This window comes from Carcharhinus amblyrhynchos, chromosome 10 (assembly GCF_965287045.1).
Source record: "Carcharhinus amblyrhynchos chromosome 10, sCarAmb.v2.hapA, whole genome shotgun sequence".
Taxonomy (NCBI): Eukaryota; Metazoa; Chordata; class Chondrichthyes; order Carcharhiniformes; family Carcharhinidae; genus Carcharhinus; species Carcharhinus amblyrhynchos.
This window is the reverse complement of record NC_137333.1, coordinates 82,302,787-82,374,875: the sequence shown is the minus strand read 5'-3', so window position 1 is coordinate 82,374,875 and position 72,089 is coordinate 82,302,787. Positions and strand designations below refer to the sequence as shown.

Here is a 72,089-nt window from a genome sequence, read left to right as displayed (position 1 = left end):
ATGAGTACAAGTGAGACACAATGTTTCATGCAGTTGAAATAAATGCTGTGGCCAGCATATCAATGAAATATTTGGGCCCTTTAATTTTTAGGGAATTGTTATTATCATAATTGATTCCTACGATTATTTAGCAAGAAATCGACATTTTTTATTTTGGGTGATTTAATTTGCTGGTGCGTCACATTTGCTGGGAGATTTCTGATGCTGATTATGAAGCTGTTTTGACACTGATGACACCATTACTTGCTTGACTTTAATCCTGTTCTGGGAAACTAGCTAAATAAATTTACTTTGACCTTTTCTTTCAGGATAACATGGCTATCTCATGTGGATCCAGAGCTCATTTGGAAAAGGAAACAATAGCCAAAGTAAGTGCAGCCAAATAGCTGTAAGTAGATGGATTTGTACTGTAGGTAGATGTGAAATAATGGATTACAACAATCTGATAAGTGAATTTTAAGAATAAGTTTGAGTTCCAAGGTTTCAATGTGTGGTAGAGTTTGTTTATGGAACTGAAACTGTGTTAACAAAGCCTATTGTATTTGGTAAACTCTTGAAGGTAGCTTCAAAAATTGTACGGTCTGGAACTTTAATTCAAAATTTCATAATTTGAGGTATTTGTAGGTTCAAATTGACGTGCAAAAAAAACTGGTGAAAACCATTTTTCTTAGTTGCTTGATTCAAACCTTTCGATAATTGAAGAAGTTCCAGTAGAAGAGTTATGGGCCTCAAGTCAATCCTGACACCATTGAAAGAGCCTGACGGTTGTGTGCCATTCTTAACAGCCAGTGGAAATGTGCCAATACCAAAATGGATTAGTGCTTCTAATGTTGGATTAGTGGCGCTTCCAATAGTTAGGGGAGCCTGTAGAAATTTCAACATTAACTTTTCTAAGGAAATTCAGAGCTTTTGGTAGTTTAGATTCAGCAACAGTTGTAATTACAATTTTCTTTTCTATTAAAGCGTTCCTATTTTCGGACCCTGCTCATGTATGGTTTCCACTTTTTGGTGTGGTTTCTGTGTGTAAGAGGAATAAAGGATACGCAGTGTGGCTTCAAGCTTTTGACTCGAGAGGCAGCTCATCGGACCTTCTCAACTTTGCACGTAGACCGCTGGTACGTTTTGTTTTAGATTGTGTAGTTATATTAAGTTATATTAGTAATTATACTAAGATACAAAGTTAAAATTACTTTTTGCATGTAAACTATTAATTCATTGAAATTGCTTAATTTGAATTATGGGATTACATCAAATTCAAATTAATATTTTAGTTTGAAACCGCAGTACTGTTTTATTCCAGTTAATTATATTACTGGATTTTTTATTGCAAAAATGATTTTAATCATCATGAGTCAACTACATAGAAAAATGAAATGTCATCCTTTTACATATAAAGTGAAGGAATATACAGAACATAATGTGATCTAACTATTGCTGCACACTCTCAAACAGTTTAACTTCATCTACTGCATTGAAAAGAATTTGGTGCTTTCCACAACTCTTCATAAATTTAACTGAATAAAAATGCCAACAATGTTGGTATCTCAAGCCACTTCCAAATACATTCCTCAATGTAGAAAATATATGTTTTGAAAGATACAGGTGAGTGCAATCAAATAAAGCTGAGAAAAGATTTCTTATCAAGGCAACTTTTGAATGTACAAGGAAGCAGTGTCTAAAATTTTTTGTTTAAATTTTTTTTTAAGTTTATTTATTAGTCACAAGTCAGGCTTACATTTACACTGCAATGTAGTTACTGTGAAATTTCCTTAGTCGCTACACTCCGGCACGTGTTTGGGTCAATGCACCTAACCAGTACATCTTTCAGACTGTGGGAGGAAGCCAGAGCACCTAGAGGAAACCCACGCAGACATAGGAAGAACATGCAAACTCCATACAGACAGTGACTCAAACCAGGAATTGAACCTGTGTCCTTGGCGTTGTGAGGCAGCAGTGCTAACACTGCCACTGTGCCACCCCGAAGGGAAGAAGGCAATTGTGAAATGCAGCCCTTGAGTTGAAATAACAGTTCCAGTGTCCAAACTTTTTAATTGAGCCACCAGAAAATATCAAAGTCTAATGGGCCCACCTCCAACCTCTTGAATCTTTGGAATATTTTTTCACTGTTGACATCTAGAGGCGAAAAGGGTCTCTAGTGTTGAGACAATCCACTATGCTGCATTTAGATTGCTTTAGTTAAGTAAGAAAGTTTCATTTGATATTCAGTCTGGGCAATTCTTAGACTTCCTATAAAGTTTTTTTTAACTAAAACTAACTCAGAACCCTGGTCTTTCTAAACTGAACTTGGTGCCAAAATTCTTTATTTCACCTCTTGATTATAGGAGTAGCTGTTCTTGAAAATGGTGGACATCTCGAGTGACAATTAATCCTTGGGTAATCCCATTACCAAGCAATATTGCCAGGCGAGTTGAGGAATTGTCTCTTGTCTTGATTATGTCTTCATCAAAATGCTTCTCTATTCAAGCTACACCCATTCAATATTCATTCGTGTAAAAAGACCCTCTATAATTATCTGAAAGGAAGTTCAGTTAATTATCTTGATATCTTCTCTGATCACACTCTGACTTGCTTTCAAAGTTGATTTTTTTTTTGTGAGGCTGTTTCTTGTCACATCGTAGTTGACTTGTCCTTTTTTAAACTCTATTGTGGTGTAATCACAGGATGCATGGTGGGGGAGGGGGGAAGAGATAATGAGAAATAGTTATTCTGTGAAAGTGGTTATCTTTTATGGATCTTATTCCCACTTTTTTTCACAAGTTCTTCAATCGTGAATAGTACCGATGTTTAATTTTGATTGTGCTTTTTACTTTTGGGTAGTTTGCACTGATATATACAAAAGGATAGAGCTTCGGTATATGAGCATGGCTTCTGTGATTGACACTGGGAGAAGATAATCTTTTGAGAGTATATGACTTTGAAGAAAAGCACTGTGTGCTAATGTATTAAAACATTGTGGAATTTTGGTGAAAGTTTGTTCCAAGAACTTGGTATTTGAGCTTTATGTTTCAAGCATTTTCATTAATATATAGGAATGCAGTAAATTGGCTAAGTTATCTCAATTGTGGTAAATTCTGTGCATTTATTTTATAAACAGGATCAATTGTTTCCCACCATAGCAGATGAACTGATATTTGAGAGCAGATTAGCTGTGCTGGTGATGGATGAGTTGGTATTCATTTGTCTAGTTTCCGGTATGTATGGCAGCTGCATAAGTGTCATAATATCGCATAAAAGAATTACGTGATGTGCATTCCAATGTCATCTTAGTCTATACCTCAGATGTACAATTAATAATCCACACCAGGTGATAAACTGACACATTGCTAAATAGATTATGTTTATTGCAGGCCCAGAGTAAGTGGGGAACATCAAGAGTACATCACTTTGAAAGAAAGGAAGGTTCACTAAGGAATTAGTAAGCAAAATATTGGACTATTCTACGTCACAAAAAGATTGTAGATAGCTGTACAGTACTTTATACAGTGCGTTCATTATAACTTGTTGGTGAAGCAAAGGCATGAAAGATGCAGAATGGGAATGCAGGTATTACATTACAGTAATGAGGCTAAGCTAACTCATGAGAAACCATCAGAACTAATTTAAGCCTACCTGTTGAATGGTGCTTTTTCTTTCTGTTGTCTTAATTGTGCAATTTTCATTGTGTTATTCTGTTGCTTTTTAATACGATTACCCTGTGTTTCCTTGGACGGAAGGAGAAAAAAAATTACCCTCACGTCGTTATCATGGTAAATAAAAAGTATGCAAGTGCAGATTGAGTGAGGGCAAGATCAGGTTTGGCTGTAATATATCTTACAGTTGAATCCTTTAGTGGCTTTAAGTTCTGGGCCCACATGCAAAGAAGGATCACTTGAGTGAAGTACCAGAAGGTGACTGGTGCCAATGGCAATTGGTTGAGAGAAAGAGTTTTGTTTTAAAGTACAGTATTGAATAGTATCTATTATTTTGTGTTCATCATATTTATTTTTTAATCAAAATTATCCCCATAGAAGGTCTACAAACTTAAATAAATACAATATGTCAGTGTTGTTTAGCAACAGATGTCAGAAATGAGGCCCTTCTGGCATCTGCTTTTCTTGAAAATTTTATTTTCTTAATTTGATTCATAAATTTAATTGTTCAGATTTTAAAAATTCAGTCTTAGCAAAAATGCTATTGTCAGCTGGGACTTTTTCCTCACCCCAGCTTAATTTTTTTCAAAGATTTCTGAATGTTGAAACTCAATTAACATTGCATTAGTGCGGTAAAGAGCATAAGATATTGGAGCAAAATTAAGCTATTTAGCTTGTCAAGTCTGCTTCACCATTCAATCATGACTGATAAGTTTCTCACTCCATTTTCTCATTTTTTTCCCCGCAACCTTTGATCTCCTTACCAATCAAGAATCTATCTACCTCTGTCTTAAATGAACTTAATGACCTGGCCTCCACAGCCTTCAGTGGCAATGAATTCCATAGATTCACCATCCTCTGGCTAAAGAAATTTCTCCTCATCTCAGTTCTAAAAGGTCGTCCCTTTACTCTGAGGCTGTGCTCTCGGATCCCAGTCTCTCCTACTAATGGAAATATCATCCCCACATCCACTCTATCCAGGTCTTTCAAATCAAAAATAGCAGGAGTAGACTTTCCAAAGTAAGTTGTTTAAGACAATGTTATATTTCTGTGCTGTGTTTGTGAAACCTTTTAAGTATTCCAACTTAATTCAATGATTAAACAATATAACAGTTTGAAAGTTAACGAGGTTTATTGGTGAAATCCCAGACATTGTTACTATTTCGGTTCTCTCGTTTTATTTTAAATTGTGTAAATGAAGTGGCTGGAGGTATTTGCATAACCATGTCACAGTTATGAGTGAACCAGTTACGTCTCATGAGATCTTATATGATTTACAAGTAATAAGACAAAGTTCAGAAAGAATGTGATGTTCAGATAGTACGATTATGTTGCTGGGCAAATGATCCAGGGGCTTTGAAGAATAATCTAGAAAATGAGTGCTCAAGTCTCACTATGAGGGTTTGAGAATGTAAGTTCAGTGCTGAAAATCTGAAAATAGCACAGCTGATATTTGTGCAAGTGACATTGTTATCCTAATGCCCTCGCAGGAAGCAACCTTGTCATCTTTAACTGTCCTTGTACATGAAGCTAGTCCGAGAACTAAATGGTTGATTGTCCTCTGAAGTGGCCTGGAATGCCACTCAGCTGTCTGTAACTTCTACCAGCTGTTCAAGAAGTATACTACCAATATCTCAGGTCGAGGAATGGGTAATGATCACTAAATCCTGATACTAACCAGCCAGGCATCAGGAGTGCATATATACACAGTACTGCACCTGCCAGCAATGCAAGATTTATCCTACCGCTAATTAGTGTGCGCCCCATCAATCAATGCCAGTACTAGTTTGTGCCTGTGAAAGTGGTGACCATTCACTCAGCCACTCACTTTGGCACATCCTATCAGTCACTGACCCACTCCTTCTGCTATTCCAAATCATCTTCATTTCGGGGTGTTAAAGATTTTTATGATTCTGAGATGATTGTGACTTTTGAGTCTTTTACATCAGCAAAATAACACTGCATCCCACTACATGCATGGCAATCTAATATCCTTTGCACCATAATTATCTTTTGCATAATTCTACCACAGGAAATTGTATAGTAGAAGCACATGGCAAATAATATACAGCAGCGTAAAATCTTGTTTAAAAAAAAAGCAAATTACTGCAGATGCTGCAATCTGAAACCAAAAGAGAAAATGCTGGAAAACCTCAAAGCTTTAATAAAGAGTAATCTGGACTCAACATCAGTTCTTTTCTCTCCTTTCAGATGCTGTCAGACCTGCTGAGATCTTCCAGCATTTTCTCTTTTGGTAAAACCTTGTAAGTAGGGTTTACCATTTGTTTTTTTTCCCTACTGAGGTCAACATAGCAGCTAATCCAGATAATTCCATAAATCTGCTTTGACATTTCTACATATCTAAATTTTAATATTCAAGACCTCTTTAATTGCTGGTTTGATATTGCAGGTAGTGCAACTACATTTCCGGATTTGCTCATCTCTGTGGTGGCATAACCAAACTCAATTGACAGCAAATGCCAGCAATATGTCCAAAAAGTGAATGAAAAATGCAAAACTAACTAATTCTCTTCAGAGTTAGCTGTGTGGGGCAGGAAAGGAAACCAGGAGTACTTCATCTTTATGAAGGACAATATTTTGGAAACAGGCCAGAAATACTAGCTCAAAGCTATTGTCTTGATGTCACCAGATTGGTATCAGAAGAATTCATGTAGCAAAACCTCTTTGAAAAATGTATCCAGCAGCTTTTCAGAGATGACATTCTCCCTTTAATCTCGGACAATTCTGTCCATGACATGTTGTCTCATTTCTTTTAAATTATGTATTGAAGCCTCACTGCAGAAATTAAAACATCCCTTAATTTCATGGTAATGTAAAGTTGCATGTAATTTTCATGTACAACTTGGATGAGAATGACTGCAGCATGGACAAGTGATAAGTAGTTTGTATTGTATTTGTTGTCTGTGTGTTTATTTATTTATCATCTAATTATCTCCCTATGCATTTATAAAATTCTGTTACACCCAAGAAATTGAGGAGCATAGAAGACCACAGTTGCACTTTCGTAGATGTTTTGTTCTGTGCCATTTTGTAGAACTTTTTTTTCCATTTTGAGGTTGTGACCAGGGATTTCTAATATTCCAACTTGCGGAATGGTAAGATTTGGTGACAAGAATTTAAATTGATTATTTTGAGAATGGCTAGTTCAAAAGTAAGATAAAACAGAAGCTTTGCATTTATAAAGTGCTCTTTGTTTGTCAGAGATATATAGACACAAGATGTTTCCATTTCTGAGCATGATCAGCAGGGGCCGTAAATATAAGACGATGGTCAATAGATTCAACTGGGAATTCAGGGATAATTTCTTTATCCACTGTATGTTTAGGATGTGAAATTCACTAATATATGTTGAGGCAAATAGCATAAATGCATTCAAGGGAAGCTTGATAAACATGCGGGAGAAAAGTATACAGCTAAAGGAAGAGGAGGAGATTTCTGCGAAGCATAAACAAAGACCCGCTGTACTGAAAGCTTTTTGCTCTAATAAAAACAAAAAACTGCAGATGCTGGAAGTCTGAAATAAAAACAGAAAATGCTGTCTAATACAGATCTATAGAAGGATCATTTAGATTTGAAACTTTAACTGTGTCTCTCTCCACAGATGCCCCCAGATCTGCTGAGTTTATCCATTACTTTGTTTTTAATTTAGCTTTCTACTCTATGGTAAATAATGATTTCAAATTCACAGATTAAATTATTGAACTTATAGCTATTTGATAAACCGTGCTCACAAAATGCATTGATGGTGTTCGTGGAGAAACACTTTGTGCAAAGAACAGCACCACCAACAATTCAGTGTTTCCTTATATGCACTCCTGGAATGGCTCAATCCCATAACCATTTGACTTGGATAAGAATGTCATCAACTGAGCCAATCCAGTACTAATGTTGAAGCAAGTTAAAATGTGAGTTTGCCTATATCAAATTAAGGGAATAATTGGCAAACAGAACCATAGATTAGCAATGGGAAACATCTAATTGAAGAAGAAAAAGGAACTAATCAAAATATATTCTGATATAGAGAAAGAAAGTGCATCAAAGATTGGATTCCAAAGAATAGATTAGATCAAATTTGAAACTTGAAAGCATTTACAGTTTACAGATGCGATCATTTTTGTAGCAAGGGCAAGTGTAAGGAATCCAGAAAATCTGCAAAGCAGCAACTTGCATTTGCAAATGGGCTTTAATGTAAATACAAATGCAATTCATGCATTGAGATTGATATCAATAGTTTATTTGTCATGTGCATCACATCCTGTAGAGATCCACAGAACATGCTGCTCCCTCATAGAGGGAGATGATTCTTTCACTGGAAAGGAGCTGTCACGGTAATGTATTTTTAGTCTGATCAAGTATTACTTTTATGGGGAAAGAAGATCTGAAAAAGTTAGCCAGGTTTTTGTTGGCTTCGACTTGAGGGCTATTCATGGCCAACGTGAACAGACTTGGAAGCATTTTACCTGGCTCCCACCTGTAAAGGGTGGGTAGGGAGCAAAACTGAAAGAAAATGTGTTTTGGAATATTGTTTTGTCCCATTTTTGTGTACTGTGAAAGTACTACTTGCTTTAAATTCTTGAATATAAAATCTTTTGCACAATCATATCTTTTTATTGCATTTCAGGGCTTTTGATGTGGAACTCCTCTACATAGCCCAGTGTTTAAAGATTCCAATTGCAGAAGTTGCTGTGCAGTGGACAGAGATAGAGGGTAAGTTACTTACATGGCCAGAATAATTGGCTAATAATGAAGTGGGTCACTGCTAACAATTTGGTATTTAGTGCTGAAATAAATTGTTATCCAGGTATTTTTTTCTTTTGGACAACACGGGTTATGGACCAATATTCTGTGTATGGCACTCCTATGGAACAACTATGAAGCCCTCTTTTTAAATTGTGCCTCAAATTGATTTTGTATTTTATTTGCTTTAGAAAATAATGATGGTGAAATTGAAACCCACCTTATCTGCATATTCAATCAAAAAATATTATTTCATAAAGAACCCTGCAGTTTTTTTTGTATAACAAACATTTGCCAATGAGTTGCTATGATGAATGAATATAGGGGCGATTTTCCAGCCCCATTCCTAGTGCCAGAATGAGATCCTTCCTGCCCCCTCCTGATGAAGTCATCACATTCATGCTCAACTAAACTTGATTACCATGGATCAAGATCTATTTAAATATTCAGAAACTGCTTTGCTCCATTGCTTCTGGGTTCCCCAAATATTCCTCTCTGCTGGTGTGACATCATTGTAGCGGAAATCACTGCTGATTTCCAAAAATGGAAAACAGTCATAATGACCATGTCAGGGGTGCAGAGACCGTTGTCATCCCTGGATGGTCAGGGACGTGGCAGGGCAGTACCCTGGCACCCTTCATGGGGTGCCGAAGATCTGATTCCAGTGAGTGGGGGAGTTGGGGAGGAGGGAGTTCCTTAACATTAACTTGAGATTGGGGTGCTCTTTTTAAAAAAATCTCTCTAGAGCCGGCCTTGCTGGCATCTTTATGCCTGACCTGCCCCTCACAAAGACACTGCTTTAAAATGGCAAAGTATCAAAAGATCTGGCGAAAAAAGCTGTCTGTTTCTCAGGAGAAACATGCCAGTTTTCAGTCAGTACCTGACGCTCTGCCCTTTCCTATCAGGAGAATCATTTACCAGTCTTAAAGTTGATATTTTTAGATGGAGTGGGGCTGACCTTTTGGTTTGTTTATGTTAGTTATCTACAAGCATTGTTTTTTTCCTTTCACCATCTATCATTCAAGGATGATTTAGAAAAGCCTCTGCTGATGCGTTGAGAATTAATTTTGCTCTCTAAACCAAAGTCCAGTTATACAGATCCCATCATTAGCCAAATATATGGATCCTTTGCTACCAGAGCCACTTACCTATATCCATCAGTATGTGCCTTTCCACTTGACCAGTGAGACCTTTATCCAGGTTGGAAATTTATTCTTGTATTGACATCTTTATCATTGCAAAGATAGTTGTGTGGCTGGAAATTAAATGCACTGTACATGGATAAATACACAGTCTGCATGCTAAACTGGATATCAGTAAATGATTATGCTTTTTGCAGTCACATTATTTTAGAATGACTGAGGGGTTATGATATTGGGAGATACGTCAGGCAAGACTTTTAATTTTATTTTGCATCATAAAGGTATTCTGTACAGAGATGTTGGTATAGATAAGATACAAAGAAAGAATGATGAGGTTCAATGAGGGTTTGGCATGGGTGAGATATAGTGGAACAAAAATCACTTTGTCACTTGCTCACATTATCTGTCCCCTGTCTCCAGATTGGATTTCCTATTACTTCACTTACGCCATGGCAAATGTATGAATTCATTTTGAACCTTAAAGGCTGAGATAGCCCGATATGTAGCTACTTGTCGCCAAGAATACAACTCTTTAATTTGGACCTATAGGGAACAATTTTTCCCATTAAACCTCGCTTTGCAGAAGGCCAAGTTTGCACCAATAGCTATAAATAATTAATTAAAAGACTGATGACAGAAAATTGTGAACAATTGGTTCAACATATTGCTGATGCTCCAGCAATGTGGCACCATAGTATCAATTTCTTCGGTAGTAGAACATCAAATTGACCATAAAGCTGTCTGGTATGAGAAATTAAACACACTAGTGTATTTATTTTGAAAAATTGGTGGTTTATCCTCCAGCTGAGCCATTCCACATGTGACCTGGGAATGTTTTGTGGGGGAAAATTGATCATTTTCCCTGTATTCCAATCATTCTGATGTTGAATCACCTTGACCAGGAAGATGGTTACATAAAATAAGTAGGCAATATAAATAATTTTCAAAGTCTTAGGGACTATGAATTGCAGTGTTATAAGATATAAAGTACTGCGACTCAATTATTATACAGTGAAATCTTTCGAGTGTACAGCCATGACTGCTCATAACCAAGATGCCTTTCCAAACTTGTGTTGTAAAATTGTTGGTGTTTTTGGAAGATACCAGTACATTTTTGAGAGCCAAAAACAGAACTGATGTGATCTTCTCTAATTTTATATTTTCTGCCTTGTACTGTAGGATCTAAACTAGTTCCATTCTGGAGTTGGTTACAGATGGGTAAAGATCTTCTCTTCATTCGGTTACGTTACCTTACTGGTGCCTGGAACCTTGAAATGCCCAAAAAAGTCAACTAATTTTTTGCACTGTAGCTGTTCGTGAAGATGGATGGACATAACAAATTGATGAAATGTAATCACGGGACATGGTGACACAAGATGTTTTACTACAGAGGGCAAAACATTTTGTTCATTCTACATTCACAGGGCAGTTCTTTCTGTGTTGGTAAATGCACACTGGGAAATAAAGTGGAAATTTTCTATATGAACTGTATTCTTGGTTAAAACAAAGATAAAATGTCATTGTGAAGACCAAATTGAGACAACAGATGGATTATGTTTAAGAATAGCGGTTTACTTTCTTTGTTTATATCATTGTTGCAAAGAGGTTTCTTAGTTTGCCTCAGACTGTAAGTGGCATTAAAATAACAAATTGTACACTTAAGTTGTGTATGTTATGGAAATGCCTTGCAAACAGTTCTTTTTCTTGGTCTTGTATAATTCAGTTGCCAAACTCGAGCAAATTGCTGTACCATGTTAAGATGGATGGCATATAGGGCTAAATGATTAAGATATACTTGGGTTTTTCCTTATTTCTTACTGGCTATGATTGAAAACCAATATAATGGGATTTATATTAATGGAGGGTTATAACAGTAATTGATTCATGTAAACTGTGCAAGATTTTAACATATTTATTTGAAACTGGAATTTATCAAGTCTTTAAACTTGAAATAATTTTTTATTCACGGTACTTTAATTAAAAAAAATGGTCATTGTTAAATTTGGGACATCTATCTTTGTATTTCAATATCGATTTCAAGTTTCCAATCCCAATGCTTTATTACACAAGAACCACAACATGTGAAGTAGATGCACATGAACCCGATGGTTTACTAGCTGAACAAACACCTGTATCATTCGGAATCTGAGGCAGCATCTAAATACTTAACAGTAATATTAAGAGTCAAAACAAGATGCAAGAAACAGGCATCATTAAAAGTGATAAACAAGAAATTGACCTGACATCATGGAATTTCAATAGTTAAAGACTATATTTACAGTTGGCTTGATTTTTTTTACACTTTTGTCCATTTCTAATAATGAGCAACAGGTACAAAGAAAAAGTAGATAATTGCAAAGAAAAATTTCCTAACATATCTTCAAGACAAGTTAGCTTTTTGTGCAATATCCTTATTATCATTTACATACCTCTACAAGATCACCACTACCTTTCCTGGTTGTAAAGCCCAAATTTCTCTAGCCTTTTATCATAACTCTGGCTCATGTTGAGATCATCTTGTGCAACTTGTCTCCTGCACTTTACTGTTTACATGCAAGCCCATTTTTAAAACAGGCTGATTGCTGTGTGCTCAGAGGAAATTGTGACCTTGCTGTGTGTCATCTGATGGCTAGCATGCAATTCAAAGCCTTATACATGAAAATAAGTGTGCATTCCAGATTTCAACAAAGTTTACTGCAGTTCATCAGACTCGAATGCAGTATTGCTGAGGAAATTAGCCAAGGGGTATTTACATAGTTGGAGCACATCACTGTTTCAGTAGCTTTTAGGATTACCAAAATTTATGAGGAGCTGTGCACGGTATGTTCAAACTATATATTAGAATTCTCTCCCTAACAGCACTGTGGGTGTACCAACACCTCAGGGACTGCAGTATTTTGAGAAGGCAGCTCACCACCACCTTCTGAAGAGCAACTAGGGATGGACAATAAATGCTTGTTTAGCCAGTGACACCCACATCTCAACATGAATAACACAGAAACTCAGCAAATTCACTCGTAACTTCATCTATAATACAAATGAGAATTTATAGATATGCCAAATAGCAGCAACCTTGCCATATAGACCAAGAAAATTCAATATCCTGTCCCTGTCTTTTGTTGCATTACCTCATCTCAGCTGTGGATACAGTAGTGATGTTACAGCTGATCGTCCTAATCAGAGGTTGAGGAAGGACAAATTAAACTGTCCTCATTTATGATCACGATCCAGCAACCCCTGCTGCAAGCTGATGACGTGACCTCAGGCAAGAATAGATTCAGACTTGACTATGATTCCGATATTGAATAACTCAGCATGAGTCATAGCCACTTGGATGACAGAGAGCTAGAAGTGTCTGTGTAGTTTATACCTGAAAACAGCTGATACAATTAGAGAAAATATTTGAGAAAATGGGTGAGAAAAAGAAAATAATCAGTTGCCTAATCTCAAAAACCAAATGACATTGTTTTGCATGTTTTCACATAATAGTAGCATGTATTTGTCCTGCCTTCAGGGATCTTTGAATGCCCCAAAACATCTCTGGTTCTCTGTACTTCCTCGTGTCCAGTCATTCATTGTGTATTCCCTTGCCCAGTTAGTTCTCCCAAAATGCATAATTTCTCACTTTTCAAAGTTAAATTCCATTTGCTATTTCTGCCCATCTGACCAGCTCATCATATGTTTCCCCTTGTTGGATGTTCTATAGCAAGAGCCATCATTTTAGGCTAAGGGGTGGCAGATTGAAAACAGAAATTAGAAGGAATTATTTCATTCAAATGATTGTGAACCTGTGGAATTCTTTACTGCAGACTGCAACAAATTTGAGGAAATAAATGGGTTTTTAATTATAGAATCATGGAATCCCTACAGTGCAGAAGGAGGCCATTCGGCTCATCAAGTCTGCACTGACAACAATCCCACCTAGGCCCTATTCCCAAGGGGTGAAGGGTTATGGTGAATGGACAGGAAGGCAGGGATGAGGATGAGATGAGGTCAATAATGATCGTATGCTTGTGGGGCTGAATTGGCTACTGTTGCTCCTAGTTCTCGTGTTCTTATGCTCTTATCCTTACTGAGACTAGTCTTCCATTCCGGGTTTATTAATTGAGTGCATTTTAATTGGCCCAGCACACTGGTGGAATTTAAACCTCTGAATGGAATATGCTGACACACAAAACATCTGAAAAATATTATTTTGAAAATAAGTTTGTAAAATGGGAACTAACCAAAACTAGGGAGTTATTTCTAATTGATTGCAGATTACAGTTAGAAACCTTGTTTGCTGCTGGATACATTTTATATACAGCTGTTGAGCAGGACACGACAACTCTCATAATTGAGTTAATTTTCTGTAATTTGATTGATTCACTCGTATCCGTATTTCAGGATGGAATTTCTTGTGTAGTTCTGCCAGAGACACTTGTAATCGAATACTCGCATAACAATTGAGGGAAATCAGTCAATGCATGAAAGATATCTGACCTTTGCATTCTTGAAGAGGGAATATGCTGTGTATTTGGTGCTTTTCTTGAGCCTGATTGTTTTCACTGATTACATGGAACATCAAGTGTTTATTGATAACATGTGACTATGTACATATATAATACATAGGATATAGCCCAACACAGATCTCTATTCAGTCCTCAACTGAACCTAGTCTCAAGTTGTGTGTCTCTTTACATCACATTATGAGCAGTACTGTTTCCCAGTCCCACATTAATGCTTGCTATGCCAAATACACTTATACTACATTTCCCTGCCTGCCGCGCCGCCCCCCCCCCACCAAGTTTTTATAGTTCTTATTTATAGTGCAATCATGCACCTCCTTCTCACTTTCTCAAGTCTAACTTTATAAATTCAAATGGTCTGAAGGCTTGCTGATTCTTCCATATCTCATTCTGGTCACATTTGGAGTGGTAGGCTCTGTTGACTTGGGCAACCTTTGGTCATTTGGACTTTGAATTATAGTCTGTGTTTTTAGCACTTGGTTTTAATCTAATTTGCTCAAGTAAGGGGTTTGCCTTGAGGGATGAGGAGGAGGCTCCTCCTATTCCTCCGGATCGTATCTTCCAATGACATGTGACTTTGGATGGTCATGGTCTCTCCAGACAATGACGCCCCCTCTTTCAAGATCCCTGATCCACACCCTGTCCCCTTTGTGTAACTGTGGCAGGATTCCAGAGTGGTATCTTCTCTTGTAGGCTTGCCACTGCCTGTAGGAGTATTCATGGTCCTGAATGTTTCAATAGTCCTTGACTGCCAAATCTGGGATTATTTTCTTTAGTAGCACTGGGCATTGGATGCAGAGTACTGATGGCGTTAATCCACATTGCAACGGGGTTTATCTATAAGTTATCTATGGGGATGTTGTTCTTACTTCCCAGAAGAGCTTTAATGGTGCAGACACATCTACCTCTTCAATTGTAGATACCTTGGGGAACTGGTAAGACATTGAAAGCTGCAACCAATGGCAAACTAGGTGAAATATTCATTTGCGAATTGCAGGCCAGTATAGGAGAACACCTAGTCCCAGATACCATGGCACATTTCCTTCAAACATCTCACGACCACCTCAACGGTCAGCATGTGCAATTCCCAAACTCTGACTCATTCTTGTTATCATAGTATTCATGTGGCTGGTCCAATTGAGCTTCACCAGGACATTGATGGTGGGGATTTGGCAAAGGTAATGCCATTTCATACCAAAAGGAGGTGGTTCGACTCTCTCTTGTTGGAGAGGGTTATTGATCAGAACTTGTCTGGCACAAGTGTAGCTCGCCAACTACAATTTTGAACGTTAGCCAGGTCATGTATTTTTAAGGAATGTTTCATTGGAATGTTGGGAAACTTTGCAGCGCTGTGGGCCATCAGCAGCAGTAGAATTGTCCTCAACCACAACCTGTAACCGCATGGCCTGGAATATCCCCCACTCCACAATTAGCACCAAGCCAGGTTCAATGACAGGAGCAGGACGGCAGACCAGGAGCAACAGCAGGCATACCTAAAAATGAGGTGTCAACCTGACGAAGCTACAAAACAGGACCATGTGCATACCAAACAGCATAAGTATCATGCAATAGACAGAGCTAAATGATCCCGCAAACAATGGATCAGGTCTAAACTCCTGCCACATCCAGTTGTGAATAGTGCTGGACAATTAAACAATTAATTGGAGGAGGAGGCTCCATAAATATCCTCATCCTCAATTATGGAAGAGCCCAACACATCAGAGCAGTATGGTGGCACAATGGTTAGCACTGCTGCCTCACAGCACTAGGGACCTGCGTTCGATTCCAGCCTCAGGTCACTGTCAGTGTGGAATTTGCACATTCTCCTCGTGACTGCTCTGGTTTCCTCCCATAGTCTAAAGATATGTGGGTTAGGTGGATTGGCTGTGCTAAGTTTCCCCTTAGTGTCAGGGGAATTAGCAGGGTAAATATGGAGATCGGGCATAGATGGGATTGTTGTCAGTGCACACTCAGTGGGCTAAATGGCCTCCTTCTGCACTGTCGGGATTCTATCAGTGCAAAAGACATGGCTGAACTGTTCACAGCAATCTTCAGCCAGAAATGTCAAGTGTCATTTTGGCTTCCTCTTATTTGAAAAGTTCATCACCATCGTTAAAATAATGGCGAGGGGATTACTATGAGTTCGTGAAGCGCTGATACAATATTATTGATAACTTTGATCCTTGTATTTGTTTCCTTGGCCTTCTGCACAGGTTGTCACAGCAGCCAACCAGACATTCAGCCATTTTTCTGAAGAAAGAATTAACCAAATCCCACTTTATACAGAAATAATACTGTAAAAACCTGCTGGTTAACACTGACCCTCTGTTTTGCTCCATCATTCTCTGTTCTCTTTTCAGTGTGTGACTGCAAACTACCAGTTTTCCCTTTTCTCCATGAGAGGATGAAATGTGTCAGACATTTAAATTATTAGCTACAGATTTATCATGATACGAGTCTCACCTACCTAAGTCACCCTGTGTATCTGACATAAATGTCAAACTCCTGATTCTGAGACTTTCTGTCTCCACCGTAACTATTTAGCTGAAGTCATCCAGATGTTGCTTCACCACCCATTTTGGATTCTGCACCCATCCCGATTCTCTCTGAACTAATACTGATTACTAAAAGGACGCTGACACAAAAGAATGAATTATTCACTGATTTTTAGAGCAGACCTTAATGTCATTTTCTGAACGCATTTCTCATTTTTTTCCCCTGTAGTTTCTTTTTTCGAATAACAATATCCATAAATAATATATACGTAGATATTGTGTGAAACATTTAGCCCCGATCACTCACACTAAATACTGACTAGGATTTCATTTTCTTAACAGCAACCACATTGAAGTATGTGCGACAGGAGAGCAGGGGCTGTGCACTTAATGTTTGGTAATGCTATTTGTTTTTAAATCTGTGCTCTGCTGCATACTAAATAGACGGTCAACAGATGATCTATGGCACAGGAGTACAATCTAATTTCTGCAGTATTGCTGAGGGCAGCACTAAGGAGGCCTAGTGATACTTTGCAAAGACCTGCAGCCCTGGCAGCTGCTTCAACTGCAGCCTGCCTTCTTAAGAGAGGCCCATGTCTGTGCCTGGCATGTCTGGAAGGCTGTGAAGGAGTGCTATCCTGATGCCACACTGCCCAGTCATTTGGAGCACACAGGTCTGGCTGGCCATGGATTTACACATCATTCAAAAAACATTGTGCTGAAAGATGGGCCCTGTGGTCGCATTCTGAAAAGGACTAAATTGCAGGTTAGTTTGTTTTTAAGACCGCCTGCATTTGCAAAGTGTCTGTTTGTATTCTCAGAGTGTTTTTGGAGGAATTTATGGAGAGTACCTATATTTTCCAGAGAATGTTGTTCCATCCTCACAGGATATGGAGGCAGCAGTGACAGTGCCTCAAGGCCCCCTGCACGATCAGGCGTCACAGCAGAGGCTGTGGTGAGGGCAAGTTGGAGCTCAACTTCCCATGACAGAAACAGTAGGATGTACAGCAGGACAGCCAATGCATTCAGCGTGTGTGTGTGTGTGTGTGTGCCCTCTCCTGTATGCCATCCCACTGAGGTCCTCATCTGAGTCCTCTGCTACAAACTGCATAACCTCAGCCTCAAAGACACTGGACAATGAGCAAACCTTTACCCTGGGTCTGACTACAGCACATTTCTTCCTGGATGGCTCACTATGTGCTGATCTCAATCAAAACCTACCTCCAGGGTACGGGCAGTGCCAATATCTCAGCTGGTGGCTGTGAGTGTCAGAACAAGTGATGGGGCCTCTTGCTTGCTGCCTCTCATTCTCTGGGAGACTCTGTGGTTGAGCAGGCAGCAGTCCTTGGTATCTTAAAGCAGGAACTATGCCAGCTAAGGCTCTAAGAGATAGAATCATTGTACAGGATTTTCCAGCTGTTTTCTCCTTTTCCATGGTCTGTCCCTCACCTGCTCTGATTCCCATGGTGAGCAAGATGGTAAATTTTGCCACATAGAGTCATATTCTCTATGACAGCACAGAAAAGGCCCTTCGGGCCATTGCATATGCGCCAACAATAACTAACACTAAAGATGCGCTATTTACACCACATTATTTACACCTTGAAGCAGAAATAATAGATGGTTTCTTCAAGACCATGATAATCCCCCTGCAAATATGGCTAATGACACTTGTGAGATGGCCAAATACTGATACATGGGCACGATACAGTCATGGTTCACCTGCATTTCCTGGTTAGCCAAGAGCTGGCCAGTGTGGCAGCCTGAGTGTGCAGGCCATTGATGAGACCAACAGCCAATTGTTTTACTGCCACTGATGCTCCAGGCAGGTGGTCACTCTTTCCATAGACATAGACATTCACGCAAAGGTCGGCAACAGCATGGTATTTATGTTGGAGACATACTCATCTAACCTGTCCGCAGTTGTACACAATACATCTGAAAACACTGACTGAATATCACACACATTCTGTTGCTGCTCCAGGATAACCCTCTTTATTGATGGCCCCTGAAGTTTATTTTTTCCTGCGGGGTATTCAAAAACCCACAGGAGATGAGAAACATGAATTTGTGGTGTCAAGACGAAAGTGTTCTAAGCCATTATCATTTATCATATTTCACTGGCTGCTGGCACCCAGTCTTCATGAGTGAGCGCTATGTGCTGTATGGTATGGTACTATGACATTTAATTCTGTCACCAGATAGCTAGGAAGTTCCCATCTCTCCAATGCATGCTGAAATTCAACTTATCTCCAGCATCTCCTCCTCTGCACCTGTGGAAATGACTGGAGATTCAACTCTCCTTTGTGTTCCGTGCTCTCTTCGGCAATGAGAGAAAGAAGGTCAATGAGGGAGAGAAGTGGAAGGTCCTGAGAGAACGGAAGGACAGTATTTGTGAACTGTGAGGGAGAGGTATGACATTTTAATGAGATGAGGATGAGTGTGAAGGTGAGATGGGGAGACAAGGAGTTGCCGCAGCAGAGAAGGATGGGTGTGCCTGCAAAGCATGTTGGTCTATGGTCTGATATGCAGGAGAATGCATGGGAAAGCAGAGTGAAGGGGTTTGTGCTCTACTGTGCTATGTTACACACCTTTCCTGCCTTGGTTATGTCATTGAGCCTCTTGCACACTGTATCCAAGAACAAAGCACCACATTCCTGCTGCTGACTTCCTCAGCCACCTCCAGTCCAAACTAGCTTTTCCTGATGGCAGTCTTCTTCCTCCACAGGGAACAGAATCTCCCTCAACACATTATTTTTTTTATATCATTCGTGGGAAATGAGTGTCACTGGCTGGCCAGCATTTATTGCCCATTCTTAGTTGCCCGAGGGCTGTTCAAAGTCAACCACATTGTTACGGTTCTGGGGTCACATGTAGGCCAGACCAGGTGAGGATGGCAGACTTCCTTCCCGAAAGGACATTATTGAAAGCAGAGGGAATTTTCTGACAATCAGTAATGGTTTCATGGTCATCAGAAGATCCTTAATTCCAGATATTTTTTGTTATTGAATTCAAATTCCACTATTTGCTGTGGCAGGATTCGAACTTGGGTTCCAGACCATTTGCTGAGTATCTGGATTAGTAGTCTAGTGTTAATGCCATTGGGCCATCACCTCCAAGGATGCACTGAAGTGCAATGCTATCTTATTACATCAAGCCTTTATTTCTACAGGTCTTAGCTAAATCCATCACCTCTGCCACCATTTCGATATGATATCTGCAGGGCCCGTTTAATGATGTAACTGACGGAATGACCATTCATACTCTCTCTGGCTGCAGCAACCTGAAACACTGGCTCTGTTTTCTTCTCCAAAGCTGATACCAAATTTGCTGAATATTGCCAGCATTCGACTTTTATATTTCAGATTTCCAAAATATGCAGTATTTTACTCTGGTATGACCTCTGAACTTTGAACAGCTTTTGAATATTGGTTACATAATTACAGTCCCAGCCAAGCTCCGGTTAGGATTTGCACTCTGTGCTAAACCTCACAGTAAACATATCCTGGCCAGGGAATCACCTTATTGGCAAAAAGGATAATTTAGAATGCAAACAGTATTGGACAATTAAGATTAATACTTTAGTAGGAATGGCACAATATACTTTGTTTCCCATGGACCTTGGGATTTTTGGTGTCTTCTCTTGTTCTTTGCATCTTTGATTTATTTATTATTATCACATGTGTTGGTATACAGTGCATGCTTTACAGACAAAGCATACTGTTCATTGAGGGGAAAAGTAGAGACTGAAGAATGTAGTGTTACAGTCATAGATAGGTTGCAGAGAAAGATCAACTTAATGCGAGGTAGGTCCATTCAAAAATCTGATGGCAGCAGGGAAGAAGTGTTCTGAGCAAATTGGTGACCTCAGACTTTTGTATCTTTTTCCCAATGGAAGAAGGTGGAATAGTGTGGGGGAGGAGTTTTCCTGTCTCGCCTGCTACAGGATTCGTAGAGGACGGATGATGCAAAGGTTCGTTGACCTCACACAGAATTTTCCTGTTTCGGGGTGAGCGCATTGGGAAAATTTCATCCTCTGTGTCTCCTTAATTCACGATGTTCTTCAGGATTTTATCTTCATCAACTTAATTTTGACATATAGACAAAACCTCTTTGCAGCTCCAAGACTTCGTCCAATTTCCCAGTCTATCTTAACTGCTGTTGATACGTGTATCACAGGTCCTTGCTGAGCGCTTTTCTCTCTCTCTCTCTCTCAAGCTGATAGCAGCTTTCTGACAAAGATTGTTCACTCTTTCTTACAGTTTGATGACAATTACTTTATTCACTTCTGGATTCTAATGACAATCCCCAAACCTATGATAATTTAGTCACTTCTGGATGCCCACAGCAATTGCCAGCCCATTGACTGTCAATATCCTACATAATGCTAATTTCTCAGCAAGTACCTTGTTTCCAAGTGCTAACCTTCTCTCCTTGCACCAGCCTCCTTAGCAAGTGTCCTGTGATGAATGCTATTCCCTGATCAGTGCAAAAACATCAGGCATTTTTATCCCTAATTGTAAGCAGCTTTTGCACCCATGTCAATGCAATAACTTCTACCCAAGTGTTTGCAATTCATGACCACCGAGAGTACCCATGAAGTTTATTTATAGTGTCACAAGTAGGCTTATGTTAACATGCAATGAAATTACAGTGAAAATGTCCTGGTCACCATACTCCAGTGCCTGTTCATGTACACTGTGGGAGAATTTAGCTTGGCCAATGCATCTTTCCAGCATGCCTTTCAGACTGTGGGAAGAACCCAGAGCACCCGGAGGAAGGCCATGTAAACACAAGGAGAACGGGCAGACTCCACACAGTCACCCAAGCCAGGAATCGAGCCCGGGTCCCTGGTGCTGTGAGGCAGCAGTGCTAACCACTATGCTACCATGCGAGCCCTGGCTTATCTGCAATGACCTAACCTTAGCTTGCACCCTACATTCACAGTTCAAGCCTTTATGCCATTCTCCGAGCCAATCAGCCTCCCAATTTTGACTTCTGTTTACTGCTAATGCTAGATTCTCTGGAGCCAAAATGTCCAAACATGCCCCAGCTGTAACTCTACATGTTCTTTCTCGAAGCTATACTACAATATTTTGGCACTTAAAAGATCCCGATTTCGAGACTTCCTAACAGCATTCCAATAAATCTTACAAATTAAGGTTTCATTAGTAAGCTTATAATCAGTTGAACTTGGTAACTTAAGCCTTATTAGTCACTCAAGTATGTCAATGGGCTGATGTCTAACACATGGAAATATAGAAGATAGGAGCAGGAGGTGGCCATTTGGCCTTTGAGCCTGCTCCGCCATTCATTATGATCATGGCTGATTGTTTAACTCAGTAGCCCTTTCCTGCTTTTTCCCCATAAACTTTGATCCCATTCACTCCAAGTGCTATATCTAGCCACCTCTTGAATACATTCAATACGTATCACTATTGAAGATAATCTCCACAACTCATTCGCAACAGTACAACTTAAAGCAATACCATATACCATCTTTGCACAATCTGCATTTACTGCATTAGCAGTGAAGATGAACTTTCCAGGTTGAAGATGTAGCATATGTTGTCAAGATGCCTGAATGATTAGGTGCGATCTCATAAAGTATGCACTGGCTATTTATAAAACCTGAGGACATCACTTAAACCAAAATGAATTTTAAACAGCTTGCAGCTGCACAGCATTAGCAGAGATCGTAAGCTCTAAAAATATCAGTTCTAGACATTGCATTCCCATTGTAAATGCTGATGGCCACATGCCAATCAAAGTATCACTTTAGGTTACATGCATGCTTTAAAGTACAGAAACAAAATTTTCTTCATATTCTATTCATAAAGCAATTGGAAACTTCTTTGAATGATAGAATCCCTACAATGCAGAAGGAGGCCATTCAGCCCGCAAGACTGCACCAACAACAATCCCCATCAGGCTCTATCCCCGTAATCCTATGTATTTATCCTAGCTAGTCCTTCTGACACTAAGGGGCAAATTATCAATGCCAATCCATCTAACCTGCACGTCTTTGGAAAACATAGAACATAGAATATAGAAAAACTACAGCACAAACAGGCCCTTTGGCCCACGAGTTGCGCCGATGATACCCATACCTACTAGGTTTACCTATAACCCTCAATTCTATTAAGTTTCATGTACTCATCCAGAAGTCTCTTGAAAGACCCAATCGAATTTGCCTCCACCACCACCAACGGCAGCCGATTCCACTCACACACTACCCTCTGAGTGAAAAACTTACCCCTGATATCTCCTCTGTACCTACTCCCCAGCACCTTAAACCTGTGTCCTCTCGTAGCAACCATTCTAGCCCTTGGAAAAAGCCTCTGAGAATCCACCCAATCTATACCTCTCAACATCTTATACACTTCTATCAGGTCACCTCTCATCTTTCGTCGCTCTAAGAAGAAGAGATCGAGCTCCCTCAACCTATCCTCATAAGGCATGCCACCCAGTCCAAGCAACACCCTTGTAAATCTCCTCTGCACCCTTTCAATAGCTTCCACATCCTCCCTGTAATGAGGGACCAAAACTGAGCACAGTATTCCAAGAGAGGTCTGACTAGGGTCTTATAAAGCTGCAGCATTATCTCCCGACTCCTAAACTCAATCCCTTGATTGATGAAGGCCAGTACACCATACACCTTCTTAACCACATCCTCTACCTGCGAGGCCAATTTAAGAGTCCTATGGACCCTGACATTTTTCCTACAACAGACGTTAAACTAACCGGTGTGGAGGTTGCACATTCTCCCCGTGTCTGTGTACGTTTCATCCGGGTGCTCTGGTTTCTTATCACACTCCAAGATCAGAAGGACCTTCTGATCTTGGAGTGTGATAAGAAACCAGAGCACCTGGAGGAAACGTACACAGACACGGGGAGAATGTGCAACCTCCACACCGGTTAGTTTAACGTCTGTTGTAGGAAAAATGTTAGAATCCGTGATCAAGGAGGAAATAGCGAGGCATCTTGAGAAGAATTGTTTGGTAGAGCAGACGCAGCACGATTTCTTTAAGGGGAAGTCGTGTCTGACGAATTTATTGGAGTTCTATGAGGATGTGTCTAGGGCGGTGGATAGAGGAGAGCCGGTGGATGTGGCCTTTCTTGATTTTCAGAAGGCATTTGACAAGATGCCTCACAAGAGGTTATTGCAGAAGGTCTGGGGGCATGGAGTTGGGGGTAGGGTGTTAGCGTGGATAGAGGATTGGCTGTCAAATAGGAGGCAGAGAGTGGGGGTCAATGGGTGCTATTCGGATTGGCGGTTGGTGACTAGTGGAGTGCCCCAGGGGTTGGTGCTGGGGCCTCAGCTATTTACCATTTATATAGATGATCTGGAGGAGGGAACTGAGTGTATGGTGTCGAAATTTGCTGATGACACCAAGATTGGTGGAATGGCAAATTGTGCGGAGGGTGTGGAGAGTCTGCAGAAGGATCTAGATAGGCTGGGCGAATGGGCCAGTAACTGGCAAATGGAATTTAATGTTGGCAAATGTGAGGTTGTCCACTTTGGTAGGAATAATGGTAGGAAGGACTATTACTTACGTGGCGAAAAACTGCAGCATGCGACGGTGCAGTGGGATCTTGGGGTCCTTGTGCATGAGTCGCAAAAACCCAGCCTGCAGGTGCAGCAGGTGGTCAGGAAGGCAAATGGGATGCTGGCCTTCATAGCAAGGGGGATTGAATATAAAAGTAGGGAGGTCTTGCTGCAGCTGTATAGGGCACTGGTGAGGCCGCAGCTGGAGTACTGTGTGCAGTTTTGGTCGCCGCACTTACGCAAGGATATTTTGGCCTTGGAGGGAGTGCAGAGGAGGTTTAGTAGGCTGATGCCGGAGTTGAGGGGGTTGAACTATGAGGAGAGGCTGAATAAACTAGGCTTATACTCGTTAGAGTTTAGAAGAATGAGGGGAGATCTCATTGAGACGTATAAGATGTTGAATGGGATGGATAGGATAGAGGTGGAGAGGCTCTTCCCACTCAGAAAGGACAGTAGGACTAGAGGGCACAGCCTCAGGATAAAGGGGGAGCGGTTTAGAACGGAGTTGAGGAGGAACTTCTTCACTCAAAGGGTGGTGAATCTCTGGAATTCTCTGCCCGTTGAAGTGGTGGAGGCTGCCTTGCTCAATATTTTTAAGACGCAAGTTGGTAGGTATTTGATAGGCAAGGGGATTAAGGGTTATGGGGAGAGGGCGGGAATGTGGAACTGAGCCACGACAGATCAGCCATGATCTTACTGAATGGTGGGGCAGGCTCGAGGGGCTAGACGGCCTACTCCTGCTCCTATTTCTTATGTTCTTATGTTCACAGACATTCACCCAAGCCAGGATTCGAACCCAGGTCCATGGCGCTATGAAGGAGCAGTGCTAATCTCTTAAGACTTTAAGTTAAGACTTCTTAACACTCAGATTTATTCGTTGTTTTAACCTGTGACCACTTGTCCTAATCCTGCATTCAAGTTACAATAGTATTCTAGACTTACTTTCACCATTGCCTATCTCATACATTACTAGATCCATGATTCTGCTGGCTCCTTTTAAAGCTGTATATTTTATCAGGGCTAAATTGGATAGCCCTCAATAATGGGCAGGGGCATCATGATGCATGGTTTATCCACATATCTCAATTGTAACTTGCCAATTTTCTGCTGCCTCCTCACTTGAGCAATTTCTGTGTCCAGCCAGCACTGACCATGTTATTGTTTGGATGAATGCATCAGCAGGGAACCAATGACAGATGTGGCTAGCACCACTTAAAGCTAGCCTGCATTGCTTAAAGAGGAAGTGTACACAGTATTGCCTGCTCCAATTTGGCACCCAGCATGCTGAACCCACCAATGTATTTAGATTCTTGGGACTTGATTTTGGAGCTCCAAGAACATTCAAATCACCCAAAATCTGAATGCCGAATAGCCCAATTTCCTGTCCAAAATTTTTCCAATATTTCTTCGTAATTTACCTCTGACTCTGGGGATTCGATTTATGTCCTTTTGATGTGCTGCCTCTAGCCTAGAGAATGGCTTCTTTTTATTTCAGTGGTCAATAGTTAACCTGGTCTGAAGTTGTATCTGGCACTTCAATTCAACATTGTATTTGCTTTATTGATTGTTGTTCTCTAGTACTTGGACATAGTTGCATCCATTAAGACTTCTGGGGTCTTTTCAAGTCCATCTTTAGTTATTTCGACACCACCAATGGGATACAGGTGACATCCATTGTTTTCTTCCTTTCTGCAAAATTTTATACATAAGACCATAAGAAATAGGGACCAAAAGAGAAAATGTTGGAAAATCTCAGCAGGTCTGGCAGCATCTGTAAGGAGAGAAAACAGTTGATGTTTCAAGTCCAGATGATCCTTTGTCAAAGCTCTGTCAACGTGTCTGACAAAGTTTTGTCAATGTCAGCTCTTTTCTCTCCTTACAGATGCTGCTCGACCTGCTGAGATTTTCCAACAATTTTTCCTTTAGTTTTAGATTCCAGCATCAGCAGAAATTTGCTTTTATTAAAAAATAGGAATGTGTAAGCCATATAACCTTTCATCCATGAGTGTCTAGATGGGTACAAGGCATTCTCTAGGCTAGAGGCAGCACATCAAAAGGACATAAATCGAATCCCCGGAGTCAGAGGTAAATTATGAAGAAATATTGGAAAAAGTTTGGACAGGGCTATCTGGCATTCAGATTTTGGGTGATTTGAATGTTCTTGGAACTCCAAAATCAAGTCCCAAGAATCTAAAGACATTGGTGGGTTCAGCATTTTAAAAAGCATTTAGACAGTTACATGGGTAAAATGGGGATAGAGAGATATAGGCCAAATGTGGGCAATTGGGGCTAGCTTTGGGGTTTTAAAAAAAAGGGCAGCATGGACAAGTTGGGCCGAAGGGTCTGTTTCCATGCTGTAAACTTCTATGACTCTGTAGCTCTATTGATCCTCATTAGAAAATGCCCCCCATCCAAGGAATAATCCAACGAATCTTCGTTGCATTCCCTACAACACCTCTATGTCCTTAGTTGGGTAAAGAGACCAATATTGTATACAGTGGTGGCCTGAACAAGGCCCTATAAATCACAGTAAGACATTTTCCCCCTTGTACTCCAATCCTTTTGTAATAAAGGCTGTTGGTTTTGTAAAAGTGATTTCATTGTCACTGGATGAAAAAGCTGAAACTTCTTTCCTATCTGCAGTATGGGTGTCCAGCCATTAGAAGGTTGGTAATGTAGAATGACGCCCATAGTGCGGGTTCAATTTCTATACCTGCTGAGGTTATTCATGAAGGCCACGCATTCTCAACCCTTGCCCCTCTCCTGAGGTGTAATGACCCTCAAGTTAAATTGCCACCTATCAGGTACCCCCTCAAAGGGGAGAGGAGTCTATGGTGACTGTTGTGATGTTATGGGTGTATTGACATCACATAGACTGCAACAGTCCAAGAAGTGGCTCACCACCAACTTCTAAAGGGCAATAAGCAATGGGCAATAATTGCTGGCCTAGCCAGCAACGTCCACCATCCTATGAAACAGTGAAAAGAAAGCTTCCTCTGAATGCCAATCCTTCTCTAACCAAAAGAGAAAATGCCGGAAAATCTGAGCAGGTCTGGCAGCATCTGTAAGAAAAGAAACAGATAGTGGTGAGGGGCATCTTGACAAATACATGAATAGGTTGGGAATAGAGGGATATGGTCCCTGGTAGGGTAGGGGGTTTTAGTTCAGTCGGGCAGCATGATCGGTACAGGCCTGTTCCTGTGCTGTAATTTTCTTTGTTCTTTGTTCTCTGTTTCCCACTATTTAAAAAAACATTCTGCTTTTTTTAATTTTTCCTTTCCAACTGTCTTGATTAGTAATCCTTATGATAACTTCACAACCCCCTACATGACATTCCATCTGATATGTTCTTGCTCTCTCACTTAACCTATCAACATCCTTTTACAGCCTCTTTGCATCCTTCTTACAGCTTACTTTGTATTGTTAGCAAACCTGGATACATCACATTCAGTCAGTCCTTCTAACACATTGATACAGGTTGTGAATAACAGGCCCAAGCACTGAAAATTACAGCAATCCAATTGTTACAGACTATTTACCAAGGAATGATCCATTTATTACTACTCACTGTTTTATTGATCCATTTATTACTACTCTGTCTGTTAACCATTTTTCAATCTGTGCTAACCTATCTGCATTACTTTTCATCTGCTCCTCTATTCATTATGTGGAGATGCTGGCGCTGGACTGGGTTGGGCACAGTAAGAAGTCTCACAACACCAGGTTAAAATCCAACAGGTTCATTTGACAGCACAAGCTTTTGGAGTGCTGCCCCTTCATCAGGTGAGTGGGAGTTGTGTTCACAAACAGGGCATATACAAACACAAACTCAATTTACAGGATAATGGTTGGAATGTGAATCTTTACAAGTACTCAAGTCTTAAAGGTACAGACAATGTGAGTGGAGAGAGGGCCAAGCACAAGTCAAAGATCTTCAGGTAAATGTTTTCCAAGGCAGCCTCCACGACACACGACAACGCAGAATTGCTAAGCAGAAACTGATAGCCAAGTTCCGCACACACAAGGACAGCCTCAACTGGGATCTTGGGTTCATGTCACACTATCTGTAACCCCCCACAACTTGCTTGGGCTTGCAAAATCTCACAAACTGTCATGGCTGGAGATAATACACACCTTTTTAACTTATGCCTGGCCCTCTCTTCACTCACATTGTCTTCACATTACAGGTAAGACTTGATTACCTGTAAAGATTCGCATTCCAACCATTATCTTGTAAATTGAGTTTGTACCTATATATGCCCTGTTTGTGATCACAACTCCCACTCACCTGATGAAGGGGCAGCACTCCAAAAGCTTGTGCTGTCAAATAAACCTGTTGGATTTTAACCTGGTATTGTAGGACTTTTTACTGTGCCTCTACTCATTTACAGGTTTACTCCAACTTATTTTTATAGCTTCTGAGGAACTGATTTCATCACGCCTCCTAGTTTAATATCAACTGAAAAGTTTGATCAGATGTTGAAGAATTTGTTGACAGGATGTGGAAAATGTCGGTAAGGCTGAATTTATTTAATTTAGTTTCCCTAGTGATCCTTAAGGTAGTGATGATGGGTCTTCTCTTTGAACCTCTGCTGTCCTTGTAGTAATGCTGCTACAATAGTGTTAAGTAAAAAGAATAAAGGACATGATCATGAATGAATGGGGAGGCATGTCCATGTTAGGATGGTGTGTAAACTGGAGGCAAACTTGAAGGTGATTGTCCTCCTCAATATTGCTGCTCTTTTCCTGTATTGTGGTAGAACAAAGAACAAAGAAACAAAGAACAACCCAGCACGGGAAACAGGCCCTTCGGCCCAATGAGCCCGCGCCGCCGCATCACCCTACACCTATTCTACCCTGCATGTCTACGAATGGGACCCTACTCAGTCAGATTCAGGGAAGAAATAGTGTCAATTTGGTGAAAACCGATTAGCCTAAGAGCACATCTTTGGGGTGTGGGAGGAAACCGGAGCGCCCGGAGGAAACCCACGCAACCACAGGGAGAATGCGCAAACTCCCACAGACACAGGCCCAAATCCATGTGTCTGCACAGCCAGCAGTACTAGTCACTGAGCTGTTGCGGCGCCCGTCTACCGGTCCAGGATCAAGCACACACACCGACATGAAGTACTAGGCCACTCCTGGACTTCCAAGAGCAGCCCACGCACAACCCGCCGTGTGCATGCCCCTCGCTTGACACGAGGTGGACCTCCACCTGTGGAATAAAGACAAAACATATTAGTTATACAGCCTGCCCTTCCGGTGTCTCCCGAGGTTTAACCCTATTTAATAGCCCCTACCATATCCCTCCATTCTCGTTTCACTCATGTGCCTATCTAACTGCATCTTAAACGAGTCCAACGTTCCTGCCTCCAACACCCTACTCGGTAGCGCGTTCCAGACCCCCACAACTCTCTGCGTAAAGAACCTTCTTCTCACCTCCAAATTATACCTCCCCCCCCTCACCCTTAAATGATGACCTCTCGTGTTCGTACCCAGTCTAGGGAGCAGTCTCTCACTATTAACTCTATCTATTCCCTTCAGTATCTTATATACTTCTATCATGTCCCCTCTCAATCTCCGTCTTTCCAAGGAGAATAGCCCCAGTTTCTTCAATCTCTCCTCGTAACCCAGTCCCCCCATGCCAGGCAACATCCTGGTAAACCTCCTCTGCACCCTTTCCAGAGACTCCACGTCCTTCCGGTAGTAAGGTGACCAGAACTGGACGCAGTACTCCAAACGCGGTCTAACCAACGTTCTGTACAACTGAAGCATTAGACGGCAGCTTTTATACTCTATGCCCCTTCCTATAAAGGCTAACATCCCATAAGCCTTCCTAACAACGTTCTCCACTTGTGACGCAACCTTCATGGATTTGTGAACCTGCACTCCCAGGTCCCTCTGTATGTCTATACTCCTAGTTGGCCTACCTTTTATCACATAGCTCCTCTCTGCATTATTCCGTCCAAAATGCATCACCTCGCATTTGTCAGGATTAAATGCCATCTGCCACCTATCTGCCCACTGCACCAACCTATCTATATGCTGTTGTATCACCTGACAATCCAGTTCCGTACCCGCCAACCCTGCCATCTTGGTGTCATCAGCAAACTTGCTGATCACACCACCTATGCCCTCTTCCAAGTCATTTATGTAGACTACAAAGAGGAGAGGTCCCAGTACTGAGCCCTGCGGCACACCACTGGTCACTGGCCTCCAGCCCGACAAGGTCCCATCCACAACTACCCTCTGTCTCCTATTTCCCAGCCAGTTCTCAATCCACCTAGCTACCTGGCCTCGTATCCCATGCGCCTTAACCTTTTCTACCAGCCTACCGTGAGGGACTTTGTCAAACGCCTTACTGAAATCCATATAGATGACATCAACGACTCTCCCATCGTCAACCGTTTTTGTCACCTCCTCAAAGAATTCCACCAGATTCGTAAGGCAAGACCTCCCTCTAACAAAGCCATGTTGCGTATCCCTAATCAGATCGCAACGCTCCAAATGCTCATACATCCTACCCCTAAGTATTTTTTCCATTAACTTCCCTACCACCAACGTCAAACTCACCGGCCTATAATTCCCAGGGTTATCCCTACTACCTTTTTTGAACAACGGGACCACATTTGCTACCCTCCAGTCTTCTGGGACCTCACCTGTGTCCAAAGAAGAGACAAAGATGTGCGCCAGAGGCCCAGTAATTTCATCTTTCGCCTCCCTAAGCAGCCTGGGATAAATACCATCAGGCCCCGGAGCTTTATCCGTCCTTACGCTACCTAAAAGCCCTAGCACTTCCTCTCTCGTAATAACTATATCCTGCAACTGAACCTCCGCTCCCTCCAAGAGACCGCACGATTCCGACCCCCTCTCCTTCGTGAATACCGACGCAAAGTATTCATTCAGGAGCTCCCCCATTCCCTCCGACTCAATACACAACTCTCCACTCTTGTCCCTAAGAGGACCAATTTTCCCTCTAACTACTCTCTTGCCTCTAATATAGGAATAAAATGCCTTTGGATTTTCCTTAATCCTACCAGCCAAAGCCATCTCATGCCCTCTCTTCGCCCTTCTAATTCCCCTTTTTAGCTCCCTCCTACTCTCTCTATATTCCTCCAGCGCACACTCTGTACCCATTTGTTTTGACCTAACATACGCCTCCCTCTTCTTCCTGACCAAGTCTTCAATATCCCCCGTAATCCACGGCTCTCTAATCCTACCTTTCCCATCCTTTCACTTAACCGGAACATACCTCCCCTGCAACCATTTCATTTTGTCCCTAAAAGCCTCCCATAGAAGTTGTAAGGAAGGAGGTTCTGCCAACGTGATTTCGATGATTTGCTGTTTTGCTATTGATTTTACATACTACAGCCTTGGTGTAACAATGATGCAGAGTGTGGGTATTGACCCTGGCAACAGGATTACAAATCAAGGGAGTTGTTCAGGCCAGGGCAGTTTTGAACTTCTTAAGAGTTGTGGCTGCATCATCGAAGTGAGTTGTGAGTATTGAGTTAAGCTCCTGACTGATCCTTGTAGATGGTGGATAAAATTTAAGAAGCCAGGAGGTGAGCCATTCATTATAGAACTCTTAAGTCATAGGACTTGGGAGCAGGAATAGGCCATTCACCCTTCGAGTCTGCTCCGCCATTCAATAAGATTGTGGCTGATCTGGTTGTGGTCTCAACTCCACTTATCATTGCCTACCCCCGTAATCCTTGACTCCAGTTGGCTAACTCAGCCTTGAATAAATTCAATGAACCAGTGTGGTGATTTGTGGTGATTGTCCATTTAAGGGCAACGTAGCAAAGTAAGGGTCATCTAGCTTGGGAGAATCAATTGGGCTTGACATCATCCACATGGTGGCACAGTGGTTAGCACTGCTGCATCACAGCACCAAGGACCAGGGTTCAACTCCTGGCTTCGGATCATTGTCTGTGTGTAGTCTGTATGTTCTGCGTAGGTTTCCTCCAGATGCTCTGGTTCCCTCCCCTAGTCCAAAAGATTGATTGGTTAGGTGCATTGGCCATGCTAAATTCTCCCTCAGTATACCCAAAAGGCGCTGGAACATACAAACATAAGAAACAGAAGCAGGAGTAGGCCATCTAGCCCCTCAAGCCTGCCCCGCTATTCAATAAGATCATGGCTAATCTGATAGTGGTTCAGTTCCACTTACCCACCTGCTCCCCATAACCCCTAATTCCCTTATTGGTCAGAAATCTATCTACCTATGACTTAAACACATTTAACGAGGTAGCCTCCACTGCTTCAATGGGCAGAGAATTCCAAAGGTTCACCACCCTCTGGGAGAAGAAGTTCCTCCTCAACTCTGTTCTGAATTGACTTGCCCTTATTTTGAGGCTGTGCCCTCTAGTTCTTGTTTCATTTCTAAGTGGAAATAATCTCTCTGCTTCTACCCTATCTAGCTCCTTCATTATCTTATATGTCTCTTTAAGATCTCCCCTCAGCCTTCTAAACTCCAATGAGTACAGGCCCAATCTACTCAATATCTTCTCGTAAGCTAACCCCCTCATCTCCGGAGTGTGTAACTTCACAGTAACTTTATTGCAGTGTTAATGTAAACCTACTATGACACTAATAACTAAACTTTAACCATCGAGGATAAAGCAGCCCACTTGTTTGGTACCACATCCACAAACATCCACTCCCTCCAGCACCGACGCTCAGTAGCAGCAATGTGTACAACAAGATGCATTGCAGAAATTCACCGAAGATCTCTTCCAAACCCACGACCACTTCCATCTAGAAGGACAAAGGCAGCAGATAAATGGGAACACCTCCAGCTCCAAGTTCCCTTCCAAGCCACTCACCATCCTGACTTGAAAATACATCACCATTCCTTCACAGTTGCTGAATCAAAATCCTGGAATTCCCTTCCAAGTGGCATTGTGGGTCAAACCACAGAACATGGACTGCTGCGATTCAAGAAGGCAACTCATCACTACCTTCTCAAGGGCAACTAGGGATGGGCAATAAGTGCTGGCCAGCCAGTGATGCCCATGTCCCACGAATGAGTAAAAAAAATTAGGTACAAAACAGTTGCATTCGTTCACACCACATTACACAAACAGACTATATTAGACTAGTAATCAATGCTGGTAAAGCCATGACATTTCAGCTGACAAACAGAATCCCTCAGACAAGTAACAGCAGCTCACAAGTACTAATCTCAGCAGTTTACCCTTCTCCCAAACATAAAAAGCAATTACCGTTGTCCTTGCCTTTACCCCTTCATCTTTATGTTTACCCTTTTCTACTTTCTGCTGTAAACACAATCCTAAAAATGAATCTTGACGCACACACAATCTCCAGCATAGTGCATGTAACCAGAGTACCGCGCATAAATAAAAACTGATTGATTCATCGGTGGTGCGTCTGATAGTCTGCTGCTGTCTTTACAATAATGTTCATTTTTGAACAGGTTAAACATTGTTTATATGAAAGCTATGTTAAAATTAAAGATTTTCCAAAGTGGCTTTTAAGAGAAATACCTACTTGTCTTCCATCCAGAGTGGTATGCCGATATCTTGTGAGCTTTACTGATTTGGGGTACTGTTGGTCCATTCTGGTGTGTGCTCATTATATTCTTCAATATAGTCGGCAATCTCAACTGAGGCCTTTATAGGAGGTAGTTAAGAATGAGCACCTTTTAGGTCCTCGAACACAAAACTTGCCAAGACAGTGGAATTCACCTCAGAAAGCAGTGAGGACCTAAAAAGACATCATTTTAACTATGTCTCCGCAATTCCATTGTTTTCTTGTGTATTTTCCATAGTATTTACTGTAATGCTTTGCCATTGTTGTTGCCTGAGATCAGTAGACAGGATAAAGGTGACCAAATAGTACAGACCTTTGCACGGATTGTCTGTTATAATGAGGTAAAATAATTAAGAGATAATATGAATTTATATACTGCCTTCCACAACCTCAGGATGTCCCAAAGTGCTTCCCAACAAATGAAGTGTAGAGTCTGAGGCGTGAATCATAGAATCCTACAGTGCAGAAGAAGGCCATTCAGCCCATCGAGTCTGCAATGCCCATAATCCAATGTATTTACCCTAGCTAGTCTCCCTGACACTAATGGGCAATTTAGCATGCCAATCCACCTCACCCACACATCTTTGGACTGGGAGGAAACTGGAACCCTGGAGGAAACTCACGCAGGCACAGGGAGAACGTGCAAACTCTATACAGACAGTGACCCAAGCTGGGAATCGAATCTGGGTACCTGGCACTGTGAGGCAGCAGTGATAGCCACTGTGCCACTGTGCTGCCCTGAGCGGTTTCATTTACAGGGAAATTGAATAGCCAATTTGGTGAATTCCAGTCCAGTTTGCTTCACGTTCCTCTCCCACGCAGGGAGAGAATTTGAGCTTTGCCTGAGGTAATCTTGGATCTCTCTGGCTGTCAGCAAGTAATATGTTTTATGGGTGCTCTTTTTGTATATGTTTTTGTGCATGTCATGTCACAGAAAGAGATTATGAACTGAAATTTCTGATCTCAAATGTGATGCTGTAAGGTTGTAAAGTGCCTAATCAAAGGGTGAGGTACTGTTCTTTGAACTTTGACTGAGCTCCACTGGAATAGAGGGAGTGGGAAAAGAATTAAATGGCAAGTGATTGGGAGCTGAGGGTCACTCTCTCAAACTGTGCAGTGGTATTCCACAAAGTGGTCCCCCAAACTATTTTAGTCTCCCCAGCGTTGAGAAGACAACATTGTGAGCAGCAGATACAGTGCACTAAATTGAAAAGCATTCTAGTAAATCACAGTTTCACCTGAGAGGAGTGTGTGTGGCCCTAGATGTTGGAAATGGAAGAGCTGAAAGGACAGATATTGCATTTCCCATGCTTGCATGGAAAGATGCTAGGGAAAGGGCTAGGGAAGGGGCTGGATTGTTGGGAGTGATGGAAGACTGGACCAGGAAGTTGCAAAGGAAATGGATCCTTCGCAAAGCTGAAAGCTGAAAGGAGGGCAGAGGAAGGGATATGTTTGATGGTGGAATCGCACTGAAGGAGACAAAAGTGCAGAAGATGATTTGCTGATTCCAATGCTTCCACTATCCATATATATACTTATTATTATAGATTCATGCCTCCCCTCCACCGCCCCCATCATGCTTTATATTATTATGGCTCATCCTCCTTTCTCTGGTTTTGAGTTCAGGTGGTTTTCAGAGTTCACTCTCAGTTGCTGAAAACCTTCTGTCCCTGGATTTGTTTCATTGTCTATTCTCCCTGTTCTTCCTTCATCTGGATGGCACAGTGGTTAGCACTGCTGCCTCACAGCGCCAGGGATCCAGGTTCAATTCCAGCCTCAAGTGACTGCCTGTGTGGTGTTTGCATGTTCTCCCTGTGTCTGTGTGGGTTTCCTCTGGGTGCTCTGGTTTCCTCCTACACTCCAAAGATGTGTGGGTTAGGTTGATTGGCCATGCTAATTTGTCCCTAGTGCCAGGGGGATGAGGAGGGTAAATGTGTGCAATTACAGGGATGGGGCCAGGGTGGGGTTGTGGTTGGTGCAGGCTCGATGGGCTGAATGGCCTCCTTCTGCACTGTAGGGATTCTATGTCCTGCTTAAATGATTTTTCTCCATGTTCCTTACAAGTCTTTTGTCCCCAGTTGGTTTGAGCATAGCCCATGTCTCCACATCAATCCTTTTTGTTCTCTAAGGATCTCCAGTTGTTTATGAATGTAACATTATTGTGCTCACATTAAGCTGCCAGCTACATATTAATCTCAATTCCTTTAGTTAACTCTCCTCCATTCCAAAATACTGGAAGTATATTCAGGGAACATTATTTTATCCTTTGGTTTTGAGCTGGTCTTCATAAATGTGGCTTTTAAGGCCTCTAAAATACTCTTCCATTTGCCATTTACCTCAGAATGAGGTCCTGACCCTGCATCTCTATCTGAACCTTCAATATTCCTTCTAACTGCTCCTGAGTATGTACTACTCTAGCTCAAGGTAACATAGAAACATAGGTGCAGGAGTGGGCCATCGGGTCCTTTGAGCCTGCACCAACATCCAATATGATCATGGCTAATCATGCACTTTCGGTATCCCCCTCCCGCTTGATCCCTTTAGCCACAGGGGCCACATCCAGCTCCCTCTTGAACATATCTAACAAAATGAGCCCAGCAGCTACAGAAATATAAATAGCTTGTTTTCCATTCTGTAGTTATTGCCCTTGTTATTCATGTGGTTATCCAAAAAATTATTTATTTATTAATCACAAGTAGGCTTACATTAACACTGCAATGAAGTTACTATGAAAATCCCTTAATCGCTACACTCCTACACTGAGGGAGAATTAGCTCAGCCAATGTGTCTAAGCAGCACATCTTTCGATTGTGGGGGGAAACTGGAGCACCAGGAGGAAACCCACACAGACACGGGGAGAAAGTACAAATTCCACACAGTGACCTAAGCCGGAAATCAAACCTGGGTCCCTGGCACTGTGAGTTCTAACCACTGTATTACCATGCCATCCCTGTACTACTGAACTATCTAGGGTATATCTCACTAGACCTTGGGGACTTGTCTGCCTTAATGTTTCTCAAGAACCTTAATACTTCCTCCTTTTTGATCTCAACATGGTTCAAACTAACTACACACCCTTTCCCAGACTCATCATCCCCAAGTTCTTCTCTTTGGTGAATACTGACATTAAAGTTCTCATTTAATACCTCACCCATTTCCTCTCGTTCCACAGATAGATTCCCTCCTCTGTCCTTGGGTGGGCCAACCCTTTCCCTGGCTACTCTCTTGCCTTCTATATATGTATAAAAAGCCTTGAAATTTTCCTTAATCCTGCTGGCCAATGACTTTTCGTGATTGCTTTTAGCCCTCCTTACTCCTTGCTTAAGTTTCTTTTACTTTCCCTGTATTCCACACTTGCATCATGTGTTCCCAGCCTCCTAACCTTGACAAATGTTTCTTCTTTCTCTTTGAGTAGGCTCACAATATCTCTCTCTGTCCAAGTTCCCAAAGCTTGCCATACTTATCCTTCACCCTTACAGGAATGTACCAGTCCTGAATCCCTATCGACTTACGCTTGAAAGCCTTCCACATACCAGATGTTGATTTGCCTTCAAACAGCTGCTCCCAATTTACATTCTCCAGTTCCTGCCTAATATTGTTGTAATTAGCCTTCCCCCAATTTAGCACCTTAACTTGAGAATTACACTTATCTTTATCCATCAGTACTTTAAAGCTTACTGAATTGTGGTCACTGTTCCCAAACTGCTCCCCTACTGAAACGTCGATCACCTGGCCACGGTCATTCCCCAATACCAGGTCCAGTATGGCCCCTTCCCTATCTGCATACTCTTTCAAGAAGCCCTCTTGGATGCTCCTTACAAACTCTGCATCATTCATACTCCTACCACTAAGTGAGTCCCAGTCAGTATAGGGGAAGTTAAAATCTCACACCACAGCAACCCTGTTACTTTTACGCCTTGCCAAAATCTGCCAACGTATCTGTTCCTCTATGTCCTGCTGGCTGTTGGGCAGCCTATAATAAACCCCCACTGTTATGACTACACTCTTCCTATTCCTGAACTCTCACAATCCAAAGATGTGCAGGTTAGGTGCATTGGCCATGCTAAAAATTCTCCATCAGTGTACCTAAACAAGTGCCAGAGTGTGATGACTAGGGGATTTTCACAGTAACTTCATTGCAGTGTTAATGTATGTCTACTTGTGACAAATAAATAATTAAAGTTTAAACAATTTGGATTTGCTTATTACTTGGATGCGGTTAGATGTTGAAGATATTGTAAATATTATGAGATTTCAATTCTCTGGTACATTTCTGGCTGGCTTCATGAACCAGGTGGCACTCTTACTCCGAGAGAGAGAGGGTGTGAGAGAGAGAGAGCAGCCCTCAGCCTGTTTCCTCAGCTGAAGACTTTCTCGATACCATCTGCAATCCCTCAAGTGCCAGGCAGCCTTACAGCTTCACTCATTGTGCATTTCCAAATAGTTTTAGGTATGTCTATCTGTGGCAGCCATTATTTCAACCTCCAGTAGTGTGCATTTTTAATGTCTCTCCATTAGACAGTTACAAGATTTAATAGGAAATGTCTCTTTCTTCACATTCCCCTCAGGGGATGTGTTTGTTTCTCACCTTCACCTCAGAATGGATTGGCCCTGTATTTGCAGCAGTTTGCTCTGTCTCAGTTCAAATCGCAAAGTTTCCCATCAGTTGAAAATTGAAAAATTATATTTTCAAAAGTAATGGGGGCATAACCTCAAGACATTGCTCAATTTGCACCGAGTCAAAGTTCGGACTTTGGTGTAGAATGTTCCTGTCCCAGGAACTAGGAGGTAAAATTTTATGACTGTTATGACTTGGTGAGAAGAAGTGAACTGGTTCCGATTTATTCAACCTCTTCTATTGATCACAACAATTATTTGGGTGGCACGGTGGCACAGCGGTTAGCACTGCTGCCTCATAGCGCCAGTGGACCCAGGTTCAATTCCTCGCTTGGGACTTGGAGTAAAATTTAAAACTTGTACATCAGGTTGGCTCTCTGAAGTGTCCTTGTCTCTAAGCAATTTTAGACCAATCAAAGGACCAGCTGGGGGCAAGTAGCAGACATCACTAGGGTCTTCCCAGACCTGGATTGCTGAGTTGGGAGATTGGCAACAGCCTGGAGGTGGATTCCCTGTGGCAAGTGGAAGGCCCTGGATCCCTGATGTGCCACAAAAGTGCAAAGCCTGTAGCCTTGTCCATTGGCCAACCTGTGGAGGATTTTCTCTTCATACCGAGGGCAGTATCAACTGTCAACACTTCCTTCTTTACAAGTAATATTCAGGTTTCCGAGGGGCCCTCCATTTTGAGACACCTTTACACGCTTGTGCCTGCCTTCACAGCACTTGGTGAGGCTGTCACCCATCCAGTACTGCGAATCCTCTATTGAAGATTCCAAATATTGTCACAACTCTCACTGGTGCGGGATCAGGTCTAGATTTGATCCCAGATTTTCACTGGGCTGGAACGACTCAGAGAACCTTTAAAAATGGTGGGCGGGATCTACTTCTGGGATTCTCGCTCTTGTTCCTATTCCTGGCAATTTTCACTAGCATGGGCTAAGAGTGCGGGTAGCTGCCCATATGCAGCACTCCCTCTTTGCTGGCGTGTGAAGTTTAAACCACCTCTTGCCATTTTAGTGGAGTCAGGTCCCTTCAACAAGCTGACATGGTTCACGATCTCTCAAAGGAGGAATGAACCAAGTGGGGGATCCCAATCCCCAGTTGGGAACTAATAAAATAGCCTTCTCCTAGAATTCTTTCATTGACAGACTTTGAATTACAGCATTTGTTCTTTCAGTTTAAATAGTTATATACTTCATTGTAAGTCTTTTTACTGCAGTGATTGATTTTAGGGCTCTGTTCTGTATAAGAAAAGCACTCTTTTGCATGCAAAGCTGAAGAAAACCCTACGTGGGCTCTGTGGTCCAATAATCTGAAGTGATTTAAATACCTAGAGTTGTATTAAAATTTTAAAGATTTTAACAATTTTCACTTAGAGAAAAAATACTTTGATTGACAGGATATCTGGTGTAGCTTAGGTGAAAGTCTTTTTTTCAGTTTTAATAGACTGCTTTATTTACAATTCATGGGATACGTAATTATAGTTAAACCAATTATGGATGCTTGGCTGAGTTTTAAAAGGTCCAAATTCTCTTATTCCAGCTGGAGCTGGTTCACATTTTGATTGACAGTTTAAAGAATCTATTGAAGGATTATCTGCCTTTGATATCATTAGTGAAATAGATATTTGTTTATTTTTTTGACAGACTGACCACTCAGAGGATTTACATGTCTGAATGGGTTTCATGAATGAGTGTTTTTTTTATGTAAGTTGTAATTGAATAAGTGCTCAATTAGATTGTTCGAAGTTTAATTGTTTTTTTTAATCTCCATTTCAAATACCTGACTCCTGGGATCTGCCCATAGTGGATACAGAGCGAGCGGCTATGAAGGAATCATGAGGTAGGCATGAAAGGGTCATTGGAGTACAAGGGATATGCCTGGGTACGAGGGAATGCGGAGTGGGTGTGGGAAATAGGAGGACCTGGAGGTCTGAGAGGGCATAATGAATATGAGGGGGCATGGGTAGGTCATGTGAGGTTCTTGAAGGGTGAACATTTGAAAGCCTGGCATTCATCATTAAAACTGGGCTGATGTGCCAGTAAACAGAGGTGGATGTTCCAGCGTGACAACCTCGCCAGCCACCAGTCTCCATTTGCTAATCTGACTCCATCCCACCCTTGCCCCTTTTTAAAGGAGTCAGTCAGATCTACTGGGTCGGGAATTCTCCTGACTCGACCTTCCCACTTCCTATTTGAAATTCCAGCCCACAGTCCCTGTAGCTGAATATTTTCAAGGGGCAGTCTCTATGATGGCCAGCACTTTGTGGGTGAGGAAAATCTCACTTAAATGTTCCCTTAAAACTGGAGACAGCAAGCAGGCACAAAAAAACATACAGTTTTGAAAAAATTGAATTTTTATTTAAGAAAATGTGATAAAATTGCTCAAAAGAACCAATTATGCAGCCCCATCAAACCCCGCCCCAGAATTACCACCTAAGTTACAATGGGCAAGCAGAAAGGCATATCTTCACATATTATACGCTTATTGCAATAGACTCCTTTTAACTTGGTTAGGCAAACTCGCAAATAAGAGCAAAATACTGCATTTTCTGGAAATCTGAAACGAAAACAGAAAATGCTGGATAAACTCAGCTGATCTTGGCAATCTCTATCAAGCCCATATGACTCTTCTACAGAATGGTGGGGCTGGTTGCTGTTCTGTTCCTAGCAGTGTGAAGAATAACTGGTTGCTGGAGGGGATTGGGGTGTGGGGGGGAGCAAGGGGGAGATTGGCTAGTTGTGTACGTGTATGTGTATGTTTTTTGTGTGTGTGTGTGTGTGTGTAGTGGGGGGTCCTGGGGGGGGGAGGTTGTGGAATGGGAGGGGGAGGGGCTGAGGCCGCCCTCCATGTCACTTTTCAATCCAAAAGACAGACAACTCCAACCTCACTGACACCAGCCATAGGAACAGGAGGAGTCTGGGCAGGGGACCAAGGTCTCTCCCTCTTCCCAAGAAGGACATGAGTAATGCTGCAACATTGATTTCAACATAGTTATGCAGGTTTTTTTCAGTTCCTTGTGCTGTTGGGAACGAGATCGGGCCAGAGAGCTTGTTCCCAGTTGCAGCCATTGTGACAAGCTGTAGAGTGACACTGAATGATTCCCAGAAGGAAAAATAAACAGTAAATTGGAATAAGTTAAAATGGAACCGCTGTAAAAAGGAGAAATAAGAATACTGATCCAAACAGCATGGTGGCACAGTGGTTAGCACTGCTGCCTCACAGTGCCAGGACCTGGGTTCAATTCCTGGCTTGGGTCACTGTCTGTGTGGAGTTTGCACATTCTGTGTGTGTGTGTGTGTGTGTGTGTGGGTTTCCTCTAGGTGCTATGATTTCCTCCAGCAGTCCAAAAATGTGTAGGTTAGGTGGATTAACTGTGTTAAATTGTTACTTAGTGTCAAGGGACTAGCAGGTCAATATGTGGGGCTATGGGGAAAGGAGCTGGGTCTGATTGTGGTCAGTGCAAACTTGATGGCCTGAATGGCCTCCTTCTGCACGCAGGGATTCTATGATTCCTTTTGGTCTGGCAGTATGGGTGTACGCAACCCTTACTGAAAAAGAGAAATCACATGTGGCACAGCCTTAATTATTAGATAGGAGATAGTGGCAGCAGCATTTTCAACTCTTATTTCAGATCTCCAGCATCTTGCAGTCCTTTGCTTTTATTTTCAAGGCTTGGCTATTATTCAGAGTAAAGAGTGAAATGAGCCTCTTGGCGTCAATAGGAAAATCAAGCTTTTTGGGGTCAACATTTGTGACAAAAGAGGCTTATGTGTTCCATTTGGGGTCAGAGCAGATAGTGAGCCCAAGAAGGATTTAGGGCAGCACAATGACACAATGGTTAGCACTGCTGTCTCACAGCGCCAGGGACCCCGGTTCGATTCCTGGTTTGGGTCACTGTCTGTGTGGAGCCTGCACATTCTCCCTGTGTCTGTGTGGGTTTCCTCCAGATGCTCCGGTTTCCTCCCACAGTCCAAAAGATGTGTTGGTTAAGTGCATTGGCCATGCTAAATTCTTCCTCAGTGTACCCGAACAGGCACCAGAGTGCAGCGACTAGGGGATTTTCACAGTAACGTCATTACAGTGTTAATGCAAGCCTACTTGTGACACTAACAAACCTTAAAAATAAACTTAAGAGGGTAATAATTAAAAAATGATGTGGGATGGACTTGCCAAAGACAGGTAGAAACTGCACTTTGAGGAACTGGTTTCAAAAGGCAAGATTTCTGTTGCTTTTGAAGAGCATGGAGGAGATGAAGGTGCTTTAATCCAACCATTGTGTGGCTTTTGGCACAAATGTGGTATGTAAAGCTCATGATTTCTCAGACAAATGGGTAGTTTGGCATTGGGAATGAGGGCACATGGAGATCAACTAGCCGCGCAGATCAATTAACACATTTTAAAAGGATCAAGATAGTCTGGAAAGAATGGGCCATGAAATCCTGCTTCATTCTTACTTTAGAAATGTCAATTTCAGTTGGAGGTCAGTGGGCACAGATGTTAACACATTTTGAGGTATGCAGGTCTGTGGAACTGAACTTCCCTTGCAGCGACACCTGCCCTGCATGTATAATATCCAAACATCACTCAAGCGTAATGTGTCCCTGACTGACTCTGACTGGTGTGAGTGTCATGGTTTAATGCCAGCATTATTTGCATATAGCAGATGTGTGGGGAGAGTGTAGTTATACTGGCTATTCCCACCGTTGTGGAGGTCAAATGATCTGTTTTCACACTGATGCGTGTACAGTAGTGAGATTTGCAGGCTTCTTGTGCTGTGTGCCAGATTGAAGCCTACTTCGTCTTAAAGGTGGCTTTCACATCTTCGATACGAGAGAAAAGAAAAACCCATTTGAGACAACTTCTCTGAGTTGTGTCTATGACTGTATAGATGAGACTGGTCTGGCACCAACAGCATATTGCTGCACTTTTGACCCTGACATGATGATTATGTCAGTGCTATACTGGTGCCAAAATCCCAGTGTGTAGGAATGGTCTAAGGCTGCCTGTTTCCTGACGCTGACTCTTGCGAAAGCAAACCTGTGGCTGCGATTCGAACGTTAAGCCTTTGATTTTTTGGCACCCTAGTTGCCTTTCGATTAGCAGCACCGTGACTCGCTGACTTGGCTGTGAGTGTCACTTAGTAACTGTGTGTCTGTGGCCCCCTGATTGGCATCCTCTTAGCCTGCTCCTTGTGAAAAGCTCTGTGAGACTCAGACTGACTGTCTCTCTGGCACTTCACTCACTCTGACTCCACCGGCTGCGACAGCGGTGCTCTGTGACTGCGAATGTCTGTGCCTGGGTGTGAGGAGTCAGCTTTACCCTCACCCTCGCGGATTTCCCCTCGCTCTAGCTCACTCACCTCTGCTTTTTGGTCACTTGTAGTGAAGCCTCTGTTTAATCTGCCCTTGCCCTCCATGAGATATTCACACGGGCGGCGCTGAATGGGATCCTCAGGCATTTCAGGAGGTCCAGTAAGTCGAACTTCGAATGCATTTTTTTTAATGTGAAGAGTGTTAAATACGTTTGCTAGCATTCATTTCTCATTATCGATTCTGAACTCAGAGTTACTGGTGCCAGTCATGATGGATATATGTTTTAAAAAAAAAATTTGTCGAAGGAATTAAACTTAATTCATCAAAATATTAAAAAATATATAAAATCTCCCAGGTTTTATCATAACAACAGAGCAATTGTGAGGAGTTGGAATCCTGGATGTCACCAGACAGTAGTGGGAGAGAGATATGGACAGGCAGAAGAGAGTCACCAGTTGGCCAATTTCTTTTAAAGGCTTGGTTTAAAATCTCCGCAGTCTTGTGTGGGGAACCCTCTCATATTTCAGGGAAGGTTCGGAGGGTTTAATGGAACCTCTCAGAGGTCAATTCCAGGTCTGGGGGCTAAATCTATCCACCAGTTACAAACTACAGCCCAACATCAATAAAGAGCTTTTTATTCTTTCCTGAGGTGTGGACATCTCGAATTATCCTTGACTGGAATATTTCAGAGGACAGTTAAGAGTTAGCACACTGGGTCTGGGTTAAGTCAGTAGGTCAGACTGGGTAAGGATGGCAGATTTCCTTCCTAAAGGACATTAGTGAACCAGATGGAGTTTTAAGGATTATGGAGCATCCTCATCCATTCTGGCTACCCCCAAAGGTTTGTCACCATCCTCGGCCTGTGCCACAGTGACGTGCAAGCCATGATCCTGACCAGCAGATCCACCACAGACCCAATTCACATTCAGACTGAGTGAAGCAAGGCAGTGTCATTGCTCTGACACTCTTCTCAATCTTCCTTGTTCCATCCCACCCTCAGCAAGCTCCTCGCTGGAGAGAAGCTAAACCACAGAACAATGCAAATTTGTTCAACCTCCACTGCATGCCAAATCCAAGGTTATCCCATCCTCTGTCATTGAACTCCATTATGCATTTGATACTTGTGTTACATTCAGAAGCTGAGCTCCAAGCCTCAGCACCTTCACTGAGAGCATGGACCTTGCACTAAACATCCAGAAGACAAAAGTCCATTACCACCTTGCCCCCGCCACATGCACTGTCCCCCAATTATCAAAATCCACGATGAGACTTTGGACAATATGGAGAACTTTCCATACCTCGGGAATGTTCAACATCACCTACGGTGTGCCAACCTAGCCTTTGGTCGCCTGAGGAAAGAGTGTTTGAAGATCAGGACCTCAGACCCATCATCAAGCTCATTGTCTTCAAAGCAGTAGAGATCACCACCTTCCTATATGGCTCAGAGATGTTTACTTTGTACAGCAGACACCTCAAAACCTGAGAAGTACCACACCCTCCAGTGCTGCCTCCTCATGATCCTGCAAATCCACTGGCAGAATAGACGCACCAATGTCAGTGTTCTCACTCAGACTAACAACCCCAGCATCGAACCATTGACCATCCGCTGGGAGGGCCCTGTCACCCACACGCCTGATACAAGTCTCCTGAAACAAGTGCTTGGCTTGGAGCTTCAACACAGCAAGTCAACCATAGGAGGGAAGAGAAAATGTGTCAAGTACATCCTCAAAGCCTCTTTGAAAAAAATGTAATATCCCCACCGACTGCTGGGAATCCCTGGTCCAAGACTGCCAGAAATGGAGGACAAGCATCTGGGAAGGAGCGGAACACCTTGAGTTTCATCCCCCAAGAGCAAGCTGAAACCAACTCCTGATAGCAAAAGGACCATGTGGCAATCCAGGCACCCCATCTCACCCATTCCTCCAACCACTGCCTGCCCCACCTGTGACAGAGACTGTAGGGCACACATTGGACTCCTCAATTACCTAAGAACTATTATTTTGTGTGGAAGGAAGTCATCCTTGACCCAGAGGGACTGCCTTTTAGGATAATTGATGTTAGTTATGGTCACCATTACTGAGATGGTAACTCACCCAGCTGCCATGGTGGGATTGTTCTCAGAGAATTAGCCTAGACTAGACCCTGAATATTGCTAATCCAGTGACATTACCACTATCTCCCCCATCCTTCCACAATACACTATACTATATAACTGGTGTTTGTGGTGTGATATCAGCTCCTTATTAATTCAAAGATTGATTGGTTTTGTAATGCAGTTTCATTCTCATCTATGTTCCATATATTGAAAAAGGGCATTTTCAAATGAGTTTGTAAATTGTGGTTGTTTTAGGTAGGAATAAAGATCAGCCATTTTACAGTCTTCCACTTCAAATGCTTTTTCCTTTGTCCCCTCCATCCTTACCTCTGTCAACAAATGTGAAGAGCTTTTGGACTTCTTTCTCAGTAATGTTGGAACCATCTGTTCCGCCACTGCTTTTATCCCTCCCATATGGTCTCAAAAAACTATCACCTCATTTCCAACCTTGCATTCCTCTCCAAAATCCTTGTTGCCTCTGAAATCCATTTCCATTTCTTCACAATTCCATGTTGGCTCTGGTCTCCTTATTTAAGGGAAAGGTGTAAATGCACTGGAAACAGTTCAGAGAAGGTTTCCTAGATTATTACCAGGAATGGGTGGGTTATCTTATGAGGAAAGGATGGCAAAGTTAGGTTAGGTGACTTGATCAAAACCTTTAAGATCTTGAGGGGCCTTGACAGGGTGGATATGGAGAGGATGTTTCCTCTTGTGGGAGAATCGAGAATTCGGGGTTACCATTTAAAAATAGGGGTTGCTGGTTTAAGACAAAAATGAGGAGAATTTTTTGCCTCTCAGAGGATCGTGAGTCTCTGGAACACCCTTCTTCAAAAGACAGTGGAAAAAGAGTCTTAAGATAGAGCTAGATAGATTAACAAGAAGATGAAAAGTTATCAGAGGTAGGGAGGATTATGATATTGAAGCTACAGTTAGATCAATTGTGATCTTATTGAATGGTGGAGAAGGGTTGAGGGGCTAAGTGGCCTACTTCTGCTCCTGATTTGTATGCACATATGAAACTCCCCCAATCAGATTTTTGCTCCAGCCAAAGCATTGAAAGATCCCTGATTGAAGCAATGAATTACATCCTCTGTGGATGTGGTGCCATAATGACCAATCTCTTCAAGATGATCAAATCCTGGTTTTGGGATTTTTGACTTGTTTACCAATAACTTTCTCCTGGGTTCTCTCAATCCTTTTTCAGTTATTTCCTCCAATTCTAAGCCCATGCATGATCAGCATGCAGAGCCATGATTTCGTTAGTCATCTGAGTCAGAGACTGCGGGCTCAAGTCCACCTCCCGCAATATATGCACAAAAATCCAGGCTGACGCTTTTGGGCAGCACTTTACTGTAAGAGCTGCTGCCTTTGGATGAGATTTTAAACCGAGGCCCTTTTTGCCATCACTGGTTGGGTAGAAGATCCCATGGCATTTGATAAAGAGCAGAGAGTTACCCTCAGTATCCTGACCAATCTGTCACTGAGACTGATTACCTGGTTATTGTAACATAGCACTCAGTGGAAGTTTGATGTGCACACATTGGCTGACATTACAACATAACTACATAACAAAAATACTTTATTGGTTGGTAAGCTGTATGAACAGCCTTCAATGCACCAAACCGTTTTGCAGCTTAAAATGCAGGATTTGCAGGTCAATGCGAGGTGGCAGCAAGTTTGATCAAAGATTTGTCTATCACTGATTGGACTGCTCTTCACCTTAATGGCAGAGAACCTACTCCATTCCTGTGATTGGATGATTTTTCCATGGCTCTGATGTGATTTTATTTGATTTATTATTGTCACATGTATTTGTGATACAACCAGAAAGAATGTTTCTTGTGGTGCAACTCCAACTTAGTGATAGAGTGGTTTCAGTGCCAAGGTGGATGCTGGGTAAACAACTCCCCATTCCCCAGAAATATTTTTTTCACTGCATAGAATGCTCATTTCAAAACTAAGGTCACCTACAGAAGAAGAACAACTGGCGCCAGTTCTCAAGGCATGGATGGCACAATGGCACAATGGTTAGCAGTGCTGCTTCACAGTGCCAGGGATCCGGGTTCAATTTGGCCTTGGGTCACTGTCTGTGTGGAGTTTGCAGGTTCTCTCCGTGTCTGCGTGGCTTTCCTCTGGGTGATCCAGTTTCCTCCCACAGTCCAAAGATGCGCAGGTTGGGTGCATTAGTTATGCTAAATTAACCTTTAGTGTCTCAAGATGAGTAGGTTAGGGGGATTAGCGATTAAATAAACGGGGTTACAGGGATAAGGTCTGGGTGGGATTCTCTGTTGGAGAGTGGGTGCAGACTTGATGGGCCAAATGGCCTCCTTCTGCACAGTAGAGATTCTATGATTCCATGATCTGTAATTTACAGATTTTGCTTCATATGCTTTCAGACTCTCGAGTTGTTTTTGTGCTTACATCATTCCCTAGCCATGTCTAACTGCAGAAACAGTGCAGTAATCAGACATGGCAAAGGTTATTCATGAATCTTCTTGCCTAAGATGTGTTGATCCTCAGGTTACATCACCACCAGTCAGCTCTCTCCCTCAAAGGGGAGAGCAGCCTATGATCATCTGGGACTATGGTGACTTCTAATCACATATTACACATTGTGCCAATGAAATTTTGACACTTAGGTCTTGGCTGAATGTGTACGAGTGGATATGTGTGTTCATGAATGTGTGTACTTATGTGTATACATCCTTACACTGTAAATTAGTTCCGGGAAGAAGGAGTTGCTTTGCATTTCATAGCAATTATTGTAGCATTGAAATGTAAACTGATACAATGGCATGGTCTAACAGGATAGTCAACAGCTATCTGAGCTTTAACGTGGTTGTGTATTATTCCAACAGGTGAAATTAATAGCAGCTGATATCTGACTACAGAAGAAAGGCATTCATTTTTGGAAGCATCTCAGATTTTCCCAGTGATCAGCTATACATTCAGAACATTGAAGAGATTCGCTGTGGCTGACCTCCAAATATCACTGGAACTTTATCCCGAATGGTTATCACACTCCACGGGCTTTGGAGGCCTCGATAATGACATTTCTTTCACATTTCCTAACTGTTTAAAAAAAGCACCTCCTCTGTGCTTTCAATGATGACTATGGTTAGCTTGTTTTCCTTCACAAGCCCTGCGGTGAAGAGACTCCTAGGGTGGAAACAAGGAGACGAGGAGGAGAAATGGGCCGAAAAGGCTGTGGATTCGCTGGTGAAAAAACTGAAGAAAAAGAAAGGGGCAATGGAGGAACTGGAGAAAGCCCTCAGCGCACCAGGACAGCTCAGTAAATGTGTCACCATTCCAAGGTCCTTGGATGGGAGATTACAAGTGTCTCACCGTAAAGGTTTGCCCCATGTCATTTACTGCAGAGTATGGCGATGGCCGGATCTACAGTCCCACCATGAGTTAAAACCGCTCGAGTATTGTGAGTTCCCATTTGGTTCAAAGCAGAAAGAAGTATGCATTAACCCTTATCATTACAGGAGGGTAGAAATGCCAGGTATGTCTATTGCCGTAGTTCCTTTCATCCAGTTCCCATCCTGACCTACAGATTTAACTCTGAGTACAGTGAAATCTGACTTAACAATTACATGGTACAATCACAAGCACATAACCTAATGGAAGCGAAAACACACCCTGTTTAAAAAAGCTCCTTCATTGGGTACCGGCCTGTCTTTTTTTCAAGCCTGCCATCTTGGAGTATTACCTCACTAATCTAGGATTCACGCAGACATTGGGGGGATTAGTTGTGTGATTGTTCGATTTCCTACAATCAATGTATATTCATGTTAAATGCCCACAGGTAGGAAGTGCCCACAATGGAAAGGACAGCGCAGTGGCACAGTTGTTAGCAGCAGGGACACGTGTTCAATTTCCGTCTTGGGTCACTGTCTATGCAGAGTTTGCACGTTCTCTCGCCATATCTGCGTGAGTTTCCTCTGGGTGCTTTGGTTTCCTCCCACAATCCAAAAGACGTGCTGGTTAGGTGCATTGGCCATGCTACATTTTTCCTCAGTGCACTCGAACAAGCGCTGGAGTGTGGCGACTAGGAAATTTTCAGAATAACTTTATTGCAGCGTTAATGTAAGCCTACTTGTGACACTAATAAAAAATAAATAAATGAAGTATAATAATTGAAATTAAAGCTGAACCTGGTCAGTTATCCTGTTTAATCTCATTTGCAACCTGAAAATGAATGATGTCTTGAACTTATATTGACATGTCTCCAAATGCCATCTGGTAGATACCAAGAGCGATCATAATGTGACTGATTCTCAAACGCCCCAGGGATTGGGAATAAATGTCAGCCCAGCCAGTGACGCCCACACCCCATGAACGAATAAATAAATTTTGGTTGCAAAGAATGACAATTAAGTATTAAGTGTCATGTTCCTGGTAAATTCAATGTGCAATAAATATTGTTTGTGCCATGTTGTTATTATTTTGCACCCAAAGATTTATTGCACTTGAGCATTTAATCAATAGCACCCAGACTTGGAAGTTTATGTGTACTGGAGTTAATGCATCGATGGAACAATCATTTTGGTATTGTAAATGAAAATAACATCTTTGGAAAAATCTGCTGAGTAAGCTATTAGCAAAACCTTGTCTGTGCGGTAGAGTATTGAGTAATTTCTTGCAACCACAATTCAACGTAATCTTTTCAAATGGTTTTTTGAAGGTGATTCTAAGTGGTAAAAGCACGACCAGTTTAACATGAGCTTAGCAACATGTTTGACTGCAAAAGATTCAATTTACTCTCGCCCATTTCACTTTTAGTGAATTGCTTTTCAGCCTTTTGGCTAAGATCAAGTGTAGTTTTGCTGTGCTGCACTTGGTTGGAGTCATGAGGTTACACTGAGGCTTCAGTTGAAGCAATTTTTTAAAGCGGCATCCAGACCTTTTGGCTATGATGAAAATGAGATCAAACCTTGGAGGAGGTGCAATGCCTTCGCCAATCAGCTTGCATCATCTAGACTGAGTCCAAGACAGGAAGTGGCCAGCCTGTCTTGTCAGCTTGGATTTGGAGTGTCTCACTTACTGAGACTCTGAATTGGACTTTAATTGGATTGAACTGATTTCTAAACAAAAAAAGGATGAATCTATCACCTTTTTCTCAATGTGTCTGTAAGTTTACTTGTTGTCAGCAGCGGGGTGAAGCAGATTTAACCAATGGCTATGGAGCTTGTTTCAGGCCAATGAGCAAAACTGCTTGGAATGTGGGTGGGGATGGAAGACCACAAAACCGAGTTAAGATTGCAGTCATTTGACTATTCTGGGGTGGGATAGGGAAATTGCATGTGCTCAAACTTAAAGTGAAGTTTCAACAAATTTCTCTTCTGTCACTTTGACCAATGCCAAACAAACACTGAGCAAATATTTCCTGAGGAATACTCCCTGGCTTTCTATGGCCGTTTGGAAGAAAGCGGTTGTATTTTACATGCCACTGCTAGGTGTGTTTTGGGTGGTTTGGGAATGTAAAATAGGGCAGATGTCCATCTCAGTACCTTCCTGTCCAATCCTGAGGTCACCCCCCCAATAACCTGGGGTGGGGCAAAACCAGCTGCCTGCCCACCATATTCAAGTAAGTAATCAAGGATTAATTAGACTTGTTATCCAGCCAATTGACCCTGATAATGTGTTGCCTGTGCCATAAAATGTTTCAATAGGCAGCCCCAATGGCCAACCCTGATCATCCTCCTCTCTCCAACCCCCCCCCCCCCCCCCCAGTGCTCCCAAGTACAGGGTGGTAGCAGGTCCCCCACCCCACCGGTCATCCCCCCATTGACTATTACCGCTTTGCCTCCTCTGGCCTCACCAGTGGCACTGCCCAAGGGGCATCACCCCCATTGTCTCCGACCTCCCGGAGGTGGGCTCAATGGTCTCTGTCCCCACCTGTGGGGTCAGGACGCTTGTTCCCTGTTAGTGCAGAGCAGTTGTAAACCCCACTGGAGGGAACCACTCCCAGCGTGGCGGGAGATACTAGCAGGGCTAGAGAATGCCGTCCCAAGTCCGTTCATCAAATGGAAATTCTAATTTCAGTATGATAATCAGCTCCACATCGATTTCCGGCATGCAGCTGATTGCACTAATGAAAAAAACTTGGGAGACTCTGGTCACGAATCTTGCTAAAGCCATCTGCTAGTCTGCTGCACTGAATCCTGGACAATATTCTTATTCAATTTTATGCTATTCCGTTTTAGAAACATTATAGAAATCTTAGCGGATACAGTGTGATCATTGTGGCTTATATGCTTTTAGTTTGGCAAAACATCAAAGGATGTTAAGTCATCAAATGATTAATTATTTCTGATAAAAAAAACTAGTAATTCTACGCAGTTAGCATAACAAATAACTTGTTCTTTTAAGAGCTCATTTCAATCTCTCTTGTGTTGAAATTATGCGCAGTACTTCATAGCCAGAGATACTATCATGTGGATTTAAGTCATGAATGTGTGCACATGATTAAAACTGATAAATTACTGAGCATGCCACAGGGAAATGTCTATTTTGTAAAGGGGCGCTTAACACACAAGGCTGCTCAGAGAGAGGAATAGTTGTAAGGAATACCATAGAATAATTTAAATTCATTTCTGATGTTATCTTATTCAAATTGTCAATCTAGCAACCTGAGTTGTTTTTCCTTGTTAAAAAAGCACTTTGTCAGATATCTCCTGTAAATAGAATTACTCTGAAATGTCCTTAATGTTTACCTACAATTAACCACCGTTCCCCTGAAATAGGAGAAGGATCCACTACAGGTTCCCATCCTTGATTATTACCTAATGATCCCCTCAGCTCTGATGGTGATGTCTTCCACAGTTGGATATCCTGCTAACATTCCCAACTTATATCCCGGACGACACAGGATTTCCCGAATGGACTGCCTGGGAGAGTGGTGGAAGCGGGATACCTCACATCCTTTAAAAAGTACCTAGATGAGTACTTGGCATGCCATAACATTCAAGGCTATGGACCAAGTGCTAGCAAGTGGGATTAGGTGAGCAGGTCAGAACATTTCATGCATTGGTGCAGACTCGATGGGCCAAAGGGCCTTTCCTGCACTGTAGTTTTCTGTGCGTAGGAACAGGATAGGAAAGAAGATTGGGAGTAAATGAAGGAGCATGGCTGTTTAAACAAATATATTTAAAAAGAGTTGCTCAGAAATTGACGTGGGAGCAAACAGACATGCTAGAACTGTTCACTTAATAGTCGAGGAGAGCTTATAACAAACAATTTGGCCACGGAAAAAAATAACCACTTTTCAGCATCACTGCCAGGACTGAAACTGTAACAGTTTTATTGACCCAGTGTCAACTGCCAACAGATTCAGAGTTAGAAGAAGGAGTTACTTTCTAGCTCATTTTCCTCAAAGAATTGGGTATGTTTGATGAAAAGGAGGATCAGTTTGCAAAGATAAAAAATATTACAATTAACGTTGTGAACCAGGTGGAACTAAATTCTCCTTCAGTGTACCCGAACAGGGGCTGGAGTGTGGCAACAGTGGGATTTTCACAGTAATTTCATTGCAGTGTTAATGTAAGCCTACTTGTGACATTAATAAATAAACTTTAAATAAGTTTTCAATCAGCCACACAAATTTTAAATATTACAAATTGCTGTAGTTTGTTCAAGCACAGGTACAGAATTTGGATAGTCAGAAGCTTTTTCCCAGGGTGGAAGAGTCAATTACTAGGGGGCATAGGTTTAAGGTGTGAGGGGCAAGGTTTAAAAGAGATGTATGAGGCAGATTTTTTTTACACAGAGAGTGGTGGGTGCCTGGAACGCATTGCCGGGGGAGGTAGTGGAAGCGGCCACGGTAGTGACTTTTAAGGGGCGTCTTGACAAGTACATGAATGAGATGGAAATAGAGGGATATGGTCCCCAGAAGGGTAGGGGGTTTTAGTTAAGTTGGGCAGTATGGTCGGTGCAGGCTTGGAGGGCCTGTAATTTTCTTTGTTCTAAAACCAAAAATAATGGATAACCTCCTATTAGTTGGAATTACTTTTAAGTGATTTTGTTGTGATAATAAATGATGTTCAAGCTGCGTTGGCTATCTGAACCTGTCTTCTCTTGCAGTGTTACCACCTGTACTTGTGCCACGTCATAGTGAGTTCAACCCACAACACAGTCTACTTGTCAAGTTTCGCAATGTGCCTCTGCCACCTCAGAATGAACCTTTGATGCCACACAATGTTACCTTCCCAAGCTCTTTCCATCAACAAATAAATCCTCCCTACCCTCATTCATCCAACAACGCTTTCCCCCAGGCTCCAACCAACATCAACTATCCCAGTTCTCCTGGCAGTTCTGGTTCAAGAAGCCCATACCAACTCACAGGTAGTATTTAAACTAATATTCAGAGAAAAAAACCTTTTGTTTTATAGTATTTGTCATGATATCAGGGTGTCTCAGTAAAGGAAATGCCTTTGAAAATAAGATGCTTTAAGGATCCTTAAGGAAATAAGGAAAGATGTTTCAGGAACCCTGGTGCAAGCCTTCCAGAATTTACTAGACAACGGCCAATTTTACTCTTTGTTTGAAAAAAGGTATCAAAACGACCCAAGAAAGTACAGACCAATGAGTTTGATATCGATTGTGGGTAAAGTTATGGAAATCCATAAGATCATGGAGCATCTGGTTGGAAGTAAAATCACAATAGATAGCCCTAGGGCTGCACAGTGGCACAGTGTTTAGCACTGCTGCCTTACAGTGCCAGGAACCTGCGTTCAATTCCAGCCTTGGGTGATTGTATGGAGTTTGCATATCCTTCCCTTGTCTGTGTGGCTTTCCTCCGGGTGCTCCAGCTTCCTCACACAGTCCAAAGATGTGTAGGTTAGATGGATTGGCCATACTAAATTGTCCATTAGTGTTCCAAGATATATATGTTAGGGGGATTAGTGGGATAAATCCGTGGGGTTACAGGATAAGCCTGGATAAGAGTTGATGCAGTCAACGGGCTGAATGGCCTCCTTCTGCACTGTAGAAATTTTATGATTCTACGATGGATTCATGAATAGAAGGTCGTTCTAATGTAAGTTGCTTTTTTTGAGAGTGGGACAAAAGAACTTTGTAAGAGTGAGGTAGTGGACGTGGATTTCAATAAGACTGCTGATACACTACCTCTTAAAAAGCTATACTGAAAATAAATAAAGCAATGTTCAGTGGAAATAATTTACAATGGACGTTAGCTGGTTGACTATTAGAAGCAGAAGATAGATGTACAGGGAGTGTCTTCAGCTTTGTTTATTAACTTTATAAATGGTTTGCAGCAAGGATTCACAAGCAGAATGGCAAACTATGCAGATATTACAGAGCTAATGAAGGTAGTAGATGCTAAAACTGAGCTGGATAAACTGCAGGAAGATTTGAAAATCCTTGGGTATTGGGCAGATAGACAACAGATCAAACTGAATGTAGAGAAATGCAAAATGCTGCATGTGGGAATAGAAGATTCATAAAGGGACCAGTACTTGAATGAAAAGAAAATAATGCATATGGAAAATGAAAGAGCTGTGGAGATCCTGACAATAAATTGAAACGATCATAACAATAGCCAGTGGCAGTGTTGGGATGCATCGAGAGGTCAATGGTGAGCAAATAGTGAAGTCATCCTGTCACCTGATAAATCTTTTCTGTGACTCACTCAGAAGACTGTGTACAGTTCCAGCTGCCACAGAGTCAAATGGAAATTTCAGCAATTGAACGGAGATGGAGGAGAGTAATCAGAATGATTGAGGGAATGGAGGGGTTGGAATATGAAGAATGATTGTCAGTGGTTTCTTTGAAGTTCAGTGGCTGTGTATGGCCAAATTGTTTTAGGAGCGGTGCCTTTAAATTTTCTTGCATTGCCAAGCATCGCACTATTTATCCTAAAACAAAGGGACATGTGCGGGGAAAGTTTTTCACGCAGAGAGTGGTGGGTGCCTGGAATGCACTGCCAAAGGACGTGGTGGAAGCAGGCACATTTGCAACATTTAAGAGGCATCTGGATGGATACATGAATAGGGAGGGAATAGAGGGATATATACTGAGTATGAGTAGTTTTTTTTGTACTTTAGTTAAGGCATCATAATTGGCAGAGGGCAGAAGGGCCAAAGACCCTGATCTTGTGCTGTACTTGTCTTTGTTCTGTGGTACTCCTATGTAAGTCTATGTGGTACTCCTGGTGGCACAGTGGTGAGCACTGTTGCCTCTCAGCACCAAGGACCCAGATTCAATTCCCGGCGTGGGTCACAGTCTGTGAGGAGTCTGCATGTTCTCCCCATGTCTGTGTGGGTTTCCTCCAGGTGCTCAGGTTTCCTCCCACAGTCCAAAAGATGTGCTGGTTCAGTGCATTGGCCATGCTAAATTCTTCCTCAGTGTACCCGAACAGGTGCCGGAGTGTGGCAACCAGGAGATTTTCACAGTAACTTAATTGCAGTGTTAATGTAAGCCTACTTGTGACACTAATAAATAAGCTTTTCAAGCTGCAGCTGCAGATCCACACAGTTTAGCAGGAACTTTAGCGATTACATAAGTGGGGCACATTCTCAATGAGAAAGGACTTAATCTAATTACTGATTTTAAGGATTTTGAAGGGAGTAGATAATGTAGACCATGACAAGCTATTCCACTTTACCTCACACAGTAGATCTAGATGATATGGTCTACACTACGAAGGGGGATAAATTTAAAATAATCTGCAGAAGGAATATTTCAGAAAGTAAGTGGCCAATCTGAGGAACAGGCTCCCTCAGGAAACAATGGAATTAGTTAACATTGATCCATTCAAATTAGACAAGTTTAATTGAATCATGGACATTTGCAGCATGGCAGTGAGGACATTTAGTTCAGTGTGTCTTGTGATGGCTGAAAAAGAGCTTTCTAGCTTCACACCACTTTCCAGCTCTTTGTAGATGAGGATGATTCAAATGGATATCCAAGCATTTTTTAAATCCAATGAAGGTTTCTGCTTCTTCCACCCCTTCAGGCATTAAGTTCCAAAAAACTCCTGTCACCTCTTCACGGCACGGAGGCACAGTAGTAGGCATTGCTGCCTCACAGCACCAGTGACTGGTTCAATTTCAGCCTTGGATCACTGTCTGTGTGGAATTTGCATATTCTCCCTGTGTCTGCATGGATTTCCTCTGGGTGCTCTGGTTTCCTCCCACAGTCCAAAGTTGTGCATGTTAGGTAGATTGGCCACGTTAATTTGTCTCTTGATGTCCAGGGATATGCGGGTTATACGGTTCGGCTGTGGTAAATGGTTGAGATGGTGGCGTGGGGTGGTGTGGAGAGGAGGATTGCTCTTTCAGAGAATTAGTGCAGACTTGATGAGCTGGATGGTCTCTTTCTGTACTGTAGGGATTCTATGGTTCTATTACTCTAAAACTCTTCACAACTGGTTGGTAACCTCTCCATTGAGGAAAATAGGTCCTTCTCATACAGTGTTTATCGCAGGCATTCATAATTTTGCACATCTCAATAAAAACTCCTCATCAGCCTTCTCTGTTGCTAAGAAATCAGCACCAGTCTATTCAGTTTTCCCTCAAAGCTAAATTTCTCCATTCCTAGCAATACCCTGTTACATCCTCTCTGTACCTTCTCTAATGTGATCGCATCTTGCCTGTAATGTGGTAACCAGTATTCTTTTCAGTACTGTTACTGTGGCCAGTACTATCACAACCTCCCAACTTTTATTATCCATCCCTCACCTGACACAGAAAAGTATCCCACATAATAACTTTTCAGAAGGTAACATTTTGGGATACAGCGTAAGTAATCTGACCATGACATGTGGTGAGTGTAGTGTGCTTCTGAAGAACAGGTGTCATTGGTCAAAACCCTGGACTACTCTTTCCGTCATGTCTGGATCTGCTATTACTCAAAAACACCACTATAATTGTATCAGGATGGATCGTGGTCTGTTTTTTTGTTTAGCCATTCCTATGTTTGATCTAACAAGGCTGTCACTTTAGCTGTTTGTGGAACCTGCATATATTTTTAAAGGATCAATCTAGAATAATTATTTGTATGCCCCATCTGATTGAACAAGTAACAGGCAACTTCTCCACAGCTAATATTAACCATGTCTATTTGCAGCCAAGACACCGCTGCCTCTGTTTGGACTTACAGACAAATCGGTGGTGCGGGATGTTCAGCCTATGGATACCTCAAGTGACTCCTCATTTGGTCCAGAATTGGCTGAGAGTAAAGGTGAGCTGACACAGCAATTTTGTGGCACTGCTGATTATTAAAATGTCAGCAGCAGTAAATCGATCTACAGCTGCAGAGTGTTATCCAACAATACTGCCTTTGGAGCCACATTGTCTGAGTGTCACACATGACTAATCTGGTATAACCATTTACTGTAATTATATAGTTAGTTGTATTAGGTGAATGTAAAATATAGTCTCAAAGTTCAGGACAGTTGTGGAATACACAGTAAATCATTTTACAATGAGTTTACACAACTACTTCTTGCCATTTGAAATTAATGCAGTATGTGATCATGTCTGCTACTGTCTTGCCTATTATGCTTCAGTTTGTTTTTAATGTGGTTAGCACTGCTGTCTCACAGCGCCAGAGACCCTGTTTGATTCCTGGCTTGGGTCACTGTCTGTGTGGAGTTTGCACATTCTCCTCGTGTCTCTGTGGGTTTCCTCCAGGTGCTCCGGTTTCCTCTCACAATCCAAAGATGTGCGGGTTAGATACACTGGCCATGCTAATTCACCCTCAGTGTCCTCGAACAGGTGCTGGAGTGTGGCAACTAAGGGATTTTCACAGTAATTTCGATGCAGTGTGAATGTAAGCCTACTTGTGATTAATAAATAAACTTGTAAACTTTGTAATGCTGTATCTGTGGAGGAGGAGTTTTCCAGTCTACATTGGTTGCATTCAACATTTAAGTATTTTTATGCTGTTTCTTCATTCTTTCAATGCTTTATTTATGCCTCTCCATTGGAGAAATGTATCTAAATATGTTTTATTAATTAGATATTAAATTCAGCTGCGCATTTGATTGGCACAAGCGCTCTGCCATTAAAGGTTGGTAAATGAGGGGAACCATTGTGATTTATAAGTGATGAACAGTGTCCTAGATATGGCGTGATTCAAAATTTTAGTTAAAATTAACCAGTATCTTAAACACAGAACTGTGCAGATCAAGAAGGACACAGTTTTTGACCATTGATCTGTACTGACTTTACTAATTTCAGCAATAATTGATGTCCCCACGCTCACAGGGAAAGGAAAAAGTTAAATAGGGCATCAGTTCCTAACCCCAATCAAGCCAACTGTACTGGGAAGTAAAGCATTAATGTTGTGGCTTCCACACCTTCGAGCCATTAACTGGAGCCCTACATAAAAAGGGACTGCTTAAGCAATGTACTAAAAAGACTAATGCCATGGCATAGACAACTAAATCAGCATTTTGACTAAATGAGGGAGAAATAAAGTTGGGGGGGGTGTGTTTTTAGGGTGATGTGACCAATATAAATTTAATGTGAATCAGCAGCTGACTAAATCACCTAGTAACTTAGAATCATTGAATCCCTACAGTGTAGAAGGAGCCCATTTGACCCATCAATTCTGCACCGAATCTCTGACAGAGCATCTTATCCAGACCTTGACCTAACCCCCATGAACCTACACATCTTGGGACACTAAAGGGGGCAATTTAGCTTGGTCAATCCAGCTGATCTGCACATCTTTGGGCTGTGGGAGGAAACTGGAGCACCCGGGGGAAACCCCACACAGACATGGGGAGAACGTGAAAACACCACACAGACGGTCACCCGTGGCTGGAATTGAATCCGGATCCTTGGCGCTCTGAGGCAGTAGTGCTAACTACTGTGCTGCCATGTTGCCGTTCTTCCAGACTATTGGTTTTCAGGTGGGCACTGTAGCATCAAGTAAGGGGGTTTGAAACGACAGCTTGATCCCGTCAAATTATTTAGAATCATAGGGTCCTACACTGCAGAAGGAGGCCATTCGGCCCATCGAGTCTGCACCGACCACAGTCCTACCCAGGCCCTACCCACACAAACACATGCATTACCCTAGCTAGTCCCCCTGACACTAAGGGGCAATTTAGCATGGCAAATCCATCCAACCCGCACATCTTTGGACTGTGAAAGGAAACTGGAGCACCCAGTGGAAACCCATGCAGACATGGGGAGAATGTGCAAACTTCACACAGACAGTGACCCAAGTTGGGAATTGAACCTGAGCCCCTGGTGCTGTGAGGCAGCAATGCTAACCACTCTGCTTCTGCGCTGCCCAATTAAATAATTGAAGAAAGAATTGAAGAATGTTCTTGACTATAATGCTAATTTACACTCACAAAGGTGTGGGACACTTGCTTTTATTTTAATATTATTTTTTGCTGCTGTAATGTTGGTAAGCACAAATGAAATTTTACTAGAGATGTGTCAAACCTTGTCGACTGATTTCCTTGCAGATTTACAGCCTGTCTGCTATGAAGAGCCAGACCACTGGTGCTCTATCGTCTATTACGAGTTAAACAATAGAGTTGGGGAGGCTTTTCATGCATCAGCAACAAGTTTACTGGTTGATGGATTTACAGATCCCTCCAATAATAAGAACAGGTTCTGCCTTGGGCTCCTGTCAAATGTAAATCGAAATTCTACGATTGAAAACACCAGAAGGCACATTGGCAAAGGTCAGATCCATAAATAAATGCATTTTCTCTTTGAAAGGTTATGTGTTATTTAACCTAACAACTTTTAGCTTTTCCTTTCAAACCTCTGGGAAAAGTACATGACACCTTCCCCACAGTAAGTTGCTGAGGTCAGGAATTTTGCGGGGCAGCTGGGCAAAGGGAATACAGAAAAGCCGTGAAAGGTAACACAAAGAGGTTCACAACCAAACTTAATAGCAGCTTAGTTTAACAATGTGTGCCTTGGATAACACACTGAAATGTAACACATTTAACTGTGCAGTTATAACTAGTGCTTCAGGCTGTACTAAAACCCTTCACATAAGATTAATTACTTCAAGTTGCAGTGACTGTTACCATGGAAGTGAACATGGCATTAACTGTGCACACAGCTATACCTCACAGAGAGCAATGAAATGAATGTGTTTGGTACTGGTGACTGAGGGCAGGCGTTGAGAAAATTCACCGTTCCTCCTCAAATAAAGCCAAGAGATCTTTAACATCCACCTGAATAGGCAGTTCAGTTTAAACTCTCATTTGCATCATTGATTTTAATTGTTGAGCACGTTACAGGACTTAAAACAGAGTTGCATTAATGCACTGCTGCTTTATGATACTAGTTATAGAATCATAGAATCCCTACAGTGCAGAAGGAGGCCATTCGGCCCATCAAGTCTACACCGACAACAATTCTACCTAAGCCCTATCCCCGTAAAGCCAAGTATTTACCCTGTAAATTCCCCAACACTAAGGGATAATTTAGCATGGCCAATCCAGCTAATCTGCACATCTTTGGAGTGTGGGAGGAAACAAAAGCACCCAGAGGAAACCCTTGCAGACACAGGAGAATGTGCAAACTCCACATAGACAGTAACCCAAGGCAGGAATCAAACCTGGGTTTCTGGCATTGTGAGGCAGCAGTGCTAACCACTGTGCCGCCATTGTGCCATAGTTTTGCACTATAAAAATAAATATTTTAATTAAGAGATTGGATCCTCATAAGTGATATACTGGTCAGAATTCTCTGGCTGTTCATTTCCCACCATCACTGCCAGCAAGGACAGAGAATTTGGCACTCAGTCAAATCTCTGTTCACTGCAGTGGGATGGGAGAATGCCAGCTGTGAGGTCGGAGAATCTAGTCCATTAGTCTTTGGGTAATGGTGATAGAACTGCATTACAGTGATACAGTCAGGTGGCAGAGCATGTTCATGAACTGGTGATCAGTCATGGTATGGGATTCTATGTGAGAAACTTTAAGTGGAACCTAAGATCAGGAGATGTGCAATCTGCAAGGTAGATTTTTCCATGTTCAATTTTAATTCAGATTACAAATGGAGAACTGCTTCTGATACTTTTAATATGAGCTTGGGATATGGGCAGGGCTGGCCAGGCTGCATTTATTGCCCATCTCTTGTAGACCTGAGAAGATGATGGTGAGTGTTCTTCATGAACTGTTGCAGTCCTTGACGCCAATGTGTTCCCTCCAGACTTTTGGAAAGGAAGTGGGAGTGCTACTTCCAACACCATGTATTCATCATACCGGTGATATGTGACCAGGTTCATTAGTTGGTTCTAACTGATCCTGTTTGGGCTGGAAATTCTACATAATTTGAAGATACCTATTCCAAAGAAAAATCACATATATTTAAGAAAATTCCTTTAGGAGGTCTCATAATATTAATTTATTCTTAATCAGAAGATTCCTTAGGCAAACAGACAAAATAAACTCTTAACCCTTTTTCAGGTGTCCACCTATACTACGTTGGAGGTGAGGTTTATGCCGAGTGCTTGAGTGACGGCAGCATATTTGTTCAGAGTCGCAACTGCAATTATCAACATGGCTTTCATCCAACCACTGTTTGCAAGATTCCCAGCGGCTGCAGCCTCAAGATATTCAACAACCAACTCTTTGCTCAGCTCTTAGCTCAGTCCGTAAATCATGGATTTGAGGTGGTCTACGAATTGACGAAAATGTGCACAATTCGCATGAGCTTTGTGAAGGCAAGTACTTGAATGTCATTCTGGAGAAAAAGGTTTGCGCTGCACACAGTTGATGAAATTCAATAGCCAAAACATTTGTTGTATCAATAAAGGCTTATTCTGCGACTGTTAATGCAAGATGTTATTTGTGCCACAAAAAAATGTTCGACTTATGCCAAATTTTTACTTTCCAGAAATCATAGTTGTAAATAACAATTAGTGATTTATAATCTTTTTTCAAAGATCTTTCTTTGCTAGCTGTTGTCTGCTGAACTATTAAAAATGGTAAATATTTTAAATGTTGTTTAATATGCCTGGGGAGTAGAAACTGAGTTATCGTTTGGACCTCAGAATATAAAAACCTTTCCAACTTGCAATAGTTATATAAAATATAAGCTTATATTAAACTTCTGAAGCCTCATTCAGAGATGCTGTACTTTTTGGAGGTCAGATCCACTGCTCCTTAACAAAAAATATTCAAGTAAAGTTTATTTATTAGTGTCACAAGTAGGCTTACATTAACAATGCAATGAAGTTACTGTGAAAATCCCCTAGTTGCCACATTCCGGTGCCTGTTCGGGTACACTGAGGGAGAATTTAGCATGGCCAATGCACCTAACAAGCACATCTTTTGGATGTGGGTGGAAACTGGAGCACCTGGATGAAACCCACGCAGACAGAGGAACAACACGCAAACTCCACACAGACAGTGTCCCAAGCCGGGAACCAAACCTGGGTCCCCGTCATTGTAAGGCAGCAGTGTTAACAAAAATCAAACTTTTGAGGGCGGAACCTTAGATTCCATACCCGCTTCCTCATTTCCCCCAATCCCTAAAAAAAGATAGAAATGGCAGAATGCCAGTACTGACTACCTAAAGTCAGCACCCAGTTTGAATTCAAGTCCATTTGACTCCTGCCACTGAGCTGTGGCAGCCCAGTGCTGTTATTAGAAGAGCAGGAAGTTGGCTGCCATTCACACCGGGTTAATGGGGCTGGCAGCAACATGTGGTATTTTCCTAGATCCAGAAAGCGTAAGATCCTCTATCGGCTGATGTGGAGTCGAGGAAGGGAAGCTGGGGTGGTCATCAATTTAGTGGGAATAGTGTCGAGGGAGAAGGAGGCAGGTCTCATGGGCAAAATGATCTTGGAGGGAGCATGTGCAGAGAGAGAAGACAAATTTAGAGAAAATGCAAGATCAAGATGGGGTAGTAGAGGAAGTTTGGCTTTCTGAGCCAGCACAGCTATTTACCATTTATATAGATGATCTGGAGGAGGGAACCGAGTGCAGGGTGTCGAAATTTGCTGATGACACCAAGATTGGGGGAAAGGCAAATTGTGCGGAGGGTGTGGAGAGTCTGCAGAAGGATCTAGATAGGCTGGGCGAATGGGCCAGGAAATGGCAAATGGAATTTAATGTTGGCAAGTGTGAGGTGGTCCACTTTGGTAGGAAGAATGGTAGGAAGGACTATTACTTACGTGGCGAAAAACTGCAGCAGGCAACGGTGCAGAGGGACCTCGGGGTCCTTGTGCATGAGTCGCAAAAACCCAGCTTGCAGGTGCAGCAGGTGGTCAGGAAGGCGAATGGGATGCTGGCCTTCATAGCGAGGGGGATTGAATATAAAAGTAGGGAGGTCTTGCTGCAGCTGTATAGGGCATTGGTGAGGCCGCAGCTGGAGTACTGTGTGCAGTTTTGGGCGCCGCACCTGCGCAAGGATATTTTGGCCCTGGAGGGAGTGCAGAGGAGGTTTACTAGGCTGATACCGGAGTTGAGGGGATTGAGCTATGAGGAGAGGCTGAATAAACTAGGCTTGTACTCGTTAGAGTTTAGAAGAATGAGGGGAGATCTCATTGAGACGTATAAGATGATGAATGGGATGGATAGGATAGAGGTGGAGAGACTCTTCCCGCTCAAAAAAGACAGTAGGACTAGGAGGCACAGCCTCAAGATAAAGGGGAGGCGGTTTAGAACGGAGTTGAGGAGGAACTTCTTCACTCAAGGGGTGGTGAATCTCTGGAATTGTCTGCCCGTTGAAGTGGTGGAGGCTGCCTCGCTAAATATTTTTAAGAAGCGGGTTGATGGGTTCTTGATAAGAGAGGGGATTAAGGGTTATGGGGAGAGGGCGGGAAAGTGGAACTGAGCCACAACAGATCAGCCATGATCTTATTGAATGGCGGGGCAGGCTCGAAGGGCTAGATGGCCTACTCCTGCTCCTATTTCTTATTATGTTCTTATAAAGGAGAGATGCAGTGGGGCAGCTAAACAGATAGTCTCAATCTTAGTCCCAACAAGACCTTGAACTGAGATGGCAAGGAAGAGGAAATGAAGGAGAAGGATGTGAGTGGAGAAAAGAAGCAGGAACTGTCTTTGTATTCCAGAATTACTCCTGGAGTAATTTTATCTGAGGAAAGTTGGGCCTGATGGTGCTTCATGTGGTCAAACCAGAGCTAGCAATGATGGGCAAAATGAAGGTGTAATATAATAGTACACTAGCATTAGAGCATTTGAAAGAAGCTGTCACCTAAGGTTGTCCATAAGTTGAATTCATATCATTGGGGTGTTTGGAGGTGAGTTATCTCCTAGCAGGAATGGAAGAGATTCCTTGTGCAAATTAACTTCCATGTCTCCACTTGACTGATTCAACAAAGTCATTGTTAGCAGCCTTATAACAGGACGTCTGTCTGTACTCCCTGTGGGGAAATAGGGCACGACTCTAAAGATTTTTTGAAGAAATCAAAATGCTGCATATTGTAAGACTGACACTTTTTAAAAATCATTTCAGGGCTGGGGAGCAGAGTATCATCGCCAAGACGTTACAAGCACTCCCTGCTGGGTAGAGATTCATCTGCATGGGCCGCTGCAATGGCTGGACAAAGTTCTAACCCAGATGGGCTCACCTCATAATCCCATCTCTTCAGTCTCTTAATATTATTATGCATTACCTTCTATATTAACCCTCCCCCAAAATAAAAATTGGCAAAAGCTAGAATGAACACATACAACTTATACAGGTATTTCTTGGTTTTACGTGCGTTATTTTGTAAAATGATAGCAAATTACATTTGTTTTATTATTCCTAATGTTTAATGTGATATTCTGTCAATAAGAGACTCATAATTTCCCATGTGGAAAACAAGCAGTTTTTAGTGAGAGTGATTAGTTTAGTTGAGCTTGGATATTACAGAATTCAAGAGATGTGTTGGTTTTTTGGTGGTGGTTACATAAAATCATAGAATTTCTACAGTGCAGATGGAGGCCATTCAACCTATTGAGTCAGCACTGACACAATCCCACCCAGGCCCTATCCCTATTACTCTATATTTACTCCCTCTGACACTAAGAGACAATTTAGCATGGCTAATCCACCTAACCTACGCGTCTTTGGAGTATGGGAGGAAACTGGAGCACCCTGAAGAAATCCACACAGACACTGGGAGTCTGTGCCACCATGCCGCTCTGTTACAGTTGTCCTTCATAGACTACATTTGCACACATATAGAATATCTTAACTGTATTGAAAACAGCTGGGGAAAAAGGCATTGCACAGTGGTTAGCACTGCTGGCTCACAGTGCCAGGGACCCGGGCTCAATTCCGGCCTCAGATCACTGTCTGTGTGGAGTTTTCATATTGTCCCCATGTCTGTGTGGGTTTCCTCCGGGTGCTCCGGTTTCCTCCCACAGTCCGAGGATGTGTGGGTTAGGTTAATTGGCCATGCTAAATTGACACTAGTGTCAGGGGGATTAGCAGAATAAATATGTGGGGTTATGGGAATAGGGCCTGGATGGGATAGTGGTTGGTGTAGACTTGATGGACCGAATGACCCCCTTCTACACTGTAGAGATTCTATGGCTTTAAAGTTTCAGTGAAAAACAGGAAATTCTGAATAAATTAGTACATTTTCTTAAGTATTTAATGATGTGACAAACTGAAGTACAAATTCAATGCTTTTAAAACATAATTTTGTATATTATGACAGCTTAACCTAACAGTTTTAAATTTCAAATTCCATGTGCCAAATATGTCTTGCTTGCATTTGAATACTTATAGATCTTTAAGTTCCTTAATCGAAGATGTAGACCTCCTTCCTGTTCATAACAAGTACCAGGCTAAAAAGGTTGCTGAACTTTGTTAGTTCCTGCAAAAACACCGACCTTTTCAAAACGCTGCACACCATTAGCGGGTCAGCTGTTTCAATACAAAATGTTGCTGTACCTTGCTCAATTTAGCTCTGTGTACCATCAATCCAATAAACAGTTAATATTCCAGTTAAAAGTCTGAAATTAGTGTACGTTTATGCAGACACGTGCTGCTGTAATATTGATCTGCAGTTTGTTGTCCTTAGCCCATTTAGGAAATACCATACCATATATTTACAACACATGTTAAAGTTAAAGTTTACTTATTATTAGTCACATTACAGCAGTGAAGTTACTGCAAAATTCCTCTAGCCGCCATAGTCCGAGGCCTGTTCGGGTCAATCCACCTAACCAGCACCTCTTCCAGAATGTGGGAGGAAACCGGAGCACCCAGAGGAAACCCACAAAGACACGGGAAGAACGCGCAAACTCCACACAGACAGTGAACCAAGCCGGGAATCGAATCCGGGTCCCTGGCACCGTGAAGCAGCAGTATGAACCACTATGGTGCTTGTGCTGCCCTCTTATATGCTAAGAATATTTAGCAGCAGAATGTCATTGCTCCACTTACAGTTTCCATTTTGATGACAAAATTGTTTTTTTTGAATGAAATTTTTTTTCAAAGTTAAATTTATTAATGTCATAAATAGACTTACAGTAACACTGCAATGAAGTTACTGTGAAAATCTGCTAGTCATAAAACTCTGGCACCTGTTCAGGTACACTGAGGGAGAATTTAGCATGGTCAATGCACTTAGCCCACACATCCTGTGGCCTGTGAGAGGAATCATGATGTGGGTATGCCGGCGTTGGACTGGCGTAAACACAGTGAAAAGTCTGACAACACCAGGTTTTAGTCCAACCTATTTATTTGATAATATACTCGCAAGCTTTCGGGTTAGTCCCTTCATCAGGTGAATGGAGAGTTCTGGCCTCAGACAGAGCATATAAAGCACAGACAGTTTAGAGATTACTGATTAGAATGCGAATCCTTACACCTAACCCCCTTAAGCAGGTTAGGTGTAAGGATTCGCATTCTAATCAGTAATCTCTAAACTGTCTGTGCTTTATATGCTCTGTCTGAGGCCAGAACTCTCCATTCACCTGACGAAGGGACTAACCTGAAAGCTTGTGAGTATATTATCAAATAAATAGGTTGGACTAAAACCTGGTGTTGTCAGACTTTTCACTGTGAGAGGAAACCAGAGCACCCGAAGGAAACCTGCAGACACGGGGAGAATGTCCAAACTCCGCACAGACAGTAACCCGGGCTGAGAATTGAACCTGTGTCCTTGGTACTGTGAGGCAGCAGTGCTAACATTGTGCCACTGTGAATGTTGTTGCTTGACTTTATTCTGCTTTCATTCAGGAATTCTTCAATGGCTGTCAATTACACTGCAGTATTTGACCGAAATGTGTGAGTTTTGGTGATGAAATTCAGCATATTACTTGATAATTGATAGCATCACAGCTGACCCAGCTGAGCCATAGCTGAGTCAGTGGCACATACTTACAGCATGCATCACTGAACAGCTAGTGGACAGAGAATCCTACCTAATCTGGAAACTGTCAGGTTCTGTTTTATTTCTTCCTGGGATATGAATGTCACTGGCAAGGGGAACATTTATTGCCCATTCATAATTGCCCTTGAAAAGGTGGAGTTGAGTTGCCTTCTTGAACCACTGTAGTCTGTATAGCATAGGTAGACACACAGTATTGTTAGGAAGTGTTCCAGCTTTTTGATCCACAGTAAAGGAACAGCAACATAGTTCCAAATCAGAATGGTGTGTGAGTTGGAAGGGAACTTGCAGGTGTTGTTGTTGTTCATATGCATTTGTTGATCTTGTTCTTCTAAGTGGTAGACGTCAGCACTACAATTTTACTGCCCTGCCTGCCACAGGAATTGGAGCAGGCGAAGGACAGACGAGGCCTATTGATTTTGGGTGGGATTTAATAGTATTGGGAGGAGCGAGGTTGTAAAGTCCTACCCCAGGAGTTTGAAAGTGCTATTGAACTTGGTGAGTTCTTGCAGTGCATGTTGTAGATGCTATGTACTGCGGTCACTGTGTGCTAGGAGTGAATGTTTAAGGTTTGAATGGGGTGCCAATCAAGTGGGTCACTTTGTTCTGCAAGTACTGAAGCATTTTGAATGTTGTAGGATCTGCATTTGCCCAGGCAAGTGAAAAATATTCCATCTTTTTCCTGATTTGTACCTTGCAGATAAATCATCAGGGCGAGATGAAATTTACCCCCGGCTGTTAAAAAAAGCCAGGGAGGAAATCTGACCATCATTTTCCAATCCTCACTAGGTGTAGTGCTGGAGGATTGAAGGACTGCTAGCTTTATACCTTTGTATAAAAAGCAGCAAAGAATAGACTTAATAATTACAGGTTAGTCAGTCTAACCTCAGTAGTGGGCAAATTATTGGAATAAATTCTGAGTGACAAGATAAACTTTCACTTAGAAATGCACAGATTAATCAAGGATAGTTGGCATGGATTTGTTACAAGGAAATTGTGTTTGACTAACTTGATTGAATATTTTGAAGAATTAACAAGGAGGACTGATAAGGATAGTGCAGTTGATGTGGTCTGCATTGATTTTAACAAAGCTTTTGATAAGCTCCAACAGGGTAGACTGGTTAAAAAAAAAACCTATGGGATCCAAGGGAATGTAACAAGCTGGATACACTAGTGGTTCATTGGCAGGAAATAAAGGGCAATTGTTGACAGACATTTTGTTTTCAGTGGGAATCCACAGGGTTCAGTACTAGGACCCTTGCTTTTTGTGGTATGTATGTATTAACAATTTGGACATAAATGCAGGGGCCATGATCAAGAGGTGTGCAAACAGCATAAAACTGGACATGAGGAGGATAGCTGTCAATATCAATGCGCTGATCAATTGAACAAAAAAGTGGCAAAAGGCATTCAATCTAAAGTGCGAAGTGATGTATTTGGGAATTATTTGCCACCAAAGCAAAGGAGATTAATAGGAGAATACTGAAAGGTGTAGAGGAAGCGAGGGACCTTGGGGTGCATGTCCACAGATCCCTAAAGGTAGCAGGAAAGGTCAATGGGGTGGTTAAGAAGGTCCATGGAACCCTTTCATCTATTAGAATATAAGAGCTGGGAGGTTAAGCTGGTGTTATATAAAACATCATTTAGGCCACAACTTGAGAACTGTGTGCAGTTCTGGTCACCTCATTGCAGAAAGGGTGTAATTGTGTTCGAGAAGGGACAAAAGAGATTTACAAGGACAAGGAAATTGCAATTATGAAGAAAGATTGGATAAGTTGGGGTTGTTCTCTTGTAAGAGAGGAGGCTGAGGGGAGATTTGATTGAGATGGACACAATTGTGAGGGATCTGGAGAGAGTGGATGGGAAGGATGTATTTACCAGGGAAGTCAGTGAGTAGGAAGCATAGATTTAAAGTGATTGGTAGGAGCATTTGAGAGATGAGGAAAAATATGTCAGCAAGTGTTAGAGGTCTGGAACTCCCTGCCTGAAAGGATAGTAGAGATAGAAACCCTGAACTCATTTAAAAGGCGTCTGGATATTCACTTGAAGTGCCATAACCTACAGGGCTATGGACTTGGCTATGAAAGTGAAGGGGAGATGGTTGGAGATGGCATTGCTTCACACTTGCAGATGTTACTTGCCACTTATCAACCCAAGAGTGGAGCTTTTGCATTGATGTGTTGGGAATCCTTGAGGAACAAGATGCTCATGAGGCTCCTGCTCCTCCTCTCATTGGTTGTTTAATTACATAAGAAATAGGAGCAGGAGTAGGCCATCTAGCCCCTCGAGCCTGCCCCGCCATTCAATAAGATCATGGCTGATCTGTCGCTGCTCAGTTCCACTTTCCCGCCCTCTCCCCATAACCCTTAATCCCCTCTCTTATCAAAAACCCATCAACCCGCGTCTTAAAAATATTTAAAAATATTAATTGCTCGTAACCTTTCCCCTTCTGTGGCAGGACTGTGGAGCTTTGATCTAATCTGTTGATTGTGGGATGGTTTAGCCCTGTCTATAGCATACTGCTTCCACTCTTTAGCATCATGTAGTCTGTTGTTGTAACTTCATTAGATTAACAGTTCATTTTCATGTAAGCTTGGTGCTGCTGATGCCAGGCTCCTCCACAGAGTTGCCATCTCAGCTCAATAGTCATGGTAGTTAGGGAAACGGCAGGCAATGAAGTTACAGATATTTGGTGAATACAATTCTACTGCTACTGATGTGCCAGAGCACTTCATGGATAACCAGTTTTGAGCTGCTAGATCTATTCTGAATTGATCCCATTTAGCATGTTGCCAGTGCCACATGCCACAATGGAGGGTAACCTTAGGCTTTGTCTCCTAAAGGATGGGCAATGGCCACTCCAAACCTATTGTCATAAATATATGCATCTGAAGCCAATGGAGGGAGGAGGTCAAATAGGTTTTCCTTCTTGGTTCTCTCACCACAGGCCTAAACTGACAACTACGTCCTTCATCATTTGGTTAGCTCTTGACAATGGTCACTGAAGCCCATAAGACATAGAAGCAGAAGTAGAAGTAGGCTATTAGGCTCATTGAGTGTGTTTTGCCATTCAAAAAGGTCATGACTGATCAACTCCACTTTCCCACCTTATCCTCATAACCCTTGATTCCTTTACTGATTAAAACCAGTCTATCTCATCCTTGAACATACTTAATGACCCAGCATCTATAGCCATGGCTCCCCCACCTCCCCTGTTCGGAGTACACCTTATACCCTTGCTGGATATATTCACTATCACGAGGTGAGCTCTGAACCATGAGATTGAAAGCCTGAATAGGGTTCAGCTTTTCGAATCTCAACCAACAAAGTACTTTGCACGCTGCAACCTTTTTTCCAAACTCTACACATACAAGCTTTGCTTTTACATTTGGAACCAAAGACTGTACATTACACAGATAGATAATTGCAGGTAAGCATTTGACAGCTCTTAAATAATTTGCATTTAACAGTGCACCAATTAACCTGCAGTGTTAAAATTTTTGAAAAACTGATGTGTAACTGCAATTCATACAAATCCATTTTCATTCTTGCCTCCTATTTTTGGCAGAGCGGCAGGTTCCTCTACTTAGAGGGTGAGTGAACCAGTTGGGTTTTAAAACAGAAAACCAATAGCTTTTATGTTTTTTTTTTGCTGGTACTATTACCAACATGCAATTTCATGATTCATGTATTCTAGTAACATAACTTTTACTTTAGGGATTGAAATTTTTAAATGTAAGGAAAAAAAACTGGGTTTGGAAACTGGTAAACACCTTTTAGATAATTACAAATCAAATCATGGCCTGTGTACACTGAAGATCAGAGTTTCTTGGTGGAGACAAGGTGTCTACAGTTAGCCTCAAACTTTTTAATTATTTATGTGGTTTCCCAGAACAAAGTGAAGATTTGGGAATGGGAGATAACAGGTTTGAATCTCTATTTGAGACATCCCAGAGGTGCCACGTTGCCATGAAGGTAGATCGCAGTGAGGTATTTGGTTGGGGTTTTATCTATGTGATTTTTCATTGAAACACAGAATTGGAGCCTGACAGCAGATTTGACAAAAGCAGAGAGAGAAATATACCAGGAACTATAGA

The 72,089-nt window shown here is 42.0% G+C and overlaps 2 protein-coding genes across 4 annotated transcripts in view; both read left to right on the top strand.

Annotated features, from left to right (window-relative positions):
- alg5 (ALG5 dolichyl-phosphate beta-glucosyltransferase) overlaps positions 1 to 11,551 on the top strand; it is a 31,914-nt gene extending 20,363 nt beyond the window's left edge. The window contains exons 7-10 of the mRNA XM_080197483.1: positions 309 to 368; positions 964 to 1,115; positions 8,293 to 8,378; positions 10,730 to 11,551. Of these exons, the coding sequence (XP_080053609.1) occupies positions 309 to 368; positions 964 to 1,115; positions 8,293 to 8,378; positions 10,730 to 10,845 (414 nt within the window). The 3' untranslated portion in view covers positions 10,846 to 11,551. The remainder of the gene's footprint in view (positions 1 to 308; positions 369 to 963; positions 1,116 to 8,292; positions 8,379 to 10,729) is intronic.
- A 31,723-nt stretch (positions 11,552 to 43,274) lies between these two features.
- On the top strand, positions 43,275 to 66,578 carry smad9 (SMAD family member 9). 3 transcript variants are annotated; one of them, XM_080197471.1, is made up of 7 exons: positions 43,275 to 43,403; positions 48,543 to 49,192; positions 53,773 to 54,033; positions 57,778 to 57,891; positions 60,137 to 60,358; positions 62,102 to 62,358; positions 65,118 to 66,578. In XM_080197471.1, exons 2-7 carry the CDS (start codon positions 48,790 to 48,792, stop codon positions 65,259 to 65,261), a joined length of 1,401 nt encoding a protein of 466 aa, XP_080053597.1. In that variant the 5' UTR covers positions 43,275 to 43,403; positions 48,543 to 48,789; the 3' UTR covers positions 65,262 to 66,578. The 3 variants fall into 3 exon arrangements, with proteins under 3 accessions (XP_080053597.1, XP_080053598.1, XP_080053596.1); XM_080197472.1 differs by having other exon boundaries at positions 43,275 to 43,748; positions 48,543 to 49,117; XM_080197470.1 differs by having other exon boundaries at positions 43,275 to 43,748.
- Positions 66,579 to 72,089: the final 5,511 nt, after the last annotated feature.

Bases quoted from the DNA above. Each gene is read 5' to 3' on its own strand.
- smad9 (XM_080197471.1), top strand. From the start codon at position 48,790: ATGATGACTATGGTTAGCTTGTTTTCCTTCACAAGCCCTGCGGTGAAG. The intron at 49,193-53,772 runs GTATGTCTATTG...CTTCTCTTGCAG, and splicing joins CAGGAGGGTAGAAATGCCAG to TGTTACCACCTGTACTTGTG. The intron at 54,034-57,777 runs GTAGTATTTAAA...GTCTATTTGCAG, and splicing joins AAGCCCATACCAACTCACAG to CCAAGACACCGCTGCCTCTG.